The sequence below is a fragment of the Mesoplodon bidens genome (genome assembly GCF_964165515.1).
Source record: "Mesoplodon bidens genome assembly, chromosome: 1".
NCBI classification, from domain to species: domain Eukaryota; kingdom Metazoa; phylum Chordata; class Mammalia; order Artiodactyla; family Ziphiidae; genus Mesoplodon; species Mesoplodon bidens.
The window spans coordinates 8,114,020-8,174,967 of record NC_138176.1 but is presented as its reverse complement, the minus strand read 5'-3'; the positions used below and the strand labels follow the sequence as shown (position 1 = coordinate 8,174,967).

Below are 60,948 nucleotides of genomic sequence, written 5' to 3'. Positions count from 1 at the left end.
AAGAGTGAAAAAGTGTTCATAACATACGGAAATCACACCATCACGCTGTACACCTTAGACTTATACAGTGATGTATGTCTAATGTATTATTTCTTAATAAAACTGGAAAAAATGCTATTAAAATTCGTTCCACTTCTAAAAGAAGAAACAAGTGAAAAACTGGAGACAACTCAAATGTTTCCTGATATGAAATTATAATATACCCACTTAAGATAGAATACTATAGTCATTAAAATGTGAATAAAATTCATATTTTATGGCAAGACAAGAAAAATTTAAACATAAATTCACTCTGGGGGCTTCCCTGGTGGCACAGTGGTTGAGAATCTGCCTGCTAATGCAGGGACACGGGTTCGAGCCCTGGTCTGGGAGGATCCCACATGCCACGGAGCAACTAGGCCCGTGAGCCACAACTACTGAGCCTGCGCGTCTGGAGCCTGTGCTCCGCAACAAGAGAGGCCGCGATGGTGAGAGGCCCGCGCACCGCGATGAAGAGTGGCCCCCACTTGCCACAACTAGACAAAGCCCTCGCACCGAACCGAAGACCCAACACAGCATAAATAAATAAATAAATAAATAAACTCCTACCCCCAACATCTTCAAAAAAAAAAAAAAATTCTCTCTGCCCTTTGGCCTCCTCTATCCCCTCTACTGTGCATTGTGTATCTGCATCCAGCAGCAACCAAACCTCCCCATCAGCAGAAATAACTGCTCAACCATAACGAGCAATATTTTCTAGCACCACCAAGACAACTCCTTAAAGATAACATTCGCTTTTTTTGTTGGGGGGGGAGGTTGCGGGGCGGGGAGCGGCACACCACTCAGCACGTCTTAGTTCCCGACCAGGGATGGAACCCACGCCCCATGCAGTGGAAGGGCAGAGTCTTAATCACTGGACCACCAGGGAAGTCCTGCATTCCTTCTTAATCTTGTAAGGGGCCAAAATGACCCATGACCCACTACTCGGCCAGATCGTGTAAGCTGTCAATAATACATCATCTAGTGTACAGCCCTCTCAAAAAACTTATGTAAAACTGTTTTGACTTTTTTTTTTTTTTGGCTGTGTTTTGGTCTTTGTTGCTGCACACCGGCTTTCTCTAGTTGCAACGAGCAGGGGATACTCTTCGTTGCGGTGTGTGGGCTTCTCATTGAGGTGGCTTCTCTTGTTGCAGAGCACGGGCTCTAGGTGCTCAGGCTTCAGTAGTTGTGGCACAGGGGCTCAGCAGTTGTGGCTCGCGGGCTCTTGAGCGCAGGCTCAGTAGTCGTGGAGCACAGGCTTAGTTGCTCCGCGGCATGTGGGATCTTCCTGGACCAGTGCTCAAACCCGTGTCCCCTGCATTGGCAGGCGGATTCTTAACCACTGCGCCACCAGGGAAGTCCCTGTTTTGACTTCTAACAGGCGGCCAAACAGTTCTCAGAGCTTTCTGAGCTGTTTCCACGTTATAATCCTCAATTTGGCTCGAATAAAATTTGCCGTTTCTTTCTTAGATAGACTGATTAATTTTTTCATCAAAAAGAGAATGACATAAACTTGTGACTACTGACATAGAAAAGCATCCAAAATACTCTGTTCAGGTAAAAACAAACAAACAAAGAAACAGAAACAATACCATGCATAACAAGGATACTTTAATAAAAATGGTAAATACTAGTATACACATGGGGAAAAAGCAGTTATTTTGAAAGCGGAAAAGGTAGTACTAAAAGAGACTTTTTATAAATTTGTTTTTCTAGAGATTACCAAAGAAACCAAAATGTTCTTAGAAAACACATGAAATAAATCAGGTAAGAACATTCTTAGAGGGCTTTAAAATGTGAGATAATTGATAACACTGCAGTAATCACACACTGGTCCCAACGTAGACATTTTAAATATGAGCTTTATTTTAAATTTAAAGAAACACTGAAAATAAACACTTTTTACAAATTATATCAAACACTTAAAACATAAAACGTAATCTAGGAATGTTAAACAATAATTCTTAATTCAAAGTAATGACATCCATAGAATACATCTTGGTGCTAGCCAATATGGAGTTTGCTTAAATCTAGTATTTTATATAAGCTTAACCACTCATCCTTCCTAAGATTCAATGACTATGACTCAACTTTATGAGGTTAAGCTAATCTCCTATGCAATACTCTCCTATAACTTTTTCAAATACAATTTATACCAGCGAGGAAATTATTAAAACATATATAAATTATGCTGAGGGGCTTGATTAAAAGGCTGTCTATATAGAGAGATGCATCTCACCTTAGAAAGCACACACAGACACAGACACACACACACACACACACACACACACACACACACACACACACAATCGAAAATAAGATGCCAGGACATTCTCTTAGTTATGTTACACAGCAAACTGCACGTTTATAAATGTCATTCTATTATGTATGAACTGAAAAACATATATTTTTTAAGAAGCCCTTAACATGGGGGAGTGGAATATGCCTGCATTAAGTGCAGAAACTCGGAGCTTTATGAACTGCCTGTCTCCAGCTGGCTCCCAGGCACCACTGAAAACTGTCACCCTCAGAAAGACAAGATGGTCTTGTTAATGATTTCCACGGCCTCCAGAACCTCATCCTCCTTGATCACAAGTGGAGGTGCAAACCTGATGATATCACCGTGGGTTGGCTTGGCCAGAAGTCCATTATCTCGAAGTCGCAGGCACACCTTCCAGGCATCATAATCTAAAGAAAAACCGTCAGACTTTTATGCTGATCCAAGATAAACGTTTAAACATTCCCTTGCAGCATGCACAGGCAAGGGCAGCCTGGCAAAACAGAATTCCCAGTACCTAACTCAAGAAACATAGCTCTGAGTCGCAAGCTTGCTTTGTTTTTACTCTTAAAAATGAAGTTATTTTTCAGCAGTGGTTTGAATGGTATGATGAGACATGGTTTTTGTTAGTTTTTTGTAAGTGAAAAAGACCTAGCAAAACACTTACATGCTAAGGCAGATGTAATGAATTACACAAGGAACCAATACAGAAAGAATTGGGGTATATGATACGGATAAGTCACTGGCATAGAATAAGCAACACTCAAAACGCAGTGAGCACTACACATCCCTAACCTGGATCTGCCTCCTGCGCTGGCAGAACTAGACTCGCGTCATTTTGACTCTCACGACACTCAACCCTGGCTGCATCGGAATCACAGAAAGAGTCGCAGCCAATGTCTGGGCCCCACTCCAGACCCATCAAATCCATATCTCTGCATCGAGGCTAGGCTTGGATTAATTTGTTAAAAAGCTCCCCAGGTGATTCTAAAATGCAGTCAAGGTTGAAATCACTGCTTTAAAAGGAAGGGTTAGGGCAAGAAAATCCAGCAAGGATCGCTTAAGGATTAGAAATGATGTGTTAGATACTAAACACGCTGTTAAGTGGCAGCTGGGGTTGTTTTCATTATCAACGTCATCATCATCATTCCTGTTATCACTACTGCTCCTACCACCTCTACTGATACGCAAAGTATGGAAGTGAGTGAGGAAAGGAGAGTGAAGAGGAAATGGGACTGCAAAGCGCTCTGCGCAGACTTCCTAACAGAAAATAAACTGAAATCTCCAAGTACTGCATAAATAACCTCAGGCAGAATAACAAATGACTTAAAGAAATGAAAATAGGTGAAATTAGTTATATGTGCCTTCATGTAGGAAAGAGCTATATATATATATATGTATATATATATATATATATATTTTTTTTTTTTTTTTTTTTTTTTTGCGGTACGCGGACCTCTCACTGTTGTGGCCTCTCCCGTTGTGGAGCACAGGCTCCAGATGCACAGGCTCAGCAGCCATGGCTCACGGGCCCAGCCACTCTGCGGCATGTGTGATCTTCCCAGACCGGGGCACGAACCCGTGTCCCCTGCATCGGCAGGCGGACCCCCAACCACTGCACCACCAGGGAAGCCGGGAAAGAGCTATATTTTTAAGACCATTAATATAAATCAGGTAATAACAGTATTAGGTAGAGCCTAAAAGACTTGGTCAATAGGAAGCCAGTCAACAGTTTCAAACAGAGGAAACCAACGACCAGATAAAATACCAAACGTGGGCTTCCCTGGTGGCACAGTGGTTAAGAGTCCGCCTGTCGATGCAGGGGACACGGGTTCGTGCCCCAGTCCGGGAGGATCCCACATGCCGCGGAGCAGCTGGGCCCGTAAGCCATGATTGCTGAGCCTGCACAGGCTCCGCAACGGGAGAGACCACAGCAGTGGAAGGCCCGCGTACCGAAAAAAAAAAAAAAAAAAGAAAACAAAATACCAAATGTGTTTTGAGCTCTTCCTATAACAGTAATATGTTGTAAAATATTTTGTCTCCGTACCTTTGGTTTCTCTAATAACAATAGCATTTAATAATCCTTTTCCTCTTACAGCTGTTACAATATCAGAAGGTAGCTTCATGAGTTCATTTCTCAAGATGATACCCATTTTCTCTGCATTTTCAGCAAGGTTTTCTTCTTCCAAAACCTATGTTTGAAGAGAAATTACACAAATATTAAGATTGCCTTTTCCTTTATATTGTTCTTTGGAGGGGAATGTGGACTATAAGCACAGGAAGAACGTGATCAGATAAAGACCAGAGTAACTTACTTAACTTTCATTTCTATTTTCCAAAGCCTATACCAGTTTGATTTCTAATCATCTAACATACGCTAGCTCAGACAGAGCCTTGCTTTAGTCATAAACCCAGAATCAATCTGATTCTGTGGCAAAATAAGGATTAAAATTTGTTTAATGCAACTGATATATTTTCTTCTTAGGTGAATAAATCAATGGACTAAATATACTTTAACTGCAATAGAGTTCCCTTTGTTTTTTCCCTAAAAAGTCCATCCTCAGAGATAATAATTTTATGCCTTTTGTAGGCACTTGAGGAATAAGTCTAAAAGCATTCAAATCCACACTTTAACAACAAAAACAAAAAGCCACATGTGCTACGCCAGAGGCTTCACAGGCCACGCCCGGTCACTGAGTGAGAGTTCTATGTGGACAGGCCAGGGCCTATGGGCCAAAAGCCGCAGGAGACTGCAAACCTGGGAAGCCCCCAGAGGATTCCCGTCTACTAGGCCAAGGTTAAATTACTTTTTGAGAATGCCTTCCCCCTAAACCCTTTCCTCTGTACTTCATGTTCTGTAATACTCGGCAATCTTATTACATTTCTTATGTGGGCTCAAACCTAAAAGGCACTTCAACACTACCTCCAGGACTAGCTACTGTACAGCTGCAATCCGTTTTTACCTCCAGGGCCGCGATGGCCACTCGGCAGCCTAGTGGATTGCCACCATACGTTGAACCATGTTCCCCTGGTTTAATGGTCAGCATTATTTCATCGTCACACAACACTGCGGATACCTGAAAGACAGAGACTTCAGTGCTGACCAAGTCTTTTCTCAGGCGAACTCTTCTTATTCTTACCAGGAACACCAATATTTATGAAGCTGGTACTAAATTTGACATAAACTTTCAACCAACAAGTGCTACACATCTGCCACCTTAACTAGCAGTGACAAACGGAGTGATGCCCTAACACGTTCCAAGCACATCAGGCACACTTCTATGGCACAGAATAGCATTTTAGAACCAAAAGAAGAAAGCTATTTCTGCAGTGATATAATTTAGAATTCTTTCCACTCTCAAGGGGAAATGCTTTGTTTCACTGTTTAGAAAACAATGCTCTGCACTATATACTCAGAGCCCTTTAGTCCACACCAACTGTTGGCTCTGAACAGCAAACCCAAGAAAGGAATTACAGTTCAACATTAATTTTTTCCAATCTCTACATTAATCGGTCGGTCATGGTTTTAAACAGTTAGTAATACTATGTCTCTGAACTATGGGAAAAAAGCATAAAGGTCTACAGGAGTACTTTTGGGATAAAATGTCTCCATCCAAAACAAATGCAGCAGAGCAAATCCCAAGGCACCCTCAATTCTTCAGTTAAAATAACTAAGTGGGTCACCCCATGGAACTCTGAAATGTTTTTATTACACGTATTCCAGGTGACCTATATATATATATATATATATATATCACTAAGTAAAACCAAACCATCAGAAGGGCACTATTGTCACAGTCGGCTAATGTAAAAATATCTTAAGGATTCATGAGAACAGGGAAGAGAAAGAGAGGTTGAACATTGGACTTACAGGGTATAAACCACCAGAAAGTGCCTTTCCTAGAAGGACCAGATCAGGTCTGACGTTTTCATGGTCAATGGCCAGCCATCTACCAGTTCTGGCCAATCCTGTCTGTATTTCATCAGCAATAAACAGAACCTATTAGAAAACAACAAAACAGCATTAATTATCATTTTCACTTCCACAGGGAAATGGTGATCTTTATTTTACTCTTCCCTGCACAAATGTCATTCTGACATCCCCTCAGATCTGTGAAAACATTCTCCTTACCCACACAACTTCAAGAGTGTCCTGGGAAAACCCTGTAGACACACAGTTACTTCCTGTGTCAGGCCACTCAGTCCCCAGAGGCCCATCTTGCACTGTTCTACAAAGTGGTAAGGCACTTAGGCAAAGGGTTTTGGGGGGGGGGGCTTCTGAACATAACTACTCTCTGGGAATAAATTCCCTTGTTTATTCCACAACATTAATTAGTAAAGAGGGAGAGAGAGCTTACACTCTGGAGCAAAGGGATACAACAGAGGGTGTGAGGAGGATGAGAGCACAGGCTGCCGGAGCAGAGAGGAAGGAACCGCGGGCAGGGCCCAGCCGTCTGCAGCTCTGCCAGGGCTCAGCCAGGATAAAGTCAGCTTCTTTGCAGCCTGCTGCTAGAAAGTTCTATCACCACTAGAAAGTTCTGCAGCTCTTAGAATGAAGTCTCCCTCTAGTGGAGAGGTGATGTAATCTTCGCATCTATCCTATCGGCCAAACCCTAAGAGAGGCAGGCAGGCAGGCAGGCGGGCAGGTGTGCAGGTGGCTGACCTGGTGCTGGGTGCAGAGCTCTCGCACGCCCACAAGGTAGCCTGGATCTGGAACAACAACGCCTGCTTCACCCTGAATTGGTTCCACCATGAACGCGGCAACGTTTGGGTCCTGAAGTGCACGCTACAAAAACAGCATGAAAATGGTTTTAGTAACTTCCTTTCAAACCTATTTGGAAATCTGAAATCACATAATGCGCATATTTTCCCATTAAGGATAAGTGTGCAAATTAAGTTTTCACACTAACTTATATTCTGACTTCAAAGTATAACTTTTCTGACTGACATTCAATTACCAAAAGCTCTAAATACCTCAGCTTTAAGCTACTCCATCCTTTATTTTCTAATATATACTTAAATGTACTGTAAATAAAAACTAATGAGGGACTTCCCTGGTGGCACAGTGGTTAAGAATGTGCCTGCCAATGCGGGGGACACGGGTTCGAGCCCTGGTCCGGGAAGATCCCACATGTCGCGGAGCAACTAAGCCTGTGTGCCACAACTACTGAGACTGCACTCTAGAGCCCGTGAGCCACAAGTACTGAGCCCGCGTGCCACAACTACTGAAGCCTGTGCGCCTAGAGCCCGTGCTCAGCAACAAGAGAAGCCACCGCAATGAGAAGCCTGTGCACCGCAACGAAGAGTAGCCCCTGCTCGCAACAACTAGAGAAAGCCTGCGCACAGCAACAAAGACCCAACGCAGCCAAAAATAAATAAATAAATAAATAAATAAATAAATTTATAAAGTTAAAAATAATAATAATAATGAAAGTGGCCTTTTAAAAAGCCATTAAAGGGAATTCCCTGGTGGTCCAGGGCTTAAGACTCTTTGCTTCCACTGCAGGGGGGCACAGGTTTGAACCCTGGTCAGGGAAATAAGACCCCAAAAGCCCCGCAGCCAAAAAAAAAAAAAAAAAAAAATTAAATAGATACATTAAAAGTGTATCTTTTTACTTTACAATTCTTCCACTTCATAATTTTAAAAAGCTGGCTGAATGGCTGAAAACTGACTAATTTTGTCTATTAAAGTAATTAACACGTAATACCCAAGTTAATACTTACGCAGGAGATAAATCTAAAGTGGTTAGTTGGTTGTCAGGATTAGACCACAGAACCTGGTTTCCCCATGTTGGAAACTTGGAAACTAACTGACCATTACAGAGAACAAGGGTGAATCTTGGCCTAACTTTAATACAACAGATTCTCAGTACAATCATATATCTGTTTTTAATTCATACACTCAACCAATTTAAGTTCTATTTACTATGAACCAAAGCACCATGATGCTAAATGAAGTACCTCAAGAGCAGGCAGATCATTATATGGAATGATTTCGAAACCTGGCATAAATGGTCCAAAACCATCGTAACTGGTTGGGTCTGTGGAACTGGAGATAGCAGACAATGTTCTACCCCAAAAGTTTCCAGCTAGAAAGAAGAAATAAACAGTCATTATTTCAATCAAACCCCCAATGTAATAAGCACTGTTCCTCCCAAAATGCCCTAGGAAGCTTGATTTTCAAAAAAGCAAGGGTTTGCTTTAGAGAGCCTCCAGTGAGCTCATTTGTTTAAACAAAATCTGATAGTAAACACCCTGGTTCATATGACTGAGGTCTGGCCTTGCAATTACTATTTTAGGCACTTCTCTACTGAGCCTCCAAAGTATAATATATAGCCCCTAAGGATAGGTATTTGTCTTTTCTTTCAATAATCCCAAACCCTAACAAGTGAAGCATTCAATGCTTGTTTTTCTACAGACAGTTTTTCTAGACACATTTATTATAGTGATATGAGAAAGAGACTACCCTTCATAGAGAATTAGCAGTTTTCCTTTTAAAAATCCAACACTACAGGCTAACTATTCAATAGAATGAATTTTAAATTTCATTTGGATAGAATATCCTCAAGCAGTCCGAACACTTTCAATTTGCCTTCCTTGCTGTTATAAGTTGTTATGTGCTAAAAGACAGACATCTGCCTTTGTTTAGGAACAATTTTTACCCACTAATTTATTTCATTAATAATTTGAGGACTGATTAATAATGTCAGGCACGGGGCTTCGCTGGTGGCGCAGTGGTTGGGCGTCCGCCTGCCAATGCAGGAGGCACGGGTTCGAGCCCTGGTCCGGAAGGGTCCCACATGCTGCGGAGCAACTGAGCCCATGCGCCACAACTGCTGAGCCTGCTCTCTGGAGCCCGTGTGCCACAACTACTGAAGCCCGCGCGTCCTATAGCCCATGCTCTGCAACGAGAGAGGCCACCGCAATGAGAAGCCTGCGCACTGCAATGAAGAGTAGCCCCCGCTCACCGCAACTAGAGGAAGCCCGCGTGCAGCAACGAAGACCCAATGCAGCCAAAAATAAATAAAATAAATAAATTAATTAAAATAAAAATAATAATGTCAGGCACTATTCTAGGTGTCAGGGATAGAATGATGACTGGCAAGCTCCCTGCCCTCAAGGAGCTTCTATGCTAATAGGGAAGAAACACCTCAACGTAAACTAGTGAAGCAAATGCACAACATAATTTCAATGTGGTTAAACCCAAGGAAGAAAAGAAACAGTAGAATAAGAGAGGCTTGGAGGGTCTCCCACGTGTTGTGCTTTGTTTTGTTTTTTAATATCTTCCCACCACTTCTGCCAGCAGCAACTCAATTAACCCAGTACTGAATTATTCTAAGTTGGCTTCAAAGCATCCATAAATACTACCCTTGCAAAGTCTCTCTCAGCTATGAGTACTATGAATAATCCCCACTTGACTTGTCCACAAGCAACAGCATATTGATCCTGCCCAGACTTAAGACAAAACGCACACTAGACCATAAGCCTACTTGCTCTCCTGCATCGGCCTCAGGAGTCTCATGCCCCGCAGCTTACCCTGCAGTATAAGGGACATGCAGCTGGGGAGTCTTCTGTCTCCACCCACTGACTCACCAGCTTCTTTCAACACCTGGATGAAACACCTTTGCACCCTGTGCTAATGTGAGAGAGACTGGACACAGTCTGTAAGAACGAAATCACCAGAAATGCCATTTTTGTTTGCAAGAGACAGCTTTGTTGTCCTACAACTAAGGCACAAGATTCCAAAATGGCAGACCACAGAGCTGTGCAGAGACTTCGGAAACAGGAATCTGTCACCCCCACCCCCAAACACCAACTACGGCTGGCCATTAGATGAACTCTGGATTCTGTTATACCACGGGGTTTATAATTTAACTGCGTGTGTCCACAAGGCAAAATATTTAATGATTTCAACCATCACAAAAATGAATCTTGACCACATTGTGCAGTGACAAACTTACCCATACTTTATGTTTAAAAAAACTAAAATCAGAGCTTTAAAAAAAAGTCAGGGGCTTCCCTGGTGGCGCAGTGGTTGAGAGTCCGCCTGCCGATGCAGGGGACACGGGTTCGTGCCCCGGTCCGGGAAGATCCCACATGCAGCAGAGCGGCTGGGCCCGTGAGCCATGGCCGCTGAGCCTGCGCGTCCGGAGCCTGTGCTCCGCAACGGGAGAAGCCGCAACAGTGAGAGGCCCGCGTACCGCAAAAAAAAAAAAAAAAAAAAAAAGTCAGAACCTATCCATTGACCATCATTTTCAAGATCCCCAAAGTCAGTCTATATGGATAATCTGGATTAACTGTTGGTCTCCCCAATCAGGATTCAAGTCATTCCTCTCAACCATTCACAGAAATATACCCAGGGCAACTCCAGCCCTCCTCTTCCAGCAGCTTCCAATGACATGATACAGTAATCCTCAAATACTAAGATTCAATCATCGGATCATACCTAGGACACGGCCCCACCTGAACACAACCCAACGTCAACAACCTCACAAAAGTGCTCCATCGGCAAGACCGTCTAATTAACCAGAAAACCGCTATGAAAAAAATCAGATAAACAGATGGGAAACAAGTCATATAGTCACTCATTTTAGGGAGGAAGGAGTAGGAGTTATTTCGGAGAGAAAAATCCCACATATGAAGAAATACTTGGAAATAAACCCAAGGAAGGGAAATCCTTCCACTTTTATGAAACATTCAACAATTAACATACAATACCTGAGGCAAACGCATCTGAAATATTTCATCAGTAAATTAAAATGGTAACTGATGTTGTACCTGTCGGTCACAGCAGTTAATGGTGAATTTCACATACCTGCGAAAACAATCTTTGCTTTGTATTTCGGGATCCCCTTCACGGTATATCCCCATCTACGAGCAAGTTTGCAAGCAGTCTCTCCAGCCTCCACTCCTACCAAAAGAGAACATCTCTCCGTTTTAAAAAATGTTTTAAACTATCGGAAAATTATAAGATTTTCTCGGCTATTTAACAAAAAAAAAAAAAAAGGAAGCATTTTACCTGTATTCATAGGAAGAACTTTGTGGTAGTTGAAAAGTTTAGTAACATACTCCTCGTATTCACCGAGCACGTTGTTGTAGAAGGCCCTGGATGTTAAGGTCAATTTGTCCGCCTGACTCTTCAAAGCATTCACAATCTTTGGATGACAATGGCCTTGGTTGACAGCACTGTAGGCACTCAGAAAGTCAAAATATTTTCTGCCTTCTACATCCCAAACATAAATACCTAAAATATATAAGGAAAATAACTCTAGAAAAATCACCACATTACAGAAAGTTCAAAGATTAAGACTGCTAGCCAGGGACTTCCCTGGAGGTCCAGCGGTTAAGACTCTGCGCTTCCACTGCAAGGGGGCACAGGTTAGATTCCTGGTCGGGGAACAAAAAAAAAAAAAAAAGACTAAGACTGCTAGCCAGCCCTCTGAATACCTACGTATGAACCGTTAGTTAACATAGAATTGTGGTTAAGGCATGTTTTAGCTCAAGCATAATAAACTTTGGTTTATAAGGAATTATATTTTATCTGTCCAGCTTCAAATTACACATTTAACAAAAACAGCATAACGAGGAACTTCCCTGGGGCTTCCCTGGTGGCGCAGTGGTTGAGAGTCTGCCTGCCGATGCAGGGGACACAGGTTCGTGCCCGGGTCCGGGAAGATCCCACATGCCGCGGAGCAGCTGGGCCCATCAGCCATGGCCACTGAGCCTGTGCGTCCGGAGCCTGTGCTCCGCAACGGGAGAGGCCACGACAGTGAGAGGCCCGCGTACTGGGAAAAACAAAAGACAAAAAACAAGGAACTTCCCTGGTGGCACAGTGGTTAAGACTCCGAGCTCCCAATGCAGGGGGTCAGGGCTCAATCCCTGGTCAGGGAACTTGATCCCACACGCATGCCACAATTAAGAGTTCCCAGCCACAACTAAGTAAGCCCGCGAGCTGCAACTAAGGAGCCCGCCTGCCGCAACAAAGACCCAGAGCAACCAAATAAATTAAATAAATAAATAAATATAAAAACAAAAAAACACCATTTTAAAAAAACCCACATAACAAGAAGAGATTTTATAACTCTGGAGTGAAACCTTTTATTCCTGGAAAACTGGAACCTTTATTCCTGGAAAACCGAAGTTTGGAATTTAAAGCTGGAATTTAAAGGAAGAAGTTATGCATAACATAAAAATCAACTGGTTGACTGTAAAAACCAACAGAATGGGAAAAAATATTTCCAAATCATATATCTACCTAATAAGGATCTAGTATCCAGAACTCCTAGAACTCAACAAAAAGACATACAATCCAATTAAAAAATGGGCAAAGAACTTGAATGGACATTTCTCCAGAGAAGATATACAAATGACCAACAAGCACATGAAAAGATGCTGAATATCATTAGTCATTAGAGAAATGCAAACCAAAACCACAATGATAGCATTTTATGCCCACTAGGATGGTTATTTTCTTAAAAAGGAAAACAAGAATTGACAAGGATGTGGAGAAATTGAAACTCTCCTCTATCACTAGTTGGAATGTAAATGGTGCAAGAGCTGCTGAAAACTGTTTGGTGGTTCCTCAACAAGTTAAACATAAACTACCATATGACCCAGCAATCCCACTCCTAGGAAGAAGGGGAGGAAAAAAGAAGCGGAAGACAGGTGTTCAAACAGAAACGTGCGCACCAATGCTCACAGCAGTACTCGAAATAGCCAACAGGTGGAAATAACCCAAACATTCATCAACTGATGAATGGACAAACGTGTGGTGTATCCATAAAATGAATATAATTCAACCATAAATAGCAATGAAGTACTGACGCATGCTACAACGTGGATAAACCTTGAAAACATTGTGCGAAGTGAAAGAAGCCAGACACAAGAGGTCACATATTGTCTGATTCCATTCATATGAAATATCCAGAACAGGCAAATCTATAGAAACAGAGAACAGATTAGTAGCTGCCAGGCTCTAGGGGAAGGAAGGAATGAGGAGTGACTGTTCAATGTGTATGGGGTTTCCTTTGGGGATAATAAAAAATCTTCTAGAACGAGCTAGAGGTGAGAGTTGTACAACATTGTAAATGTACTTAATGCCACTGAACTGCGTGGTTAAAATGGTAAATTTTATGTCATGTACATTTTACAACAATTTTTTTAAGTTGATCATAGATATTAAAATGTATTAGGGGCTTAACACCTAATTTTTACCATGTACTTAACATACTGTGGTAGGTGCTTTTGTCCCTTATCTCATCAAAAACCCCTATGAGTGTTACCATCCCTATAGTACAGAGTAGATGCTTAGATTATAACTAGCCCCAGCTGGCACACATGCAACCAGGACTCGAACCCAGGCAGTCAGATTCTAGAGTGCACTCTGCTACTCTAAGTAGAGAATACTTTTGCAAACCAAACTGCTTCCAATTTTGTAATATATAAACCTAGATTTTCATTTGTTCAGAAGGAGCTTTATCTACACTACAGTACTGGTCCCAAATAAAAAATACAGGCAAATGATTAAAATGTTTAATACTGTTATGCATCATCTTCTGGCCAAAAGCTAAGTAATAAACTTTGGCTTTATTTGGTTATGGTTGTTATTTCAAAATGTGGATTAAATCACCACTTGGCAACAATCAGTAATCATTTATTCAGGTTAAGAATCATTAATGGATGCTAAAAGTGGGAGCAAAAATTTGATGAGTAACAGGATATTTGCAGTCTCAAATCATGTCTCCACAAGACATTTAAAAGGGAAAAACAGAACTTTGCACTGGAGAAGCCTGGCAGACACTACCTTACCAGTCAACCCCAAATTGAGGTTTATACTAAAAATTACTGGCCTGTACTCTTCAAAAATATCAAGGTCAAGAAGACAAAGACTGAGGAATTGTGCTGGATTAGACTAAACAGACCTGAAAACTGAATGCAACCCATGATCTGAGATTTTCTTTTGCTACTCAGGACAACAGGTAAAATCTGGATCAGGGCTGTAGATTCCAGAATAGTGCTGTGTCAATGTTAATTTCCTGACTTTGATCGTTACACTTTGTTACCTAAGAGAAAGTCCTTGTATTTCAGGAAAGGCACACTAAGTATTTAGGGGTAAGGAGGCATCATGTCTGCAACTTCCTCTGAAACAAGTTCAAGAAAAAAAATGTATTGCGTATGTGTGTCTGGAGAGAAAAAGAAGATTAAGCAAATGTGGTAAAACGGTTAGCCCTTGGGAGATCTGGGTGAAGAGTAAAAGAAAAATATAGATACTACTGTTGCAGCTTTTAAGTTTAAAATTATGCCAAAATAAAAGTTAAAGGAAAAAATGACAGCAATATTACAGTACTTTATTGATGTATCGTACACTCCCTCCTGGCAAAGGTCCATCATGACTTTGCAGTCCCCACAGTACCTAACACAGCAAGCAACACACACTCAAAAATGCTGCATTAATCGTACCTGCAATATAGAAATTAAATGCATCTAGAAAAATGTATAGTGAGAAAATATAAAAGCAACTTTTACAAAAATGTAAAGCAAGTAAAAGGGGCGGGGGTGGGAAGGGTTGGACATACCTTTCCCTCTCTCCAGGGCCACAGGTAAAGGGTGGTAGTTGTGGGCACCATATTTAGATTCCCGTTCAAAAATGTAGTCAGAGGATGCAGGGCCTTGGACTGTTTTTTTAGTTGCAACAGATGTAGCAGAAGCCACTGAAGAATGAACTCCACGGAGGACAGCAACAGTCTGCAAACGTGCTAGTTTGGAAAACATGATGTCCTTCAAGTAGGAATATCACCAGCCTGTCCAAAGAAAAGAGAAGGCATAGAGAATAAGAACCTTCCCAGCGCAGACAGATGTCAACTCATGAACTATGTGTTGAACATTTACCAAAGAATCAGAAAAATACGGAGAGAACTAAGGTGATAACTGTACATGGAAAGGAACCTTTAAAAATTGTATTTAGGGCTACCCTGGTGGCGCAGTGGTTGGGAGTCCGCCTGCCGATGCAGGGGACACAGGTTCGTGCCCCGGTCCGGGAAGATCCCACATGCCGCGGAGCGGCTGGGCCCGTGAGCCATGGCCGCTGAGCCTGCGCGTCCGGAGCCTGTGCTCCGCAACGGGAGAGGCCACAACAGTGAGAGGCCCGCGTACGGCCAAAAAAAAAAAAAAAAAAAAAATTGTATTTAAATTTTTAATTAAAAAACTAAAATAAAATGAAAAAACAAAAAAGAGAACTAAGACAACCTCTGCCTTTGGGGAGCTTGAAGGCCAACAAAGGGAACAAGTATATGAACATTGACATTAAACCCCAACAAGTGGGATGTGCACCAAGTGCTCCGGGCTAGAAGTCTAAGAGAACAAGCAAGAACGCTAAAAAGCAGGAGGGCTTTTACTTCTCACGAACACCCTTCTGTACCACCCGACGGTCTCTGGGGCAGTTGGGCAAGGCTGGGCGGCACAGGGCCTCAAGAGCTGAACAACCATTCAAAAGGTATTTATGCGGGGGTGTAAGACTCTCAGCTGGATCGCAGATCAGAGCCCAGAGGCAGAGACCAAATCAGAGAAGCCGGCTGCCCCGGGGGTAGTCCTGGGGGAGGGGACAGCGGGACTGAGAACTACTTTGCGTATCTACTTGGCCCCCCCGTTGTGCAAAGAGTGAGGAAATTAGGGAAGAATTTGGTGGACCATCCTATAAAGCAAAAGTAACAGGGGTGGGGAGGAAAAAGACATTTCTTGGGGGATGGGAAAGGCTTTTTAAGTGTAAAGACAGGAACTACAAAAGGTAATAAAAGTCAGTTATTTAGCCACAATTATCTAAAACTTCTATAGGTCAAAATTATCATAAACAAAGGTGAAAGGTAAAAAGACGGGGGAAAATGTTTTTTTCATTTATAACAAACAGCCTTTGAAGAGCTTTTACAGTAAGTGAAACAGACCAAAGACAAAACAAAACAAAACATATGAGATGCAAAGGTACAACTCCCAAGAGAAACCGCCTACTCCGCTAGGATGGCTGTTGCTATAAAATTAATTCCCAGAAGAAACTGCACCACAAAAGCAACTATGTAAATGAGAAAAAGGCGATTAGGAGCTAGAGAACATCAAACTGTTGGTACAATGAGCTAAAAAGTTTAGTCATAAATCCTAAATATCACTGAGCAAACTGGCATTTATTCAAATCTATTTATATATTATTTCAGCTTCACAGCTTCTCTCATCCCACCAGCACCGGCCCTAGAACCAGCCCTCACCACAGTGCTTCACACGGCTGCATAACCATTAATAGTCATGATAAGCCATGAAGTACAGGCTGAGCCACAGAAGAAACTAAGAATAACAAGGAAATTGGGGGAAATACAGAGCAGTCATGTCGGGGGAGGGGGGAATGTTTTGTAAAGATACATTCAAGATGAGTGGAAAGCTGCCGAACACTAGGCATACTTAATATGTCTGTACTTATTTTTTTAAAAGACTAGTTAACTCATGTTTCAACGGAACTCTATTAATGACACGTCAGACCACGCAATATCTCCCAGCACTCAGTCTGAGCTGCCCAATTAGCAAAACCTAATACTTGGAGTTTGCCTTGTTTCCCTTTCAACTTGGCACTACCCAGTAAAACCAGTATGTTCAGGAATCCGCTACACAAAATCCAGCACTCTGGTTTGCCAAGACTCACCAGCTAACCCTGCTTCACACAGTTCAGATTAGAATACAGATTTTTAGCCCGAGATCCAGCGACAGTCTTCAGAGGGTCCAATAACTACTGAAATAAAATGCAGAATTATATGCATAAGTGCATTTTTTGAAGGAGGTGGTACCTAGTTTCCACCAGATTTTACTTCAAAGAATTATGTATTAACAACAAACAAGTTACGTAAGAATCATTACACTGGAGATAGCCGCTAGCAAAAATGCAAAAATTCTAGTTACACTACACAGAACTTCTCCAAAATACTAAGTCTAAAACATTGATTTTAACTCTATCTCTTGAGACTCAGTTAGAATTAATGCTCTGTTTGACCAACTAAAAAGTCAAAACAACACATTAATTTTTGCCTTGATCAAATCAGCAATAATACACAGAGCTACTTAGATATACTTTAAACTGAAACACTTTCTGAAAAGGACTGTAACCATAATAAAAGCCTTAGATATGTTTGCGCTCTAAGACCACTAATTTCACTCTCAAGATTCTATCCTAAAGAAACACTCAGGAACGTAGCAAAACATTCATAAATAAAAGATGTTCAACTATATGAGAATGGCTCAACATAATCACATACATAATATATTGTCATTTAAAATCATTAGTTTTTAATGACATGGAGAGATGTTTTAGGATATGTTTAAGTGAAGAAAATAAAATCATGTTCAACTCTACAAAAAATACTATACACAAGGAAGTTCACCGTGGTTATCTTTCTACTGTTCTATATTTTCCATGTTTCCTAATGATCAAGAATTACATTTATAATCACAACGTTGTAAATCAACTATATTCAATTTAAAAAATCATATTTATTATCAGAAAAAGTTATTAAAAATGAAACTGAATGTCTGCCTAGGTTGTCACATTAGACAAAGAAAGCTTAGCAACAAAGAAAACCAAAGTAGGAGAAAAAGAAAGAGTTCTGAGAAGCTTTGAGAAAACAGATTGTGATGGTGGCCAAAACAGCTCAGCTGGGAGTAGTTAAAAGAAAGGCATAAGTCACTACCTCTGGAAGTGCTGCCTGGATGGATTACAGCAATTAGATCTTAAAAGTCGTCTCTTTCTAGGGGGCAGGGTCAAATTCTAAAATAAAAACTATTCTCTATGATTTTGCTATCAGGGTCTACAGCTCTGTGACCTCATTAGAACCTGGCAGAGAGGCACTAAAAAAAAATTTTAATTAAAAAAGAGAGAGGTATTAAAAAAAATACTAAAAACTCTCTCAACAGCATCTTCTAATTAACAGGTTGACACAATATTGTGAGTGAAAGGAATCTTTGAAATTATCTAAATTCAACATTTTCATTTTACACATTTGCTCAGCTCATTCGCAAAAGAAATGGGACAAGATACCCATTTATATGCTGAGTTCAGGCAGTCTTATTAAAATATAACTACAGTGTGGACTTCCCGGGTGGCGCAATGGTTGAGAATCCACCTGCCAATGCAGGGGACACAGGTTCGAGCCCTGGTCCGGGAGGATCCCACATGCCGCAGAGCCACTGGGCCCGTGCGCCACAACTACTGAGCATGCGCTCTAGAGCCCACGTGCCACAGCTACTGAAGCCCGCATGCCTGGAGCCCGTGCTCTGCAACAAAAGCCGCCACTGTAAAGAGAAGAATGCGTTCGGCATAGAAGAGTAGCCCCCGCTCATCGCAACTAGAGAAAGCCCGTGCACAGCAACAAAGACCCAACGCGGCCAGAAATAAAATAAATAAAAATAAATAAATTTAAAGAAAAAAAATATATATATATAACTACAACTTACTAACAAAAGAGTAACATCCAAAACATTACTAATACTTGTGCTTAATTAAGGTTTTTAAGGTGAACTCTGAATATTTAATTCGAGGGGTCCTGTGGTCCGATGCATCAGATGCACTAGGGCCCTGTAGGCACATTTCTATTCAAAAACCTTCTGGGTTCAAGTTACTGTGCCTGGCACAACACAAGAAATACCAGAACAGAATTAAGGAGGCATTAAACCAGCCAACATCAACAACTTCCCCTTCCAGAAAGGCCCGGAAAACCAGGAGAGGAGAGCGTAAGCTCCTCAGCGTTTGGAGACCAGGATGTAAATTCTAGCTGAGGCTACTAAGAGTAACTATTTGGATGATTTTGTCAATTTTTTTTTTAGCTTCAATGTCCCCATTTGCAAAATGAAGTTGAAGCCATTCAAGGCCATTACTGAGGATTAAATGAGATCATTTTTTAAAGCACCAAACTTAGCACAAAATAGCCACTCAGTTAGTTCCCTCTTAAATTCATAAGGGAATTAGCCAATTTCTGCAATATTAAAAAAAAAAAAAAAAACAGTGCCAGGGTTTCCTTTTTAAACTGCAGCTTTTGTTCTTCTAAAAATTTTTTTCTATTGAAAAAAAAATTAGAAACACAAGAAAATGACCTGCAGTTTCATATTTAGGAGGTAACCATTAACTTTTAACTTTTTTCTATGCATAAATACTATACACATTAGCTTTTCACCCTTCCCTAGGGAATTTACCACATTAGACCTTCTGAAGGCTCCCAGGACCCTTGCACAGATTTTTGTCACAGGTCCTAACACTTCAGGGCACTTGTTTTCACACCTGTCCCCTTACTAGACTCCTACTAGGCTCCTTAAAAGGACAGTAACTATGTCTTAAAATTCACTTTGCATCCCCAGAACCTAGCCCAGGTTTGGGGATTCCTTGTCTGTCAAATAAACGAGGTCATTCCTAAACAGACTTAGGACTTGCGAGGCAGTCAAGGTAGTGACAAATAGCAAGGCCATCCAGAGAGACGATTAAATCACCCACTCCTAACAGACAGAGCTGAGTCTAACTCTAACAGGAGGCTAGCATGACGTCAACAAGAATGACCTTTCCATCAAGAGTTCACTTCATTAGATCATTTCACTCCAGGCTGTGCATTTAACTTAGGCCCACACTCAGGTCCTGGAGAAGAGAACAAATTGTTATTGACAGCAAACATTTTAACACTGAATGTTTTCAGTGATACAGTTAACAAGGTCCTTCTTCAAGCTACTATTGGCCAATCTAATCCATCCTATCTATACTAGAACATACCTAAAATAGAATTCCATAAAACGCTGCATTTTGAAGAGTTCATTTAGCATATACTTATGAAATACTATTTTTTAAATCACTCTGAAAGAAAAACCGTCATTAAATTCATCAAAAAGCCACTTAAAATATTCTACTTGAGGAATAAATTTGGTTTTACTACATTTGTCAAATATTTACCTTTCTTGAGGCAACCATTCAAAAGTACAGTCTTTCTTGGAAAGTTCGGCCAACAAAAGTTTTTTGGCCTTTTTTTTTTTACATAATCTGGCTCAAAGTCAGCTCAAGTGCGCCACTGGCAAACACCTTAGGCATTACTACTGAAAAAGGATTGGCTCCATTGGATCATTCCCTCCACACACCTCCAAAATCCACTCATCACTATTTTTAAATGTAGATTTCACCCATCCCCAGGAACTCAGGAAAGGGCATAAAATATGCCCACAAGTAACTGTAATAAAGGCAGAGAGTGGGGGTGGTAATACAAATATAGCCTCTTTGAGGAAAAAAGTCTTTTCAAGAATTTTCACCATTCAAAGTTATACTGGGTTTGTGACTTCCCTGGTGGCACAGTGGTTAAGAATCCGCCTGCCGATGCAGGGGACAGGGGTTCGCTCCCTGGTCCGGGAAGACCCCACATGCCGTGGGGCAACTAAGCCCGTGCGCCACAACTACTGAGCCTGTGCTCTAGAGCCTGCATGCCACAACTACTGAGCCCGTGTGCCACAACTACTGAAGCCCGCGCACCTAGAGCCCGTGCTCCGCAACAAGAGAAGCCACCTCAATAAGAACCCAAAGCACCACAATGAAGAGTAGCCCCTGCTCGCCGCAACTAGAGAAAGCCGGCGTGCAGCAACAGAGACCCAATGCAGCCAAAAATAAATAAATAACTTTTTTTTTTAAAGTTATACTGGGTTTTGGGGGGAGCAGATTCAAAACTTATCTCGAACACCATGGAAAAACTGCAAACCCAAAACAATAAGCTTTATTATTTAAATCTTGTCCTTATTAAAAGATTTGCTTTCCTACTTGGATCTTTTTCATAGTCAGGAACTAGATTCTCTGAAGACGGTACCAGGATATTTTAATGAAAGAAGTCTATTGTTTCTTTCAGATGAGTAAGATGAAGAATTTGGATTACATACCTAAAGAACAGCTCCAAATTCAAATTGAGAGAACTAGTTTACCTACAGAAACTCCTACTCTTAGAAATCCGAAGATTTAGAATTGAGAACCTGGAGTTTAGTAATTTATTAAAGCCACTTCATTCCAAAGTCACTCCTCCGTCTTTTCCGCCTTAATTGATCACCTTATCGAAGAGGTAAAACTGAACACCAAGAAGGTAAGAGATACAGTGACAAAGGGAGGAGGCTGTGGGTCACCGAGCACAAGTGTCCCAATGAAATCAACCAGAATTTATTCATGCTCAGCACTGTTGGCAAAGAAACTCGAGGGAGGAAGTCTTCGCGCTGAAAGCCCTGTTGACCCCAATACCCTGACACCATGTAATTAAACCTGCACGTTACTGTAAGGTAAGGCTCTACGTCTGACTTTTTTATTTGGACAAAGGCTGGAAGGGAAAAGAAGATAGGTTGCGGGAGGGGAGAGATGAGCAGGTAGGCTGCAGGGCCAAGGAGCTGCCCGGAAGGACTCGGACCCAGTCTCGATAGTCGGCGCCGCCCCCGGAGGCAAAAATTCACCGTTTACTGAGCAGTCCCGCGCGTCCAGAATGCGCTCTCCTGGCCGACGTCAGGAACCCAGTGTGCTCGCGGGGCCCAAAGCCCCAGTCCCACGCGCCGGCGCCCTAAAGGCTTCCTCCCCGGAAACCCGGAGGCGCCGGAGAGGCTCAGGGTCGAGGCGTAGAGACCCCGGGGGCCCTGGGGCCGCGGCACGGGTTCGTGGACTGCGGGCCGTGAGGGCAGAGCGCCCGCCCCCATGGGCCGCGTGCCGAGGGGCCGGCCCGGCTCCGCCCGCTCGGGCAGGCGGAGGTGCCACATCCACAGCCTCTCTCTTTCTGCCTCCCTCGCCCGCTGCTCCCTGCCGGGATGCGCCGCGCCCCTGCACGCCCGGATTGCGTGCGGGCCGGCTGCTCTCCGACCCCCGGTATCCCGGTGCCCACCGCCGGCAGCGCAAACCCGCTGCGGAGGCGGAGCCTGCCTGCCGGTCAAGGCCCAGCGCGCCCCCTCAGCCGGCTTCCCCCGAACCCGGGACCGAAGCCGCCCACGCCAGCCCTCCAACCAGCCGCGGCCCGGGGCGCCGGAGACCCACCCGAGCCCCGGCCCCGCGGCGCGTGCGCGGATACCTGGCGGCACCTCGGAGACGAAGCCGGGAAACGCAGCGCCAACTGAACAACTACGGCGACGGCAACGCGTCACAGACCTTAAGATGAAGCTTCTGCCCCGCCCCCGGGACGCCCTCGCTTCCCATTGGCTGGCGGCAGAGGGCTGAGCACCAATCGCCGTGGGCCCGCCCTCCGCCCCGCTGCGCTTCACAGGCTCCGACTGTAACGCAGGTTCGAGCCCCTCCCGCGCCTTCAGGGCCGAGCTGTTCCGGGCCGCCATCGGTTCACTGCGTTCGGGCGCCTGCCTAGCCAGTGCTTTTCCCTCGGTCGCTCACTGCCCTCCCTTTGTTGGCGGGAAAACAAGGTCCGAAGGGATGAAACGTTGGTTGGGCCCCCGCCTCACGGGGCTGGACGGCAGGCTGGACTTCCAGCCCTGCGTTCCCCGGCCGCGCTCCCAGGCCTTTGCCTCGCGGAGCCTTACGTGTGCGCGGCGCCAGCCCTTCCCGGCCCCAGGCAAAGTCGCGCCCACCATGTCCTTGAACCCTGGTGTGCTGTAGTGCTGTTGCGCTTCTGAACCCATCTGCATATGTCATTACTGCAGTGGAAAACACACTGTCCACCTCCTCGTGGTTTCAGATACTGAAATGATGGCAACACACTGTAAGTTTGTCTGCGGCGCCCTCCACAACCCGTTAGAAACGCAGAACTGAGAATGGATAGGCCAGGATAACCTCATTTTAGAATCATGAGGGAGGGCGTCTCTGGTGGCTCGGTGGTTAAGAATTCGCCTGCCAATGCAAGGGACATGGATTCAAACCCTGGTCAGGAAAGATCCCACTTACCTCGGAACAACTAAGCCCACATGCCACGACTACTGAGGCTGTGCTCCACAGCAAGAGAAGCTACAGCAATGAGAAGTCTGAGGGCACCGCAACAAAGAGGAACCCCTGCTTGCCTGAAGACCCAATGCAGCCAAAAATAAATAAATTTATTTTTTTTAAAAAAGAATCATAAGGAACCTGGACACCGTGAAGTCTACACCATTTAAAAAAATTTTTTTTGACTTTATTAAAAAATTTATTTTTTTTTTTTATCTTTATTTTTGGCTGCGTTGGGTCTTCGCTGCTGCTCGTGGGCTTTCTCTAGTTGCAGCGAGCGCAGAGGCTTCTCATTGCGGTGGCTTCTCTTGTTGTGGAGCACGGGCTCTAAGTGCGTGGGCTTCAGTAGTTGTGGCACACGGGCTCAGTGGTTGTGGCTTGTGGGCTCTAGAGTGCAGGCTCAGTAGTTCTGGCGCATGGGCTGAGTTGCTCCGCGGCATGTGGGATCTTCCCGGACCAGGGAGCGAACCCGTGTCCCCTCCACTGGCAGATGGATTCTTAACCACTGCGCCACCAGGGAAGCCCCAGTCTACAGCATTTTTGTTAAATATTGGAAACAGAGCTGGGAGTGAGAAAATGACTTACCCAGGGTTATCCCACAGGTGAGGGACAGCCCAGTCCTGTGTGCCACCCCCCTTCTCTGAGGGTGATCACAGACAGCTGCGGGGACAGGACTGCACATCAGTGCCGTGTTCCATTAGACCGCCCTGATCAGTCAGGGTCCCAACTGGAAACAGGCGGCACACTCCAAAATGGAAAATTGAGGTGTATTTGTTACAGGAATTATTTAAGTGTAAACCACAAGAGGTAGAGAAGTAACCTGGGGCTAGTGCACCAGGGAAGACCATTGTCAACCCTAGGCTTAAAGGGAGCTGTTTCCAGAACCCAAAGACAAAGAGAAAGGAGAGGCCATCTGCCTGGGCAATGGTCATCAGCGACCTCCAGGAACGGGAGCTGGGGTGAGGAAGATCCTGACCTCCCATCTCTTGCCAGGGTTCTCTATGGACTGAGCCCATTAGGAAGCCAGAGACCTAAGGAGCCCTATGAGGGCAGTCCCTGCAGGGCAGCCTCCTGGGACGCAGGCAGGGTAGGGAAGGGTGGGGAGTAGATGGGGTAGGAGGACAAATGGAACTCATTCAACACAGAGAACCAGCTAAGATAAGCCTTAGCCAAGCAGAAAGGAAAGTCAGAGCTATATGGTAAGGGCTGGAAAATGTGTGGGCACAAGGCCAAGCTGTAAACATCAGAGCCCATGTCTACAGATGTCTAGAGCAACACACCAAAAGGGATTCAGTCCTCTGTGGGCCCACCTGCCTTAGACCAAGGTCAGTTATTCTGATTGTTATGGCCAGGCCCTCTCTAGAGCTCATTGAGAGGCGGACTTTGCCTTTTAGTTTTTTGATGTGCCTCCATAACCCTGAATACAATGTGATTAATTTCTTGGAAGTTAGGTCCTTGTGCTCACAGGATCAGAGAGGAATTGTTTCTCCATGGTCCTGCCTTACAAATCTGGGCAGGTGTGTCAAGCCAAGCCCAGCTCTTGGAACACTTACAGAGAGCCCAGGAATCCCCAGTTTGGCCTTGGCAAGTAGGAACAGGTGCTTCTGAATTCATGAAGGGGACATGACACCCAAGATCTGAGTAACATCAAAATGTGTTGCAATGCCGTTTGGACTTACAGATAAGGTGCTCTTTAACTAAAACCTTTTCATAGGCCAGAAACTGCTGAGAATGTCTGGGTTTTATCTCTTCTCTCTTATCAGAAAAACGGAGGTAGAGAGAGCATGAAATACTTCACGGTTTTTCTAGCTGGTTGAAAAATAACTAACAGTTGTTTTTCAGCTTAATGTGCCCTTGGAGACCTAGACTTGAAAGCAGCTTGTTTGCAAACAAGAAACAGAGCTGCCCTGATTGTATGCATTTTATTTATAGTCTAGAAACACGTGAGGACAGAGCATACATTACAAAGATTTTTGAGCCTCTAAAACTACTTATAGATTCAAGTTATTAACTATATGGGAACAATAAAACTGGATGATATAAAGACTGACCCCATCACAGATATCTAACACCTAAATTAATTTATTTAGTTCATTCAACAAATGTTGAGTGCCTACGTGCCTGAGCCTGCAAGGGGTTTCACAACAGGCAAGGGTATGTGGGTCTCTTTAGTAGGAGGGAGAAGTTCAGGAAATGCTCCTTCAACAGCTGTGAACTGAAGTCTTTCAACTTTGACCATCTGAAAAACTGCAACTACACAAAAAAGGAAAGAATTCATTTTCTTTTACAGGCAACTCTCTATTTTTTTTTTTTTTTTTTTTTTTGCGGTACGCGGGCCTCTCACTGTTGTGGCCTCTCCCGTTGCAGAGCACAGGCTCCGGACGCGCAGGCCCAGCGGCCATGGCTCATGGGCCCAGCTGCTCCGCGGCATGTGGGATCGTCCCGGACCGGGGCATGAACCCGCGTCCCCTGCATTGGCAGGCGGACTCTCAACCACTGCGCCACCAGGGAAGCCCCAGGCAACTCTCAATTGTTCAGTGACCAGAAAAGCAATTTATGGATTATGCCAGCCTCTTGCTTTCCATCACTTCCTCTATTGCCCAATTTGTTTTTATTTGTCATTAGCATAGCCTACATGTAGGTGGGCTTGAAATGATTAAAAAGGAAAATCCACACTGACCATCAAGGAGGAAGTCTTGTAATGAGACTCAGAAGATGTTTGGTGATTTTTACCCAGCAGAAGAAACATTTTTCCCCAGATTATATTCACCCTAAAAGATGTCTTCCAATAGAAGACTTGGCAATATACATAGCTCATGCCTCCTGCTGTTGCTGCACTGAGCCAAGGCAGGCATTTAAATCTGGAGGAGAGGGACTTCCCTGGCAGTCCAGTGGTTAAGACTTCCCCTTCCAATGCAGAGGGTGCGGGTTCGATTCCTGGTCAGGGAGCTAAGATCCCACATGCCTCACAGCCAAAATACCAAAACATAAAACAGAAGCAGGGGCTTCCCTGGTGGCGCAGTGGTTGAGAGTCTGCCTGCCGATGCAGGGGACACGGGTTCATGCCCCGGTCAGGGAGGATCCCACACGCTGCGGAGCGTCTAGGCCCGTGAGCCATGGCTGCTGAGCCTGTGCATCCGGAGTCTGTGCTCTGCAACAGGAGAGGCCACAACAGTGAGAGGCCTGCGTACCACACACACAAAACAACAACAACAACAAAAAAAAAAACCCAGAAGCAATATTGTAACAAATTCAATAAAGACTTTCAAAATGGCCCACAACCTGGGCTTCCCTGGTGGCGCAGTGGTTGAGAGTCTGCCTGCCGAGGCAGGGGACATGGGTTCGTGCCCCGGTCCGGGAAGACCCCACATGCCGCGGAGCGGCTGGGCCCGTGAGCCATGGACGCTGAGCCTGCGCGTCCGGAGCCTGTGCTCTGCAACGGGAGAGGCCACGACAGTGAGAGGCCCGGGTACCGCAAAAAAAAAAAAAAAAAAAAAAAAAAAATGGTCCACAACCAAAAAAAAATCTTAAAAAAAAAAAATCTGGAGGAGAGTAAACCTCCTTACCCTCAGAATGGCATCTGACAGGAGCAAGGTAAGCAAAATAGTGAGGAAAGTTAAAGAAGGCTATACCTGGCAAATGTTCTGAACTTAAATCTGAACTGGGGACAATAGGCAGAGATTCAGAAATTGTGCAGTTAACATACTGGTTCTGCTATGAGGATATGCCTGCTAGGGGCTCTTATTTTCTCTCGTCCATAGCTGAATTCCACCTAAGACCTCCAGCTGCAGTTTGTATCTATCCCCACATGATACCTTCCCTGACTCCCCAGGTCAAAAGAGTCCCCCCTCACCCACAGCACTGCCTGTCCACCTGTCACAGAGCTGCCTGCAGTCATTGTTCGACTACTGTATATTTCTAGCTCTGTCTATATCTTATCTTCCCACCCAGACTATAAATTTCTTTTTTTTTTTTTTGGCCATGCCACGTGGCATGCAGGATCTTAGTTCCCCAACCAGGGATCCAACCCATGGCCCCTGCAATGGAAGCGTGGAGTCTAACCACTGGACCACCGGGAAAGTCCCCAGACTATAAATTCTTGAAGGTAGAGCATGTCTTGCAGGACTTTTAGAGCCTTCCAGAACCCATCTCCATGTTGCTTTTAGTAGGAATTATTATTCTACACTTGCCCAACTAATCTTTATTCTCCTGGGCAGGAATTAGAGGCAGAGTAGAGGCAGGCCTACGATCCTGAGATTCTAAAAGCCTAGATGGCAAAGCCCTTCCCACTCTTAGAATAATAACAGCCATTCAAAACCCCAGAATCTTGGATTGAAAGGATACTTCAAACCATTATTGTCCATTAACACCTTGCTACTTGTCCAAGCGCTGAAGGATTGTCACCTGGGCCTGGTAAGTTTATAAAGTTATGTGCTAGAGAAAAGGGGATGGACCAAGTCTTAGCACGAGGCACGAGATCGGGAGCAGAGCTGAGTCCAGAAGCGGAGGCTCTGAGAGGATCTTTGGGGTTAGTGACTGCAGGTGGAGGATACTGCATGCCTGGGAGCCTGAGCAGGGAAAGAGAACAGAAAATACCAGAAGAGGGATTTGGGTGAACCAGGCCAACTCGGTGAAGACTATTTAAATCAACTCAGTAGCAAATATTTTAAAAGAGACTTAATTCACGGAGCTAAAAAGTCAGCTAATTATCAATACTGAGACATAAAAAATAAGTTATTTTGAAGATACAAATTAGAGATATAAGTACAAAATAGAGCTGAAGAGTTTTCTTTTAATAAATTTATTTATTTATTTTTGGCTGCGTTGGGTCTTTGTTGCTGCACGCGGGCTTTCTCTAGTTGCGGCAAGCAGGGGCTACTCTTCATTGCGGTGCACGGGCTTCTCATTGTGGTGGCTTCTCTTGTTGCGGAGCACGGGCTCTAGGAGTGCAGGCTTCAGTAGTTGTGGCTCACGGGATCTAGCGCAGGCTCAGTAGTTGTGGTGCACGGGCTTAGCTGCTCCGCGGCATGTGGGATCTTCCTGGACCAGGGCTCAAACCCGTGTTCACTGCATTGGCAGGCGGATTCTTAACCACTGCACCACCAGGGAAGCCCAGAACTGAAGAGTCTTAAAGATCTAATCTAGCACTTTTAAGGACAGAGAAATCCAAGACTCCAAGGTAAAGGGCCCCAGCCAGTTGCGACATAGGTGATGGGACAGCCAAGAAGCCAACTGTTCGCTCCATCATGTGTTGTGTTTGACACTTAATCAGAAGTAAGAATTTTAACTAAGAATAAAAAAAGTTAAAGTAAAAATTTTTGACAAAAAATTAAGTAGTGAATTAGCAGCAGCGTTTATTTGGAAAATACATTGCTCATTAATTAAAAATAAAATAATAGAAACCTCAAGTATTAGTTAAACATTTACATCCTTATCTATTCAGATACTAAGAAGTTCAGTGTATTTTGCAATTTTTCTTTTTTATTGATTCCATGGAGGCCAACTAAGTGTGAGCTTTGATAACTTTTATTACTTTTCTTTTGAGAACTTTAATTTTGACTCTTTTAGTTGGACTGTAGAAAACAACAACAATGGGACTTCCCTGGTGGTCCAGTGGTTAAGACTTCATGCTCCCAATGCAAGGGGCCTGGGTTCAATCCCTGGTCCGGGAACTGGATCCCTCATGCCACAGGAATATTTTTTATTTTATTTTATTTTATTTATTTATTTTATTTTATTTATTTTTTTATACAGCAGGTCCTTATTAGTCATCAATTTTATACACATCAGTGTATACATGTCAATCCCAATCTCCCAATTCATCACACCACCACCACCCCCACCGCTTTTCCCCCTTGGTGTCCATACGTTTGTTCTCTACATCTGTGTCTCTATTTCTGCCCTGCAAACCAGTTCATCTGTACCATTTTTCTAGGTTCCACATATATGCGTTAATATACAATATGCGTTATGCGTTAATATACAATATTTGTTTTTCTCTTTCTGACTTACTTCACTCTGTATGACAGTCTCTAGATCCATCCACATCTCTACAAATGACCCAATTTTGTTCCTTTTTATGGCTGAGTAATATTCCACTGTATATATGTACTACCTCTATTGTTTTAAAAAAAGAAAGAGGGCTTCCGTAGTGGCACAGTGGTTGAGAGTCCGCCGGCCGATGCAGGGGACACGGGTTCGTGCCCCGGTCTGGGGAGATCCCACATGCCGCGGAGCGGCTGGGCCCAGTGAGCCATGGCCACTGAGCCTGCGCGTCTGGAGCCTGTGCTCTGCAACGGGAGAGGCCACAACAGTGAGAGGCCCGCGTACCGAAAAAAAAAAAAAAGAAGGAAAACAATAGCAATGACCCCCACCGCTGCAGAAAACCTGATGTATTAATTGAAAATAATTAAAACTTTTCTCCTAACATTGTTGATGTAAATAAATGTAATTTTAAGATTTTTAAAATTTCAGAGTTAAATGTTATTAAATAAATATATGAGAATATATGATAAAATCATTTCATCTTTGTTGAAGACACTTTGTTTTGCTCTGAATTCTGCCAAGAGTTGTTCACATACTGGAAAGTCAAGTCACAGACAGCAATGCCAGTCTGGTACTTGAGTTACCAGCATGCTTTGTGTTTGTGGCTGCCACATCCTTAATAGTGGTATACGGTCCTTCCCTTTTCTTTTGACCTGGATCCTCCTCCAAAAGGACTGTAGTGATAAAGATGAATTAAGTTTTTAAATTAGGGATGAGAGATTATGTTTTGCCCCGACACCTCAAGTTTGACTTAGTTCATTGACTGAACAAATTACTTTTGTTTTCTGATATCTGTATTAATTTAAATACAGATTAAAGCACCAGAAGATGTCTACGACCTTGGTCTCCCCATTTTTGATTTAATTTGAACTATTTATGGAGTGCCTCCTAATTCACAAAACACTGTGCAGAGTTCTGCACAGATTCTCTGCAGAGAATCAAGGGATTCAATAAAATGTAGCTCCTGACTTCAGGGGCTGTGAGTCTGGCTGTGATCAATGTTCTAATGAACTTGTTAGAGCACCTAGCATCCAGACCATAGAGTGGTTAAGATGCAGGCGTTGGAATCGGACAACCCAGAAGTCAATCCTAACTCCACTGATCCTTACCTGGGTAACCTGAGACCCTGTGGCTCACTAACTCATCTTGTAAAATGGGTTACCTAGAGGATCACTGATAGATGTGGCACTCTAAAACATCCAGCCACTTCTAAGCCACATGGCAGCTCAGTGTCTCGTAGCATTATTATTTTTATTTGCAATGAGGAGTAAAGGTTCTTTTCCAAGCCATCGTGATCATCATCTGGCCTTGAATCTTCCCTCTTCTACAGATTCCTATTGAAATCTAAGTAAATCATATATTACACTTAAAGGCTAGAAAAGTGTTGATCGAAAATGCAAGAATAGTTTATCACTGGGATCTACTGAAGTAAATTTTACTTAGAAAAGGCAAACTTTTTTTTACTGCTACCTGTTCCCATTCTGGCCCTATGCCTCCCCCTGGAGTTTGGGATGCTCCGTTGGGCTGGATTATATGTGATGAACTTCACTCTGAACTGGCCTTCTTCTGGTTGATAAACAAGCTTTGGTAACACCTTCCCACATGTGTTAATTTTCTAAAAGAAAGCTTGAAATAAATCCAGGATCGTATGTAGCCCAGTACCCCACTGGGCAGATGGTCGAAAGAGGGTTGCCATTCTCCCTTTAATATCCAAAGATTGATACTAGAAGGAACTTTGGAAACATCTGAATTACAAGTATCTGTAGAACTACTTTCCTCTCTGACATTTTCTCCCCCAAGCAACTTCTGTTTGTTTTGTAAATAGTTAATACATTTACTTCATTTACAAATCAAAACAAATTAAAAAGTACACACTGAGAAGACTTCTTCCTACCCCAAGCCCATCTAGCTTTTGTCACCACCAAGGGCAGCCCTCCACATTAGCATCTTGTTTATCTTTCCAATGATTCTTCATGCAATAGAAGTAAATATAAAAACATGGGACTTCCCTGGTGGTCCAGTGGTTAAGAATCCGCCTTCCAATGCAGGGGACACGGGTTCGATCTAAGAGCCCACATGCCGAGGGGGAACTAAGACCCGCAACTAAGGCCCGACACAGCCAAATAAATATTTTAAAAAATAACAATAATAAAAAATTTAAAAACTAAAACCATGTCATTATTTCCTCTACTTTATAACACCTGGGACAGCAGGTCGTATGTACTCTTTGTACCTTGCCTCTTCATATGCCCTGGAGCTCTCTGTGTCAATGTGGAGAGGTCACCCTCATTCTTTTGTTTATACCTGCATTAATAGCCCCATATTACTGGACCCTTGGATTATTTCCAATCTTTTGCTATTGCAAACAATGTCACAACAGAGAACCTTATCTCTGACATTTCGTGACTTTATCTGTAAGATAAAGTCCTAGGCGTGAGATTGCTGGGTCAGAGAACTGTCCTACATTTCCAGTTTCAAGGCTAAGACTTCTAAATCCAGGGCTCGGAGGAGAGCCAATAAAGCAGGCTACTCAGTTTGTGCCTGTGGACTGGTGCCGGTCTCTGCAATGAAATGGTGCAGAAATTGCGAGAAGTGAGAAAACTTAGAGCAATGTTCCATTGCTGTGTCATCCAAGTACATAATCATTTTTCTAAGTAGTTGATTTTTACTGATTTTATCTGTCTGTGATGACAGGAAAGAAAAAATGACTCCTGTGACTGCAAAATCACCAATAGCTTCTTTATTATGAGATTTCCTTTCAAATCATTTTAAATTCAGTAAAGTTTATTATCCAAACTTCTGAAAAAGTTGAAAAATAGGACTACCCGTAAACATGAAAGAGTAAAGCAAAATTAGACTACACAAGAAGTGAAAACATAGCTCAATCATTTAACAGCAGTTCTGGGACTTCCCTGGTGGCGCAGTGGTTGAGAGTCCGCCTGCCGATGCAGGGGACATGGGTTCGTGCCCCAGTCGGGGAAGATCCCACATGCCGCGGAGTGGCTAGGCCCGTGAGCCATGGCCGCTGAGCCTGCGCGTCCAGAGCCTGTGCTCCGCAACGGGAGAGGCCACAACAGTGAGAAGCCCGCATACCACACACACAAAAAAAAGCTCAGCCAAAACACTGGGGAAAGCCCCATCTTTTTCCCAAAATGGCACTGAATTAAATACTTCAAAAGATAGAACATAAACGTCAGTTTGTTGGTAAATTAAAACACAAAAGAAATCAAGGACAGCTCTTCACATGTGGAAATGATGCTCAAAAGTCCCTCTTGGGGGCTTCCGCTGTGGCGCAGTGGTTGAGAGTCCGCCTGGTGATGCAGGGGACATGGGTTCGTGCCCCGGTCTGGGAAGATCCCACATGCCACAGAGCGGCTGGGCCCGTGAGCCATGGCCACTGAGCCTGAGCATCCGGAGCCTGTGCTCCGCAACAGGAGAGGCCACAACAGTGAGAGGCCCACGTACGGAAAAAAAAAAAAAAAAAAAATGTCCCTCTTGGAAACTGATACTGTTGCAAGGCTTATGAAAGCCCAGAATTATAGATAGTCAAAATAACACTTCTTGGTTTGTCATGAGCATGCACAAACTTGGGCATCTCTAAGATCAGTGATATTCTTACAGTTAAGATTTGGTGGATAGAACCCAGAGAAGCTCACTTACATGTTCCTTGGTCCCTGACCCCAGTAGATGAGTTGGTAAGAATCATAAAATAATTTTGAACCATGAAAGTGAACGACAACTCCTGTGATGTTACGTTTCCAGACAAAAATGAACTATCAACTTTTTTAGCATCACGGGATTCTAGTTTTGTTTAACATACAATACGATCTCTTTGTGTCCTTAAGTATTGATCAACAAACACATCTTGTAGCACTTAGCTAAATAAAAGTTCTCAAATAAAAGAAAACATCAAATCAATAATACTGAATCAGGGACTTCCCTGGTGGCACAGTGGTTAAGAATCCACCTGCAGGGGACACGGGTTCGAGCCCTGGTCTGGGAAGATCCCACATGCCGCGGAGCAACTAAGCCCGTGCGCCACAACTACTGAAGTCCGCGTGCCTAGAGCCCGTGCTCTACAACAAGAGAAGCCACTGCAATGAGAAGCCCGTGCACCGCAATGAAGAGTAGCCCCCGCTCACTGCAACTAGAGAAAGCCTGGGCACAGCAACGAAGACCCAACACAGACAAAAATTAATTAATTAATTAATTAATTAATAATACTGAATCAAAAAACTGTTTCCAAAAACCATATGCAGACAAATTCTTGTCTTAGAGGCAGAGACTTTTGGGGTTTTTTTGTTTGCTTGTTTGTTTGTTTTTGGCCACACAGGGATCTTGGTTCCCTGACCAGGAATCAAACCTGTGCCTCCTGCAGTGGAAGCATGGAGTCCTAACCACTGGACCGCCAGGGAAGTCCCTTAGTGGCAGAGACTTGAACAAAGAAAGGGCTATAGAAGTAAAGCTGATACGTTGTTCTGTGGACATTACAATAAATGTGCAAGTCATATACAGGAAGAAAACACTTTGTACACTTAGACAGACAGACAAACAAAGCAAACAGATCATTTTGTTGAGTTCTAGCTCTCCAAATCCACAAAACCTTGGATCAATTCCTCTTAAGTGACTGACTGACCAAAAAAACCAATTTCATTCTTGGCTTCGGTGATGCTAACATCTGAAGATACATCACAACCTTGGTAGAAGTGATAATCATGTAAGAAAATGACTGCTTTTCCACCATAAACATACTAACTATAAACTAACTTTGGTAATATTCTGATTTTTATCTTTAAATACTTTTTTTTTCTTTTTGGACTGGACCAGTCTTTCTAAAATCTGACCCTTACCATTTTTTAAAAAATAAGAAAGCATCTTTTTTCTTTCTTTCTCATTTTTTGTTTGTTTCTGAGTCTTCCTTTCATAAGTTCAGATGACATGTTCATCTGGGTAGTTTGAAATATACCTGGTGCCATGCAGACATCATACGTGAAATTTAAAGAGTAGCTGCTGTGGATGTACTCAGTCCGTAATGATCTTGATACTCAGGGACTCAATCATTTGGAGGGGGAATTGGTGCCGTGCAGAACTAAACAAATTTTTCCTCTTGTTAGTCCTTAATCAGCTGAGATTAATGTCCAGAGAGCCCAGAGAAGTTGACCTTAGCCAGCACTGGACTGTAGCTGGACCATTACAAGCACTCGTTCTTTGAAATACAGTACGTTCCTTATTTCTCTCCTTCCTCCTCTGTTTCTTTCTCCTCCCTCTCCTCTCCTTCCTCCTTCTTCATCTGCATCTTCTGCCAGGTTTACATTGTAAACGGTGAGCGTTGGGCTTCCCTGGTGGCGCAGTGGTTGAGAGTCCGCCTGCCGATGCAGGGGACACGGGTTCGTGCCCCGGTCCGGGAAGATCCCACATGCCGTGGAGCGGCTGGGCCTGTGAGCCATGGCCGCTGAGCCTGCGCGTCCGGAGCCTGTGCTCCACAACGGGAGAGGTCACAGCAGTGAGAGGCCCACGTACCGCAAAAAAAAAAGGTGAGCCTTCTCTCGCACCCCACCTCCATTGCCTCTTGGTGCAGTTTCCCGAGATGACAGATATGGTTCCTGCCTTTTTCTTCCCCTCCCTCCTCCATCTTCCACTCCTGCCCCCAGCCTGGCAGCCTCCTCACCTCCAGGTACCAGTGTTTTACCAGCCGCAGCAGGCTCTTCAGCTTGGTGGGCCGGTGTTTCACGAAGTTTCTCTGCAGCTCGCTGAAGGATGGGGAGAAATGTCCAAGGGAACCACAGGCTTTAATCAGACTCACGTAGACCTCTGGGGAGGGATGAGAGTTGGAAACAGAAGGCCCTGAGGAGAGAGGAGGCAAAGGGAAGAGAGTGAGGGCTCAGGAAGCCCCAGGTTGCTGACTAGTCCATGGGGGAGAGACTGGTAATTATTGGAGTATCTCTCCAGGGAGACCTGGGACCACATAGCTTAAGAGACTAACAGTTTGCCTTCTTGATTGTCCTTCTGGAGAATCAAAAGTGAGTTTTCCAGAAACAGACTCAAAGGCATAGAGAACAGACTTGAGGTTACCAAAGGGGGAGGGTGGGTGGGGGAGGGATGGATTGGGAGTCTGGGATTAGCGGATGCAAACTATTATACATAGGATGGAGAAACAACAAGGTCCTACTGTACAGCACAGGGAACTAGATTCAATATGCTGCGATAAAACATAATGGTGTATATATGGATAACTGACTCACTTTGCTGTACAGCAGAAATTAACACAACATTGTAAATCAACTAGACTTCAATAAAATACATTTTCTTTAAAGTGGGTTTTCTATTCCTCAGGCTACTCAAGGACTATTGTCCTCTCTTGATGTGCCCGTCACCCTCAGCTTCCCTTAACGTCTGTTTTGGATCTCTCAGCGATTTATACGAAGCGTCCATCACTATAGGGAAGGACCAGTTCCATATAAGAAAGCTGGGTTCAGAGAGCACGTTTGCTGAAGGCTGGGGCGTACATCACTACCACTAATGCCTCCCACTGTCTCTTTCTGGCTCAGATGGGATCCCAATTCTGACACTTTCTCCATGGAGCAACTCCCAGCAGCCACTCTAGTTAAGAGGAGCTGGTGTACCAGATGAACACTGGATCATCTGGGCTTGTAGCTGATACTGTTACTAGTGCCATTGGTGCTCCCGGGAAGCAGCCCTTAGCCGATGGCTGATGGGAAGCTGGTGGATGAAACACTCGACAACCCACTTGGGAGACGTGCTCTGCACTTTTCCCAGAACTCTGCAGGGCACAAGCCCAGCTGCTCAGCACGGTGACTAGTTCAACCTGCACCTTGTCGTGCTCCCCTGCTTCCGTCTCACTCCCCTGCTTCCCCACCAGCATCTCCTGGGACTGCTTATCCTCACATCCCTGTCTCAGGGTCTGCTTCCAGGAAAGCACAGACAATGACAGGCCCCGCCCCCATGGTAAACGTTCCAGAAGCGCCTGGGGCTGCTCTTACTCCTTCCCCTCCATGGCTCTCACTTCCACTCCGATCATGTATTTATCTGTGTGATTCTTTGATAAATCAGTTTCCTAAGTTGAGCCACAGGACAGCCAGAGTTGAATCAGTCCCAGGCACTGTGGTCACCCAGCACCCAGCACAGGACATGGGTTGAATGGGTGAATACAGGTGTCTGCACGTGGCCACGAAGGAGAGGTGAGGAAGCTGCGGGTCCCCCAGGAGGGCGGTCGTGTGAGTCTGGTGGGCTTCCCCTTACCCAGGACGCCGTAGGCTGGCACGATGGTGACAATGATGGGCTCCGCAGTCTCCCAGGACTGGATGGTGAAGGCGACAGCAGAGGGGACTCCCTGGACCAGCCTCAGGTCCTGGAGCTGGAGGCTCAGGAGGTCCTGGCAATACCTGAGCTTTTCACATAGCAGGCTCAGAACGTCATGGTGGTGCCTGGCCTCCTCCTGGAAGCTGTGGAAACCGCTCAGGAGCATCACCAGCTCCACCTCTGAGCTGTCCCTGAGCGCTATGCCGTTCCCGAAGGAGCCCACCTGCAGAGCACAGAGTCCCGTCACCCCGAGGCCACTGCCTGGACCAGGCAATCCCTGAGGCTCTTTCCACGGATGATCGCCACCGCCCTGAGGGATGGGCAGGGAGTATTTCCTTTTTTTAAAATAATTTGTTTATTTATTTATTTATTTTTGGCTGCATTGGGTCTTTGCTGCGCACGGGCTTTCTCTAGTTGTGGCGAGCGGGGGCTACTCTTCATTGCGGTGCGCGGGCTTCTCATTGCAGTGGCTTCTCTTGTCGCGGAGCACGGGCTCTAGGCGCGCTGGTTTCAGTAGTTGTGGCTCGGAGCCTCTAGAGCACAGGCTCAGTAGCTGTGGCGCACGGGCTTAGTTGCTCCGCAGCATGTGGGATCTTCCCTGACCAGAGATCGAACCCGTGTCCCCTACATTGGCAGGCGGATTCTTAATCACTGTGCCACCAGGGAAGTCCGGGTGGGGAGCATTAACATCCCTTCTTTACAGGGGAGAAAGAGGGGATGTCGAGAGGCAAGCCTCTTGTCCAGGGTCACACAGTGGGCGCTTCCAACCAGGCAGCCAGACTCCACGGCCCACGCTTCTTATTTACTCCACTGCCTCGCTTCCGAGACTCGGCCTTATCTGCAGAGTGATCCCCACTCCAAGGGAGCAGTCATCCTCCACAGGGTGGTGGCTGGAGGATTCTGGGGGGGGCGGATGTCTGAATAATTTCATGACATTAAAAAGGGGGGCACAGGGACTTCCCTGGTGGTCCAGTGGGTAATACTCCGCCCCCCCAATGCAGGGTGCCCAGGTTTGATCCCTGGTTGGGGAACTAGATCCTGCATGCATGCCGCAGCTAAGAAGTCTGCATGCCGCAGCTAAGATCCCGCCTGCGGCAACTCAGACCTGACACAGACTAAATAAATAAAGAAATGAAGAAATAAATATCTAAAAAATAAAATAAAATAAAAGTAAAAAGGGGGGCACAGGATTGCCTGGTGGATGAGAACCAAGGGCTGGGGAACGGGGCCGCCTGACCTTGACCTCACCTCGTGCCCCTGTTTCTCAGTTGCATGATCCTCCTGAACACTGTCCCTCATCTGGAACCTCAGAGTAATGACGGCACATGAGTCACTGGGTGATTGGGAGGATTCGATAAGACAATGTGTGCCAAGGGCTTGCCGTGGTCCCTGGCACACAGGAAGTCAGCAATATATCTCTCTTCCTTCTGCTCTACTTGACTTAGATCACCTCTTCTGCTGCCTGGAGTTCAGCTTCCCCATCTGCATTGAAGGAGCCTGAGCTGGATGATTTTGAAAGGGTCTTTTTGATGTTCTGAGATCCTAAACTCGCTCTCCAGCGCCGTGGCCTCTGGTATACTAAGTCCCCCAACTCTCTGGCCTTCTCTCTTTCTCACTCCAGGTTGGGAGGTGGAATTGCCAGGGATGCATCAGACCTCAGGTCGGCTACCTCCGCTGGTGCGTGGAGTCAAGGAACGTTGATGATGACCCAGCTGCCGCCAGTTGAGCCCTTGCTGTGCCTGGCACCACTGAAAGCCCTTTATACACACAATGTCTTTTAATCCTCACCCCCATCAATTGAGGTGGGGGGACTAGTATAATTATCCCCATTGTACAGATGAGAAAAGGAAGGCGGTTGGGGGTTAATCAACTTGCCATGGACTCACAGCCAGGAGTGATAGTCACAGTCAGAGAGAGGGTCGGAACACCAGGTGTGGTGGTTCTACCTCTTTCTTCCCTGTGACCCAAGTCTATGTGACAGGCCCTGCTTCTGTGCAGGATTCCTCCATCTTCTCTTTCCTCTTCCTTTGCCATTTTCTTTCTCCACCTGCATTCGGACTCAGCGTTTCTGCCCCATGTGAGAGGGTTGGGAATGGCACCCTGGGTGCAGATGAAGAGCACATCCCGCTGAAGGCTGTGCCTGAGCTGCCGTTCCCACCTTTTCCACTGGTAAGATACAGGCAGAGAGGGAAGAGCGTTCTAGAACAGGCTTCATGACTTGCTTCAGTCCAAACCTATTCAAACCCAAGGACAAGCATTCCCTCATGTGGACCAGCACAGCTCACCAGATTTTCAGTGGTGGGGGGAGGGTTTAAAGCCCAAATAAAGTATTAATTTCTCGTTGGCCAGGGGGCACAAGCCGCCCACACACGGTGGGAAGGTAGCTCCCTCAGCATCCAAACTCCCTCTGTGGGGAAATGAAACCCATGGGGTCATTTGGAGGAAAGGTGCAGTTTCAATACACCCACACAAAGGGTGTAGAGTCATTATTACTTTCAAAAACAGGTAACTAATGAGAACCTACTGTATAGCACAGGGAACTCTGCTCAATGCTCTGTGGTGACCTGAATGAGAAATCTAAAAAGGAGGGGATATATGTATACGTATAACTGATTCACTTTGCTGTACAGCAGAGACTAACACAACATTGTAAAGCAGCTATACTCCAACAAAAATTAATTTAAAAAAATTTTTTTAAAAAGATTTATTACTTACAGATCCCAGAAGCAAGGGGATGCCATGAGCCGGGGGAAGGGCAATTCTCCGCCCCAGGTCACAAACCAGCAGGAGATAGAGCAAGGTAGCAAGCACCTAGTACTTACTTACAAGGTGATTGGGACAGAGGTTACTGACTTCTCACAGGTTTAACTCTAAGTGGTTATTTTTTTTAATTAAAAAAAAATTTTTTTAAACCCTCTTAGCTCTAAATTTATTTATTTATTTATTTGTTTGTTTGTTTATTTATTTATTTATTTTTGCGGTACGCGGGCCTCTCACTGTTGTGGTCTCTCCCGTTGCGGAGCACAGGCTCCGGACGTGCAGGCTCAGCGGCCATGGCTCACGGGCCCAGCCGCTCCGCAGCATGTGGGATCTTCCCGGACCGGGGCACGAACCCATGTCCCTGCATCGGCAGGCGGACTCTCAACCACTGCGCCACCAGGGAAGCCCTTAGCTCTAAATTTTTTTTTAATTTTTATTTATTTATGTATTTTGGCCACACGGTGTGGCATGCAGAACTTCCCTGACCAGGGATCGAGCCCATGCCCGCTGAAGTGGAAGCTCAGAGTCTTAACCACTGGACCACCAGGGAAGCCCACTAAGTGGTTATTTTAAAAGGTTCCACCAGGAAAGGCAAAGCAGGAACCTGTGGGGATACCCGAAACCTATCTAAAAGTCCAGACTCTGAACTTTTGGTGTTAGTAGGGTCACCATACTGTAAAGTGCCTAGGCAGCCACTCAGAAAAACAAAACTGTTTTCCTCAAAAGTTGTTTTTCTCATCACACCTTTCTAGTTTTGACCCTCTTGCATTATTATCCTAGCTAGGACAGGAGGTGACATGAGGCAGCTGCAGGAAGGGCTTGGGGGAAAGAAGCTCAGCCTGGAGTGGAGTAAGATAGATCCTGGTTGAAATCCCAGCTTCACCACTAGCTGTGTGACCTTGGGCAGTGACCTCACCTCTCTGAGCTTCCATTTAAAAAATTTTCCTTTATCAAAAATTTTAGGGGCTTCCCTGGTGGCGCAGTGGTTGAGAATCTGCCTGCCAATGCAGAGGACACGGGTTCGAGCCCTGGTCTGGGAAGATCCCACATGCCGCGGAGCAACTAGGCCCGTGAGCCACTACTACTGAGCCTGCGCGTCTGGAGCCTGTGCTCCGCAACAAGAAAGGCCGCGATAGTGAGAAGCCCGCGCACCGCGATGAAGAGTGGCCCCCGCTCGCCGCAACTAGAGAAAGCCCTCGCACAGAAACTAAGACCCAACACAGCCAAAAATAAATCAATCAATCAATCAATTAATTAATTAATTTAAAAAAAAAAATTTTAAACAGAAAAATAGAAAGAGAATACAATGAACACTTATACATCCACCCAGTCAGATTCAACAAGTCTAAACTCTTTGCCATATTTGCTTCAACTAAGCCACTTTAAAGTAAATTACAGATGCTAAGGACTATTGTCCCTAAATACTTTAGCGTTTGTGTCCAACAAAGGAGAACATTTTCCCCCATAACCACAAAACTATTATGTCTCAAAAAACCAATTCCCTGGGACTTCCCTGGTGGCCCAGTGGTAAAGGATCCACCTTCCAATGCAGGGGACTCGGGTTTGATCCCTGGTGGGGGAACTAAGATCTCACATGCCGCAGGGCAACTAAGCCCACGTGCCACAACTACTGAGCTCCCACACCTCAACTAGAGAGGCTGCGTGCTGCCAACTACAGAGCCCACACACCCTGGAGCCCACGCGCCACAACTAGAGAGAGAAAACCCACATGTCACAATTAGAGAGAAGCCCGAGCCTGCATGCTACAACAGAAGATCCCACATTGCCACAACTAAGACCTGACGCAGCCAAGAAAATAAATAAATAAATAAATAAAATATTTTTAGAAAAACCAATTCCCTTATATATATTATTTAATATTCTGGCCATATTGAAATTTCCCCAATTGTTCCCAAATTATATTTTATAGATGGTCCATTCACACCAAAATCTAATCAGAGACCTTGCATTGCATTTGGTCTTTATGGATCTTAAATCACTGTTTCCATTCTGCTCATCTGTAAAATGGGAAAAGAATAGCACATACGTCACAGGGTACACAAATTAGACATAATACATGTTAAGGGGTTAGGCTAGTGCATCCAAAAAAGTGCACTATTATTATTAGCTTCCTTACTGGACTTGCTCTGCTCAAGGCAGCAGTGCACTGGGATGGAGTGTCTCGAGATGTCAGTAGCAGGGGCTAGGGATAACGAGGCAAGAGGTCCCAGCATCCTCAGGGATGTAGACCCACAAGCTACATTTTGCCCAGCCCTGGCCTGGGGATGGAGGGAACCAGTCTCACCTTGACCACCTTCAGCACCCAGAACTCCTGGTCCAGCCCATGCTCCCCCTGGAAGCTCTGCTCGCTCAGGAGCTGTTCCACGGTCTGCACTGTCTCCAGCACCTCTTTTTTCCACTCCTGGCTGGGATGCAGACAGTGAGCCATGAAGGAGTTCAGTCCGGAAGCTGGGGTGACAAACAGCTCTGGGGGCACTGCCACCGCTGTCTTGAGAGTACCACTGGTGGCGAGATATATACCCACACACCTACCCAGCTCCTGGCACACACACTCTCCTTTAAGGGGACTCCTCCTCAGCTGACCTCCAGCACCCTGTGGAATAAAGGACCAGAGTGGAGAGGAAACAAGGGGTGTCTGGCTGACCAGGGGGTCCTCTTCTTGGAGGCCGTTCGCTGCGGCTGGGGCACCAAGGGACACTGGGTGAAACCACCTTAACAGGCAGGGCTTTTAGTCACTCTTTCTGCTGTAGCTTTCGTTTCTCAACTCTTAGTTTCCCCTTTTACAACTTGGAAACTGAGATTGGCTTGAGGATGGCCCTGGGAAAGGTAACTCCCCCAGGAGATGGGAGTTGGATGGTATCCACCAATCCCATCCCCACAACCTTGTCACCCGAAACAGGCTCAGTAGGAGCAGGGACCCGCTGGAGGCTGGGCTGAACCGTGGGGATTCTAGGGTCCCGCAGAACAAACTCTGGAATTCCAGTCTGCCCTTTGCCAGACTCTTAACCTCTCTGATCCTCACATAAATAATCCTTAAAATGGGTTTAAGAATAATACCCACCCCATAGGTTGTGCGGATTAAGCATGAGAACATTTAGCAGAGAAAACATTAAGTAAATGCAAGTATCATTATTCATTCACTGTACATCTAGTGAGTGCTGGCTGGGTGCCAGACATTGTGCTAAGAAGAAAACATAAGACGTGGTTGTTGCCCCAGGGGCTCCCAGAGCAGTGGGGGAGACAGAGGAGACACAGAGAGTCCAGTGTCCTGTGTACTAGGAGAAAAGAGGGCACAGAAACCTGGTGGAAATTCAGGCAGAAGAGTTTTTTCCGGGTCACCTGTGGTGGCAGTGGACACCTGCTTGAGATGAGTCTTGAAAGACTGGGAATGCGGCCAGGAGACAGAGGGCACAAGACAGGATAAGGCTGAGGAGTGTGAATCATCCTGGCATGTGCCAGGGCTCGGCTGTCAGATCCACGTTGGCATGGAGGGCAGGGAGGGGACAGGTGAGAGCTGTGCCTGGACAAGTGGGCAGGGATTGAAACTCGGAAAGCCGTTCATTCAACGAACATTTGTTTAGTGCCTGCTATGTGCCAGGCAGGCGTCCTGGGGCTACAGCAGTGAATAGGCAAAATTCTTGGACTGCAGAGGGCTTACACTCTAGTGGTGGAGACAGATAATAAATAGGATAAATAAGCAACATTACAGTAATTAAGACGGTGATAAGTGCTCATCAGGAAAATAAAGCAGGGAAAGAGGTTAAAAGGTACCGACTACGTGTGGGGAGTGAGAAATGGCAAAGTTTAGGGGTTCAGTCTCAAAGAAGGTGGTTAGGGAAGGTCTGAAAAGGAGACATTTGAGCAAAGACATGAAGGAGGCAAAGAGTGAGCTGTACGTATGTCAGAGGGAAGAATGAGAGAAGGTGGGATGTCCCTGGTGGTCCAGTGCGTAAGACTCCAATCTCCCAATGCAGGGGGGCCCAGGTCCGATCCCTGGTCAGGGAACTAGATCCCACATGCATGCCACAACTAAGAGTCTGTATGCGGCAACTAAGAAGTCCACATGCTGCAACGAAAGATCGCATGTGTCGCAGCTAAGATCCGGCTCAGCCAAAAAGAAATAAATAAATAAATATTTAAAAAAAAAAAAAGAATGGGAGAAGAAACAGCAAGTGCAAAGGCCCTGTGGCGGCAGTATGCCTGGTGGGATTGAGGAATAGCAGTGTGACTGGAATGGAATGATTAAGGGGGGAGAGTGGGAGGGGATGAGGTTTGAGTACAGGGTGGGGGGTAAATTGTGTAGGATTTTGAAGACTATTAAGACTTTGGCTTTTACTCTGATTGAAATGGGGAGCCACTGGGGAGTTCCAAGCAGAAGAGGGACATGGCTGTACTTTCATTTTAACAGTATCACACTGACTCTTGGTGGGAAGATTAGATTAAAAGCAGGGGGTGGGGAGTGGAGGTGAGAGCAGAAGCAGGAATTCAGTTAAGAAGCTACTACAACAGTCCAGACAAGAGATGTGGTGCCTTGGGTCAGAATGGTAGCAGTGAAAGGTAGGGAGAAGTGTATGATTCAATTTTCTTATTATGGAAAATTTCAAACATGAACAAAAGTAGAAAATATAATGAACCTCCAGGTACCATCCCCCATCTTCAACAATCATCAACCTGTAGACAGTTTTTTAAATGTTTTTTCAGGTCCTCTGCCCATTTTTATTTTTATTGGCCACCCGGCATGCAGGATCTTAGTTCCCCAACTTGGGATCGAACCTGTGCCCCCTGCAGTAGAAGTGCAGAGTCGTAATGACTGGACTGCCAGGGAGTCCCAGCCTATAGACAATCTTGTTTCAATGATATTTCCATCCACATCTCCCCTCCTGTATTATTTGGAAGTGAATCCCAGACATCATATCATTTCACTGGCTATATTTTGAGTATAAAAAGGTCTTGCTAATGGATAGAGTGTGATGTGAGAGAAAGATTAGAGTCAAGGACCACTCTAAGGCTTTTGGCCTTAGCAACTGGAAGGATGGAATTGTCCTTAACTGAGAAGGGAAAGACTGGGCAAGGGCACAGTGTAGGCATGAAGATCGGGAGCTCGGTTTTGGAAGTGAACTTGAGTGTCTAGTGAGATCCAAGTGGGGTAGGGAGTTGCATATTTGAGTGGATTTCAGGGAGGAAATCTGGGGTTGAGATACAAATTACCAGCATAGACATATTTAAAACCATAAGGCTGGATGAGATCACCAAGTGAGTGAGTATAGAGGAAGACAAGAAAAGGACCAACGACTGGGCCCTGAAACACTTATTATTATTAAGTGACTGGGGAGAAGCAAGCATCTGGCAAACAAGAATGTGAGGGAGTAGCCAGGGAGGTGGAAGAAAAATCAGGAGTGTGTTTTGATAGCCAAGCGGAAACATTGTTCTAGGAAAGAGAAAGTGATCCACTCGGTCAAATATCAGGTGAATCTGTGCTGACTTTGTCCTGAGGGCAGTGGCAAATCAGAGGAGCGACCAGAGGTGAAATTGCCATTCTGGAAAGATTGGTCTGGCTGCTTCTGTGGGGAGGATGGATTGCAGGGGGCAGGGGTAGATATAGGGAGACGTGTCAGGACACTGTACAGTGGTCCAGGTGAGAGGAAAGGTGACCTGGTCTGGGCTGGAGAAGGGATTGGATTCTAGGTCTACCTTGGAGAAAGGGTGAACAGGACTTGGTGACTACAGGTAGGAGGTGAGGGGAAAGAAAGGATGGCTATCAGCTCTGTGGCTTGGGTACCTGGGTAACAGATGGAGGGTACCATTAACAAAGGGAGGAAGATACAAGGAAGAATGGGAAGTGGGGAGGTCTAGAAGGGTAGCTGTTTAAGCCAGAGAGCTTAAAAAAGTTGTCCACATTGCCTAATACTTCCGATAAGTTCAGGAATATAGGTCTGAGAAGCACCCAAGAGGCTACTGGTGATCATTGTTGGTGAAATGTAAGGGAGAGCTGGGAGCAGAAGCCAGATCTTAGGGGTGGGGTTGAAGAGTAAGTTGGGTGAGGAGGGTGGAGACCAGGAGTGTAGATAACACTTTCAAGAACTTTGTCGTGAAAGGGCGGAGAAAGACCAGGTGTTAGATGGACGAAGTGGTGGGGTGGAGGGTGTTTGTCGTCTTAAATACCATTTGGGGGAAAAAAAAAAACCTCAATCATGACACGTTTCAATTTAAACTTTCCAACTGGCTAACCCCAAATGCAAAGAATCACATTTTTAATTACATAAATTCTAAAAGTCTCCATATTTTCAGAGTTTGGTAGTGCTTGGTCCTTAAACAGTCCTATATTATAACTGTCTAAAGAGCAGTGGCAATTTCGCAAACCAAAGTCGACTATAAAGGGCGATTCCAAACATTTGCCCTATGTTTATAATGACAGATAATGAGCTTCAAGGCAATATACAAGTTATTGAAACAATAAACATTCAGACCTTACGTCTTAGTTTAAAACATTTTTTTTCAAGTATAACTGATTTACAGCACTATATCGGTTTCAGGTGTACAACATAGTGATTCAATATTTTTACACATTATACTCCATTTAAAATTATTATAGGGATTTCCCTGGTGATCCAGTGGTAAAGAATCTGCTTCCAATTCACGGGACACAGGTTCGATCTCTGGTCGGGGAGCTAAGATCTCACAGGCCACAGGGCAACTAAGCCCGCACGCCACAACTACTGAGCCCATGAGCCCTGGAGCCTGCAGGCCACAACTAGAGAGAAGCGCGCACACCACAATGAAGAGCCCATGCGCTGCAGTGAAAGATCCCTCATGCTTCAATGAAGATCCTGCATCTTGCAACTAAGACCCAACACAGCCAAAAATAAGTAAAATAAATAAATAAATAGTAAATAAATCTTTGAAAAAAAATAGTTATTATAAAATATTGGTTCTATTCCCTGTGCTGTATAGTATATCCTTATAGCTTATCTATTTTATACACAGTAGTTTGTACCTCTTAATCCCCTCCTCCTATTTTGGCCCTCCCCCCTTCCTTCTCCCCACTGGTAGCCACCACTTTGCTCAATAGACTTTACATATTAGTTTTGATTCATTTTCATGAAATATCTGGGAGTTCAGCAGCTTTCAAGATTTAAAGTGGGGGAATTCCCTGGTGGTCCAGTGGTTGGGACTCTGGGCTTTCACTACCGGGGACTGGGCTTCAATCCGTGGTCTGGTATTTAGGGTCCTGCAAGCTTCGCAGCGTGGCCAAAAAAAGAACAAAAAAAGATTTAAAAAGGGAACGTGAAGTCGATTGTGTATTGGCTTTATGGTTTGTAGAAATGCCATCCAGTTGGGCACACTTCTATGGGGGTGGGGGAAGAGCTAGTGGTTAGAAGGGTGTGGGCTAGGTTTTAGGAAGGAGGAAGGCACATAAGGATGAGTTTTCTCTTAGGTTGTGTTCCTCTAAATGCAGAGCCTGAGACAAGGATTTGCATGAGACTCGTTTTGGGAAATGATCCCAAGGGACAGGTGTGGGGGATTGAGAAGGAGGAAAAACCAGTCCAAGAAATATCATGAAATTGATCACTACTGTGGGCAGCTGAGCTTTGATCCCACTGGGGACTGCCTAAGGAGCAATGGGTAAGGAGCAAATGCCTCAAAAATTTTTGAGGAACGTGCATCAAAATTATCCACCTGAGAGGTGGAGGAGGGGAGTAAGCACTCGCTGGTTCCTGTCTTTCAATGGGCCCAGGCTTACCCCCTGGGGTATTAACTCCCTGGAACTTCCATATTTGCTCAGAATTACTTGGAAGGCTTGTTAAGACACAGATTGCTGAGTCCCACTACCAGAGAACTTAACTCAGGTAATTCTGGGGTAGTTGCTGAGAATTTTTTTTTCAAAGAGTTTCCCAGATGATGCTGATTCTGCTGGTCTGGGGTCCATACTTTTGAGAATCAGTAACTTAGAGGTTTGAGCTTTGAAAGATGACAAAATGGGGGAGAAAGACAGTTGACTCAAAGTCATGGAGTTGTGAGCCAGCATTCAGTGTTCTGGAATTGCAACTGTTTGGCCACGTCTGGTGTTTTTTTGAGAGTGACGAGGAGAGACTGAGAGGTCAGCAAGAGCTCAACGGTCAAGAGCCCTGAATGCCAAGCAAAGGAACTTGAACTTGATTCTGTAGGTAATAGGAGCCATTGGAGGATTTTAAGCAGGAGAGGATTCTGTTTCTATTTATGCTTCAGAAAGAGCACAGAAGTCTGGGTAGTAAGGGGTGAGCTAGGGGGAGAGGACCATAGAAGTCTACAAAATGAACAGCCTGATCTTGGGCACTCATGGGGATGTGGGGCCTCTCTTAACGAGCATGATGGTGTCACAATCCTTGATGTGCAGGTCCGAGAAGCTATTGATTCCACAGTTTCTGGCCCCGGAACCTGAGTATCCTATCCTCCATGTAAAGTCCTCCAGCCTCTTCAATCTTCTCTTTCAAGTCATGGATGGAGTCATCAGGGTCAATGGCATAAAGCTTGCTCTGGCCGCTGGAGTCCTTCATGAAGATCTGGGTCTCAGGAGGGAAGGTCTCCAGCATCTGGAGGCTCCTGAAAGGAGAGACAGTGATGTCCACTGGGGCCACATGTCCTCTTGCTGTTGGAGTCCTTCATGAAGATCTGGATCTCAGGAGGGAAGGTCTCCAGCATCTGGAGGCTCCTGAAAGGAGAGACAGTGATGTCCACTGGGGCCACATGTCCTCTTGTTTTCATAGTTTTGCCTTTCCCAGAATGTCATATGGTTGGAATCATCCAGTGTGTAATCTTTTCAGACTGGTTTCTTTCAACTAGCAATATGCATTTAAGCTTCTTCCATGGCTTTTCATACATCACCACACGTAGTTACAAATTATTTTTTTCTTGTGATGACAGCTTTTAAGATCTACTCCATTAGTAACTTTCAAATATACAACAACATTGTTAGCTATAGTCACTTCACAACACATTACATCCCCAGGATTTATTTATCTTATAACTTGAAGTTTGTACCTTTTGACCACTTTCAGCTATTTCACCCACCTCCCACCTCTGGCAACCACCAGTCTGTTCTATGTATCTGCGAGTTTTTTTTTCTTTTTTTTAAAGATTCCACATATATGTGATCTCATAAGTATTTGTGTTTCGCCGTCTGACTTATTGCACTTAGCACAATGCCCTCAAGGTCTATATGTGTTGTCACAAATGGCAGATTTCCTTCTTTTTATGAGGCTGAATGAAATTCCATTATATATATCTCTCTCACATTTTCTTTATCCATTCACCTGTTGATGGACACTTAGCTGTTTCCTAGTCTTGCTATGCTTATTTTATTTCTTTATCCACACTGCATGGCATGCAAGACCTTAGTTCCCTGACCCTGATCAAACCCGTGCCCCCTGCAGTGGAAGCATGGAGTCTTAACCACTGGACCACCAGGGAAGTCCCCTGCTTTGCCTATTTTAGAATCAGATTATTTGGGGGGTTTTTTGCTATGGAGTTGTGTGAATTCCTTATAGATTCTGGATATTAACCTCTTATCATACATGTGGTTTGCAAATATTTTTTCCCATTCCTAGGTTGCCTTTTCATTTTGTTGATTGTTTCTTTTGCTCTCCAGGAGCTTTTTAGTTTGATGTAGTCCCATTGGTTGCTTTTTGTTTTTGTTGCTTGTGGTTTTGTTGTCATACCCAAAAAATCATCACCAAGACCAATGTTAAGGAGCTTTCTCTTTATGTTCTCTTCTAGGAGTTTTACAGTTTCAGGTCTTACATTTAAGTCTTTAATCCATTTCAAGTTAATTTTTACAAATGGTGTAAGATAGGGGTCCAGTTTCTTTGTTTTGCATGTGGGTATCCAGTTTTCCCAACACCATTTACTGAAGAGACTTATCTTTTCCCTGTTGAGTATTCTTGGATCACTGTCAATTAGTTGCCTGTATGTGTGTGGATATATTTCTTGGCTCCTGATTCTGTTGCATTGGTGTATGTGTCTGTTTTCATGCCAGTACCATACTATTTTGATTACTATAGCTTTGTAGTATAATTTGAAATCAGGAAAAGTGTTGCCTCCAGCTTTGTTCTTCTTTCTCAGGATTGCTGTGGCTTTTGAAGTCTATTGCATTTCCATACGAATTTTAGGATTGTTTTTGCTATTTATGTAAAAAATGTCATTGGAATTTTGATAGGGATTGCACTGGATCTGTAGATTGCTTTAGGTTGTATGGACATATACTCTCTGAGTGAGATGTGTATGTAGATGATTTGCCTAAGACTTATTAAAGCAAAACAAAAAAAGTCCAAGAAACTGCCACATTAGAAAAGACTAAACGTGTAGAGTATGGGTGGCTGGTGTGTGCTTGGGATGATCCAGCCCCCTCCAGGCCAGAGAGGTGAGTGAGAAGCAGCAATTACAACAGACAAGGATGATCCTCCCTGTTTACCCCTCCCCCTGGGCCTATTTTATTCCGGGCTGCATCATTTAAACTCAAAACACACTTTTAGTATAGCCATCTTGTTGTGCTACTCTTCACAACCCATGAGCAGGGTCACAGGAAACAGTAAACAGGTCTCGCTTTCCATGTCACCACTCATACAAGCCAGTGCTTTTCCACACTTCACTACAGATCACAGACACGTGAGGATTATGCAAAAGAACAAGAACAAAGCTTTATTATAAGTTATGAAGACAACACAACAGTTCTGGAAGGAAAACAGGGAGAGGGGAGGAGTCAGCTACAGGCAACAGGGGACATCCCCTTGTTCCAGGACTGAGGGGACAAGGCTAGGGTCTCTGTCTACTGTGCTGAGGACTCTGACTGCTGGGATGGGACAACAGCCTCAAACCACCCACCTTTGCGGGTAAGACTGCAGGCCGGGGGTGGGAACGGAATGCTATATCTCTGGGTGCCCAGTTTGCTCCAGGATTACAGAGGTTAGGGCTAACATGTCCACTTCATATTGAAACAGGGTCCACACAAGGCCCAGCCTGGGAGGAGGTGGACACTGATGGCCTCTCCCCAAAATTATTGGCTCAGGCCAACTTTCTCCTATTAACCCCCAAAGTAATGAATCCCGACCTGGATGAGAATGACTTGGTCGATGGCCCAGTGGTTTTATGTCCAGCCAAGTCCTGGGCAGGTGATGAGGGGGCCCTAACAACAAGGCTGCACCCTCAGACCCCAGGAGACTCAAAAGCGCTAGACGGTCCAGGCACGCATCCTCACCTGTGCGCCCCAGGGCCTGACGTGAACTCTGCGCATGCTCCACCCCTCCCTAACCTATTGTGCCCCGCAAACGCACGCCCATTGTTCGCTCACAGGTTGCAGAGCTAAGTCTCAGCAACAGGCCAAACAGCGCACACTCCGCTTCTGGCCGAGTTGGCAGCGGAAGGAGAGTGCTCGGAGCCCAGGTCTCTATCCAAGGACTGACCTCACCCAAGTTCTCTACAGGCAGTTACTTAGGTAGGCCCTGCCCCTCACCCCCGCCCCAGCCACTGGGGGACCAGCACCTGTCAGGAGGGCTCGGCTGCCCCCAGCGCGCTCCCCGTGCCCACCAACTTCCTGTGGCCAGCCTGGGTCACCCAGCTGTCTATGGCCGGCTATCCACTCGCAGGTCAGCCCACAAGTGTCCAGTGACTCTGTATCTGCGTTTTGCCACAGAGTCTCTGAGACCCCATTCCACCATCCCGCAGACCCTGCGCTCCTTTCTGGGGGTGCATAAGGGCCATCTGCAGGCGAGGCCATCGGAAGAAGGCGGTGATGGGTGCTCGCACCTCCACGATGTCCCGCAGCTCAGTGACCGCAGTGGACACAGTCACTGTCAGTGTGGCGTGGGGGCGGCCAGTGCCGCCCACGACACCCAGCTGTGTCCCGAACTGCAGCACCGAGCAGACGGCGTTGAGGGCCCTGGGAGAGAGTGGGAAAGGGATGGCCAACGACCAGAGAAGCGGCCCCGATGGCACCGGGGGCGCACGATCTGCATTTAGGCCCCTGGGGGTCTCTTTATTCGTGCCCAGGCCTGGACCCCTGCAGAGAAACCTCCACGCCAAGAGGGCAGAAGACAGTTCCAACAGGACACTCCACACCACTTGTATGAGCTCCTGCCCTAAAAAAAAAAGCCATCACGAGCTCATATAGCTCCACCCGAGGTTTCCCTCCCGTGAACAGTAGGAGGGGTCCCGCCATACTGCAAGGGCTGCCCCAGAAGTCCTCAAAGAAAGGGAGCGAGGAGGGCCCTCCGTCGCCCTCTGCAGCTCCAGAGAAAAAGCCAGCCTAACAATGATGCAGAGACAACAAGAGGGCAGAAACGGCCCTGGAGGGACTGCTCCCCCACATCTGACAGTCCCAGGCCCCCAAAACGCAGGTTTCCTCTGCTGCCGCACAGGCGAGGGGAGCCTCTGAGGCTGCCCTCACCCCCTCAGCTGGGTTTCCGGGTCACCGCCGAAGACCTAGACTCAGAGAAGGAAGCAGCGCTCCGGCGCATCAACAGTGCGCTGCGGGGTGAGACCTAGGCCGTCGGGGGCCTGGGCGCCAGGCAGCCTTCCTGTCCCTTCCCGCTGCCTGCCGCAGGGTCTGCTTCTCCGCAGAAAATGTTTCCTAGTTATTTCTATTTTAATACGATCACGGTACATTAAAATGTGTTAGTGCTTGCCTGTGAACACTAAGGTCACTTGATTTGTAATTTTCTATATTGTTGTATATTTTTGTGACTAAAGGCATTACTTGGGGGAATTAAAAGAATATCTTGAAGCGATTTTGGCTTTCGATCTGCCAAGCAGCACCTGCCACCTGTCATCACCCCCGCATTCCCTCTGCTGCCAGCTTTCCCCAGGATGCCTTTGGTGGCTAATGGTGGCTGTGGCCCCAGTGCCCCTGGGGCTTGCAACCTCACTGTCCAAGTCAGGTCACAAGGGAGGCCAGTGCAGGCCCCCCAGACTTAGACCTTTATCGTTACTCAGGGCCCCCTCAACTGGAGCACTCCAGGGGCCCTCAGCGGGAGTGCTGCATGTCCTGCACCCACATTCTTAGCAACCCCTGCGATGGAGACCATTGTGACTGCTCCAGCTGTTGGAGTTACTCAGGCTGGCAAGGGAGGCTGGACCCCAGGCTTTCCTCCTCAAGCTCCACCACCAGCTGCCCAGATGGCACCTAACATTCGCCCAGTGAACTCTGGGCCATGGCCACGTGGCACTTCCAGGGAGGGCAGCCTGGACACCAACCAGCACTACGCCTCGCAGGATGACTGCTCTAACCACCAGAGCGTGGACAGTAGCTTCCGATGTTGGCAGCGCCTCAAGCCACTGGCCCGGAGACACCTTCCCCAGAGTCCTGAAGCAGAAGCTCTTTCCTGCTTTCTCATCCCAGTGCTTCGATCCCTGGCCCCCGTGAAGCCCACCATGAAGCTGGAGGAGGGACCGTGCAGGGCCGTGCAGGAATGGCAGCGCAAAAGCAACGTTGACCAGAAGATCTACTACAAGATGGTGGAAAAGTTCATGGAATTTGAGGCCAAGGAGGAGATGCCGATTCAGAAGTTGCAGTGGATGCACTGTGCACAGGGCCTGCCTCCTCCATCCCACCGAAGCTGGATCCTCGGGGGCCCCCAGCCCCGAAAGTGGGCCTTCAGCCAGCCACCCAGGTTCCCACTGGAGTTGAAGGCAAAGCCTGTGCTCCCAGGATGTCCAGCCCCAGGGCCCAGCCCTCCGGCCCGAAGCCACACAGATCCCAGCGGCCCCTGGAGCCCAAGGCACCCGAGGAGATTCCCCCTGAGGCTGTGAGGGAATATATTGACATCATGGAGGTGCTGGTGGGGCCCGTCCACTCAGCCACAGGCGACTCAGATGCAGAATGGGGAGAGGACGGAAATGAGCTGAAGCAGGAAGAGGACGGCACCTACTCGGACCCGGGCTTCTTGAGCTACATTGACAAGCTGTGTTCCCAGGAGGACTTTGTCACCGAGGTGGAGGCAGTCATTCACCCTCGATTCCTTGCAGATTTGCTTTCCCCAGACCCACAGCTGGATCTCTTGGCCCCAGAGAAGGAGCTGGAGCAGGAGGAAGGGCTCACCCCCGAAGAACTGGTGCAGAAGCGACTCCTGGCCTTGAAAGAGGACGAGGGTGTGCGGGCAGCCCCGAGTCACAGTGCACCCGGAATGCGCTCAAGTCCTTCTGAGTCCGACGCCGGCCAAGGTGCCCAGAGGCACGACCAAGACCCCCATCTAGGGGTCAGTGTTGAAGCCTGCACACCAGAGATTGATTCTGAGGCTCTTCATAGGCTCAGCCAAACAGACACTGACCTGTGCAGGCCCAAAGTCTTTGTTCCCTCTCGAGGACATCAGGAGGTCTCTCCATTCAGGGCCGGACGGCCCTCCCCTCCCCAGGGTCAAAGGCGCACTGGCCCTCTAGGGACTCAGGGATGCATCTGTTCTCAGAGAGGCCTCTCGTGTTTGGGAGGCCCGAGGGCCCAGGGACGGGTCCAGTGAGGACGAGGAGGAGCTCTCCAGCCTGGCCATCCTCTCTGGCTCTCTGCAGAGCCTTATGCCTTTCTGGCTGTCCCAGAGACCTGTGCGTGCCTCAGGCCTGGCCTCCCCTGGAGGTTGGGGGGCCCAGAGTGCTCCCCAGGCCCCCTCCCCTAAGAGAAGAGGCCCCAGCCCAGCTCCACCAGCCGCTCTCAAGTCGAGGAAGTGGGCTCTGTGTGGACGCCCAGCCGCTGCTGAGAAGCTGCCCATCCCCGGGGCTGGCCTCGGCGTCTCTGGGAGGCCAGCCTTGGCTCTGGGGCTGGCTCGCCCCTCACAGCCCAGAAAGAGAAAGCGTGACCCGTTTGTCACAGAGAAGCGTGGGTGGAGGAAGAAGAAGCCCTGCAGCCAGTAGGGAACAGCTGGGCCGGCCCTCCAGGGCGAGGCCCCAAGACAGCCCCCAGGGGAGCCTAGGGTTCCCCCTCTTCCCAGTGCTGATCCTAGATGATATGGGGGGAAGGGAGGGAGGGCAGGACCACCAGGGTGGGGAGGGGCAGTGGGATTGTGGGGGGATAAGGAGGTGGGGGATGTGGGTGTGGCCAGGTGTGGGTGGGAGCAGGACCTTGGGAGTGATGTATGTAAATTGTGAATAAAGATAGTTTTGGTGGGAAAAAAAAAAAAACAGTTAAACACAGAGGTACAATATGGCCCAGGAACTCCACTCCCAGGTATTTGTCCAGGAGAAATAAAAAAGATATGTTCACACAAAAACTTGTACATGAGTGTTATATTGTCGTATCATTATTCATAATAGGCAAAAAGTGGAAACAACCCAACTATTCGCAAAACTGATGGATGGAAAAATAAAGTGTGTTATATCCATACAACAAATATTATTCAGCCATAAAAAGGGTGAAGGACAGATACATGCTACAACCTGGATGCACCTTGAACACATTTTGCTTACTGCAAAAGTCAGACATACAAGTCCGCACATTGTGTGCTTCTATTCCTATGAAATGTCCAGCATAAGAAAATCAATAGAGACAGAAAGACCCAGGGCTGGGGTGAAAGGGGAGGAGAGAATGAGAATGACTGATACTAGGTATGAGGTTTCTCTTGGGGATGATGAAAATGTACTGGAATTAGAGATGCTGATTGCAAAACCTGAGTATACTAAAAGCCGCCGAATCACACAGTTCAAAAAAATATGTGAATTGATGGAATATGAATTATATCTCAATAAAAAGCTAATATGACTTAACATTTTTATAGTCATTACTCTTGATCAGTTTCATGATGGAATTCCCACAGTGACTTCAATGGAGTGGCTTGTATGGGATGATATTTGAGGCTCAACCCTTTGGGACTAGATGTTCATTTTGAGCTGTTGAATGACGGTGAGGGCCAGCCAGTATATTTTCTTCACTGAGGATCAATCCCCATATGTATTCTTGGTTTGAATCCTTGTCTTTTTCTCTTCATATTCCTGAAACGAGTTCCTAGGAAATACATTCACAATAGCGAGAGGTGTTGACATCTTCCTGGCAAAAGTCTTAAGTAATTCACAGGTCAAACTTCAGATCTCCTTATTACTAGCTGCCCGGGGAGGCCCCTGAATCAAAGTAGGGCTTACTAAGATGGACCTTGCATTTTAGCGTGCACTTAAAATACCCAACAGGCTGATCACATGGGGAAAATAACTTTCTTTACATGAGACAAGTACAAAGTCAGCACAACACAGTGAGGGAGAGGATGGGCGCTGGTGCCTGATGGCCTGAAATCAAATCCTATTTGAAAGCCACGTGTACCTGGGAAGGTTAGTTACTTAGCCCTTCTGTTCCTCAGTTCCCTGGCCAGTGATATGGAAATATTAATAGGACCTGCTTATTTGTATTATGTTCTGAGGCTAAAAATTAGTAAATACAAAGCCTGAAGAAAAATGATGGGTACTGCATAAGTGCTACCTACAGCAATGTCCACGTATTAAATGCCTGGAAGGATAAGCAGGTTGTCTCCAGAAAGGGCACCTAGGAGGCTACAAACAGGAGGATAGAGCCTACTTTTTCACATTGATGACATGAGTAAGAAGTTTGAGAGCTCATGGAAAGAATATTATTTCTTGTGATGCACTGTGGGGTGGGAAGAGTAGGGGCTGTGACCCATATTTTATGGTTCAGGGCACTGAAATTTACAGAGATTGTGTAACTTGCCCAGAGCCACAACACGGATGAGTGATGGGTCTGAGGCAGGGGAGGGAGTTGATTCCCTGGGGATAGAGATTCCTGAACATATGGACATGAGATCATGCCCTGGATACACAAACCAAGAGCTCTCCTCACTTCCTTTCCCACATCCTCCTGCCCCAAGGATGCTTCAGGGAGACAGCTGGTACTCGGAAGAGGTGCCTGGCCCAAGAGAATGGCTCAAATCTGGACCCACCTCCTGGCTCTACGTTTCAATCCCTGACCCCAAATGCAATGCCTTTCCCCCAGATGAAGACCCCCTGATGGACCGGGGCATCCAAATATGTGTGCATCTCCCCTCCCTTCCCCCTCAGCACTTGATTCTAGCAGCTGATTGGCAGTGAGACTTCCTGGTGGTCCGGTGACCACCCTGAATGACCAGTAGTCTACTTGACTCCCTAACTGACTCAGAACCCAGGACGTTCCAAACCAACTGCCCACATGACAGTTGCACAGAGAATGAGCATCATCTTCAATGACCAAACCTGGATGACGAGCAGTTAATATTCATTAGCTGGGAACTGGGTCTACTGGGCTGGTGTTTTGGTGGCTTAACAGATGACGTTTACAGGCCCCCAGGGTCTCACTGACTAGAAACTGACCAGTCATCTGAGCAGCTTGGGCTAAGGCCTGGCTAAGAGCGGGCGGTGGCTGCACAGGCTCTGAGTGGGCACCTTCCCTGCCCAATCCTCCCTCAGCCAGATCCAGGCTCTGCTGTACAAACTACAGCCATTACTCCTGAATCTACTTACTGGTATTATTTCCACAGGACCTTCGATGGAGTGGTTAGTGGGGGTGCTATTTGCGTCCCTACCCTGTTGTTTGGCCAGATGCTGATTCTGATGTGTCTGAACCACCGCTGCGGACGGCCAGCAGATTATCTTGATCACAGATGATATTCTTGTGCATCCTGTGTTTTATTCCTTTATAATTTTCCTTTTCTTCTTGGTACCCGAGTCATGATCCTGGAAAACACAACAAAAACTGAGAGAACTATTGATATGTTGCTGGGAGAGGACCATGCGAAGGTGTCAATTCATCCCCAGGCCACACGTCTATTCTCTTTGTTCACCAGCCTCCTAGGGGAGTCTAGGGGAGTCAAGTGAATCGAAGCTGGGCTTGAGAAGAGGGTGTTGCAATGTGGTGTGCACTTACAATAGCCAGCAGGCTGACTGCACGGGGACATGACTTTATTTAGTGAGATAATATAGAAAGGGAGCACAGCACTGTGACCGACAGAGTGGCGGCTGCTGCCTGGTGGTCTGGATTCAAATCATCCCAGAAGCCACACGAACCTGGGAAAGTCATGCAGACCCTCTGTCCTCAGGTCCTTGTTCTGTGATCATGGAAATGTTCATAGGGCCCACTTATTAGTATTACGTGATGAAGCTTAATAGAACAAATCAGGTAGACCCTGACGAAAAATGATGGGCACTTCATAAGTGCTACCTAAGTGTTCAAATAGTACATGTCTGGAAGAAGAAGCAAGACATGTGGTAGTGCTGCGTCCAGAGAGGGGACCTGGATGCCACAGGCCAGGGCAGCGGGGAAGGTTATGGGTGTGATGCTTTAGAGCTTGGGAAGAATATCTGTCATCATCTCCTGTGATCCCCACATCAGCCCCGTGGGGAACTCACGGCAGGTGCTGTGATCCATATTTTATGGTACGTGGCACTAAAATGTTGAGATTTTAAGTGACTTTCCCAGAGTCGCAAAGCAGATGACAGATGGATGTGGGACAGGAATGTAGTTGGTTCCCTGGGACAGACATCCCTGAACCCCTGAATCCTCTAGATGGTGCCCTGGACTGCTGAGCCCAGGGCTCCCCTCCCTCCATCCCCCCAATCCTCCTGCCTGCCCCATGGTTGCTCCAAGGACAGGAGGGGTCTGAGCCAACAGGAGGGCCCGTGCCTCACCCGCTGCCTCCCTTACATGTTGATCCCTGACCCCACAGCTCTTCAATATCCCTGAAAGAAGGTCCCTTGAAGGATCAGGGGGTCCCATCTACGTCCCTCCTCCCTCAGCATCTTCACACACCGGGTGAGCCTCCTGGTGGTCTGACCAGTGTCGGCTTGTCTCCACGTGGCTCAGAGCCCCGGTCTCTCCAAGCCAGCTGCCCACAGGGCACGTCTCTAACAAATTAGCTGGGCCTTCAACAGCCAGCCCTGGATGCACAGTTAGTGCTGATTAATGAGGACAGTGGCCTGCTAGGCTGTGCCTGGTGGTTTAGAGGGTGAAGCTGGCGGTGCCCCACTGTCGCCTTACTATTTTTTTCCTTTTTTTTTTTTTTTTTTTTGCAGTACGCATGCCTCTCACTGTTGCGGCCTCTCCCGTTGTGGAGCACAGGCTCCGGACGCGCAGGCTCAGCGGCCATGGCTCACGGGCCCAGCCGCTCTGTGCCATGTGGGATCCTCCCAGACTGGGGCACAAACCCGTGTCCCCTGCAACGGCAGGCGGGCTCCCAACCACTGCGCCACCAGGGAAGCCCTCGCCTGACTATTGACGTGAGCACTGTCTGAGTAGCCTGGGCTACGGCCTGGCTGGGGAGGGGCCGTAGCTGCACTGGCTCTGAGGGCGCACCTTCCCTGCTCTTCCTTTCTCATCAAAATCCAGCCCCTACAAACTCCTCCTCCATCCCTAGACCCTGCAGTGGCACAGGAGAGAGGCCCATGTCCTCCTACAGGGACCCCGCCATAGCCACAGCCTAGAGACCCCATCCCAGGACTGTCTCTGAGGATGACCCAGGCCCTCCTAATCTCTGTCACCAAATGTTCATTCTACTAACCCGATGGCATTGCCCCCTCTCTCCACGTTCCCAGGCAGCCCCCAAACACCCAGTGATCCTGTCCATATCAACCACTGGAAATACCGCAACAAAATCCCAGTTTCCTTCCTTTCTGAAAACCTCTAGATTTAGACTGCTAATATTTGCGTTTGGATTTTGACATCGACATTCAGAAGTGTTTAGCCTGTAATTTCTCCTGTCCTGTAATATCTGCTGCTGGTATGACATCACTATTCTCCTGGTCCGATGAAAGCAGTGTGGGTGTGTTCCCTCTGTATCTGTTCTCTGGAAGAGTGTGTAGGAGACGGGCATCATTTCTGTCTTAAATGTTTCGTAGAAATCAGAGGAAGCCACCTGGGCCTGAAGTTTGTTTTGTGGGGACATTTTTTTTGCATCTCTTTCTAATTGAAGTTTACTTGGTGTATTGTACAGGGCACAGACCTTAAGCGTAGAGCTCTATGGTTTCTTGTAAATATAAACACATCTGTTACCAACACCCAGTTCAATATACAGGATGTCCCCGGCACCCTGGCAGCCCCCTGTAGAAGGGGAGAAGAATAAGTGCTAACTTATTCAGTTCTAAGAATGAAATCAGTTACTCCATGTATATTCCAAGTGCAGTGATTTACACACAAACAACTCAAAATTAGTGTGGCAGCACAATCAGAAAGGAGTGGAGGGCGCTGGAGGGCTGGGAGAATCCAGTCCCTTTGGGATTTCCGCTGTGGAGGTCTGGGGCCAGAGTAAGCAAGCTGAGAGGAGCTTCTCAGAAGCATCTGGGCTTTTACAGAGGAAAAACTACTGCTCCCCAGAGTGGAGCGCCCATTGTAATTCACTGAGCCCTCCATTTGCGGAGGGTGCTTTTCTATACTTGTGTATTATTCTACATAGAAATGTTTTCAAAATAAACCAAGGAGGAGATCAATTTTGCTTGATGTAAGAGCCTCCAGTGTTAAAAATAAGACATATACCTAAATCTAATGCTAAATCTGTACAGCTCAGACAGGAAGTAACCGGCACTCACTAGCTGACTCAGGAGCGGGGGAGGAGCAGAGAGGCGGCCCTCCTTCCTTGGCCTTGTGTCTCTTTTAAGCTGCCAGACGCTGCACAAGCTCCATCCCCTCTGAGTCTCAGGCTGAGGCCTCCAGGTCAGGGTCTTCACAGGTGTCAGACCAGAACCTGCCACACAAAGGCAGGGACTGGAGTCAGGGGGGAGGTGGGCTCCCTGGGGTCGGTGTGTGGGACCCAGGGGGCTACTCAGACCCTGGAAGTGACTTTGGGCCCTGACATCGCCAGGGCACTGGGGCCTGTTTGCTGCTCTTTGCCAAGTGTGTTCTGGTAGCAGGGAGACATGTCCTACAGGGGCGATTTAACCTGGGCATTTGGCCAGGCGGCGTTCAAGTGACTGGTCCCCTGAACAGTGAAAGTGATGCAGAGGAAAGGGGAGGCTCTGGGGCTCCAGGGTGAAGAGTGTGGGTCCCTCCCACCTGGGCGCTCTGAACAGTGGGAGGTCTGATGACACAGGTGGGAGTAGTGACCCTGTCCCTCCAGCCCTACTCAACCCAACCCATCAGGAGACCTGCACAGTAGAAATGAACAATTAATTGTTAAGGCACATTTTACCCCCAATAAGTTTTTTTCCTAACATCCCCACCAAGCTTTGCTTCCTTCTTTCACTTTAGAAAAAGATTATTCAGTGTTAATAAAAAATAAGGTTTATGGCCTAAGTACTCCAATGTGAAATGGTTATAGAAAATGCTGCTATGTAAAATATAAGGAGGGCTTCCCTGGTGGTGCAGTGGTTAAGAATCTGCCTGCCAATGCAGGGGACAGGGGTTCAAGCCCTGGTCTGGGAAGATCCCACATGCTGCGGAGCAACTATGCCCATGTGCCACAACTACTGAGCCTGCGCTCTAGGGCCTGTGAGCCACAACTACCAAGCCCACATGCCACAACTACCGAAGGCTGTGCTCCTAGAGTCCAAGCTCCGCAAAAAGAGAAGCCAACGCAATGAGAAGCCCATGCACCGCAATGAAGAGTAGCCCCCGCTCGCCACAATTAGAGAAAACCCGCGCTCAGCA

The 60,948-nt window shown here is 46.2% G+C and overlaps 3 protein-coding genes across 5 annotated transcripts; 1 reads left to right on the top strand and 2 right to left on the bottom strand.

Annotated features, from left to right (window-relative positions):
* Nucleotides 1-1,860: 1,860 nt before the first annotated feature.
* OAT (ornithine aminotransferase) lies at nt 1,861-22,467 on the bottom strand. Of its 3 annotated transcripts, none has more exons than XM_081234136.1 (10): nt 22,378-22,467; nt 14,872-15,096; nt 11,316-11,540; nt 11,112-11,207; nt 8,258-8,385; nt 6,960-7,082; nt 6,168-6,296; nt 5,260-5,373; nt 4,344-4,488; nt 1,861-2,706 (listed from the first exon to the last, which is right to left on the bottom strand). In XM_081234136.1, exons 2-10 carry the CDS (start codon nt 15,065-15,067, stop codon nt 2,546-2,548), a joined length of 1,317 nt encoding a protein of 438 aa, XP_081090262.1. In that variant the 5' UTR covers nt 15,068-15,096; nt 22,378-22,467; the 3' UTR covers nt 1,861-2,545. The 3 variants fall into 3 exon arrangements, with proteins under 3 accessions (XP_081090262.1, XP_081090263.1, XP_081090264.1); XM_081234137.1 differs by having other exon boundaries at nt 22,344-22,424; XM_081234138.1 differs by lacking the exon at nt 22,378-22,467 and adding an exon at nt 16,977-17,059.
* A 1,808-nt stretch (nt 22,468-24,275) lies between these two features.
* LOC308623356 (2'-5'-oligoadenylate synthase-like protein) lies at nt 24,276-51,367 on the bottom strand (the record flags this gene model as incomplete). Its single annotated transcript, XM_081245631.1, has 8 exons — nt 24,276-24,398; nt 34,948-35,123; nt 36,540-36,822; nt 41,665-41,828; nt 41,913-41,973; nt 47,831-47,960; nt 51,058-51,291; nt 51,348-51,367. 8 exons carry the CDS (start codon nt 51,365-51,367, stop codon nt 24,276-24,278), a joined length of 1,191 nt encoding a protein of 396 aa, XP_081101757.1.
* Nucleotides 51,368-51,663: 296 nt separating this feature from the next.
* LOC308623297 (NUT family member 2G-like) lies at nt 51,664-53,863 on the top strand (the record flags this gene model as incomplete). Its single annotated transcript, XM_081245497.1, is given in 5 exon segments — nt 51,664-51,744; nt 51,807-51,885; nt 52,344-52,383; nt 52,583-52,953; nt 52,956-53,863. Coding segments are annotated over 5 exon segments (1,479 nt in total).
* Nucleotides 53,864-60,948: the final 7,085 nt, after the last annotated feature.

Bases quoted from the DNA above. Each gene is read 5' to 3' on its own strand.
- OAT (XM_081234136.1), bottom strand. From the start codon at position 15,067: ATGTTTTCCAAACTAGCACGTTTGCAGACTGTTGCTGTCCTCCGTGGA. The intron at 11,541-14,871 runs GTATGTCCAACC...TATATATTTTAG, and splicing joins GGCCCTGGAGAGAGGGAAAG to GTATTTATGTTTGGGATGTA. The intron at 6,297-6,959 runs GTCAGCCACCTG...GTTTTCTAATAG, and splicing joins AGCTCTGCACCCAGCACCAG to GTTCTGTTTATTGCTGATGA.